Source organism: Phaethon lepturus, unplaced genomic scaffold (genome assembly GCF_000687285.1).
Source record: "Phaethon lepturus isolate BGI_N335 unplaced genomic scaffold, ASM68728v1 scaffold18177, whole genome shotgun sequence".
Classification (NCBI taxonomy): domain Eukaryota; kingdom Metazoa; phylum Chordata; class Aves; order Phaethontiformes; family Phaethontidae; genus Phaethon; species Phaethon lepturus.
Window position 1 is genome coordinate 1 of NW_010549952.1, and position 59,082 is coordinate 59,082.

The 59,082-nt window shown below is 38.6% G+C and overlaps 1 protein-coding gene across 1 annotated transcript; it reads left to right on the forward strand.

Annotated features, from left to right (window-relative positions):
* The first annotated feature begins 17,464 nt into the window (after nt 1-17,464).
* On the forward strand, nt 17,465-50,069 carry EPC2 (enhancer of polycomb homolog 2 (Drosophila)). The gene is made up of 13 exons (XM_010290416.1): nt 17,465-17,618; nt 25,598-25,743; nt 29,582-29,788; nt 30,578-30,726; nt 30,993-31,125; nt 33,842-34,033; nt 34,327-34,416; nt 36,935-37,080; nt 37,176-37,519; nt 43,744-43,880; nt 45,458-45,617; nt 47,321-47,654; nt 49,072-50,069. The coding sequence occupies exons 1-13, from the start codon at nt 17,519-17,521 to the stop codon at nt 49,142-49,144; spliced, it is 2,211 nt and encodes a 736-aa protein (XP_010288718.1). The 5' UTR covers nt 17,465-17,518; the 3' UTR covers nt 49,145-50,069.
* Nucleotides 50,070-59,082: the final 9,013 nt, after the last annotated feature.

The following is a 59,082-nucleotide window of genomic DNA, read 5'->3' on the forward strand; positions in this document are numbered from 1 at the left end:
CCTGCCTCCCACTGTGGCAGAGCGCGCAGCCGAGTGCCCCGCTGCTGCGCGGCCCGTAGTGACAAGCGGCGTTTTGCCGCGTCCGTCCCCGCTGAAGGCGGAGGACCGCTGTGGGCTGCGCTTTGCGCTTACTACACATTGTCCCCACGTGCGCTCACAGGGTAGGGGGCTGGAGGGGGCAGCGAGCAGCTTTGGCCTGTGGAGCTCGTTCCCAGCTGTAGGTGCTGTGGGAGAAATTCTCGGCGGGTGTAATGAGGGCGCGTAAATGAGGACGCGTCCTGCGCGTGCTTTTTCGAAAGAGATGTTTCGTGCTGCATGGTGTACGTCAAATGTCAGATGCATCAGCTGGACGTGTTACATTAAGTATTAGGCTTTTAAGCGTTTAGATGATTTCTAAATAAACCAGCAAGTGTTAAAAAAATAGATACGTGTATGCTTGTTCTTCTTGTAGCGTTATAGAGGGAAAAGGCTTTTGTCTACTTAAGTGAAGATAATTTTCTGGGGTTTTTGACAAGCAGTAGGACAGCATCATACTGAAAATGCTGGCCCACAGTTCTGGTGTCGTTTGAATGCGCTGGCTTGTCTTACCGATTTTTAAACATGACTCTGGTGCTTCTTAGAGCTGTATATGACTTAGGTACACGCTGTCGCCTGATGTATCTGTACTTGTATGTAGAACCGATAGTAAATGCACCCTCAAGAATTTCTTCAATGAATCCGTGTCTCCGCCTCAGCCAAGCCCCTATGCATGTGGATTGGCTTTTCAGAGGTTACAGCTGTCAAAGGAGGCTTCATGCTTTTCTGATTGGTTTTTCTCACTTGACTGTTGACATTAAAAGGAATCCTCTGTGTTACTGTTGTGGGTTTTTATTTTTTGCTATTTCCCCCATTGTTTTACAATGTGTAATATACTGTGATCAGAAATTCCCGAAGAATAAATTTCCACTACAATCTGGGAGCATATTTAAAAGGAACAAGTGTGATACTGATGAAGCGATCCTGGAGAGCAATTTGATTTTTTTCAGTCTTTAAAGTCTGCCTTGCAATGCTGTGTTTGCATTTAATGTTAATAAAATATGGCTTATTTTTCAAAATGATTGTGTTATTTTTATAAATCATGTTTTAGGTAAACTTGTTAATGGAACATTGCTTTAAGAGTTCAAGCCAGCAAGCTGCTTCTGGGCTGCTTAAATGATTGGGAAGAAGATTAGATTTAGACTTCAGTAAAACTGCTTTAGTGTTGTACTAAAAGGTTGCTTTTCTGTAAGAAAAGTGTATTTTCTCTGCACTGACATGTGGCTATATTTGATATATTATGTAATAGTCTCAAAATGAAATGGTCATTGAAGCAATATGTAAGCATAGTGCTAGACACATCATCCAGACAAGACTATAAACTGTGCTATTAATAGATTGTTTAGATTATTGCTGTGTAGTTAGCTGTGCTGATGGTTTCATTCATGGGGTGGCCCTTCTCCCAGTGTTGCACAAATAATTCTTTAACGTAAATTCTTGTGGTAGTGGTATGTAAAGCCCTTCTAGGAAAGGCTGTTGTGGGTGACAGTAGTTAAATATTTGAGAAGTATTTAAACAGCTTTTATTCATAGCAAATACTGCTATGATCGATTTGATGTATCTTGAAAAAGACTTTGGGGGTGGGGAGAGAGATGCACATATTAATTTCTGACATCTCAATTACTTGAGTGTCTCAAGGCCTTTTTCTAGCCCGGACTTTTGCTAGGGGTGCATCCTGTGAAAGGTGTTTGAACCATCAGGGTAGCTGATGATTTACATTTGCTGTGCAAAGACACAAAGCTCATGTTCCTCTCTCCCCAGCATGCTGCTTCCCCTGCTCTGCCACCCTGTGTGAAGCCTTGGTGAAATCAGAAAGCTCTTGTAGTACAGTGTAGCATGGGGTCAAATACCATCTTCCATGCATAACTATATTTACAGCTTTGCAAGATTTAAAATGGTTAAGATTGACGTGTCTCTCTGACCTGTTCATTACGACCTAGTCTTGCTAGTACAGGCATATGACTTGCTTTGTTCATGATTGATGTTTTGTATATATAAAAATGCAGATTTTAGTCCATTTGTTTTTAATGTGTGGTTTTGTTGTAGGTGTGTGTGTTTGTTTTTAAACTAGTACTAGTGCTTGGTTAAGCACCATAGAAAGGTTTAAAGCGTGGGAAGGGGCTTAATGATTATCACTCATTTCTACTGCTATTACTGAAGTTATTTGTACTGTGTATTAAAATGTCATACAGTCACTGTAGTCCCAGACTGGGCAACAATACACACTACGAAATTTGCGCTGCCCAGTTTGTCAGTATGAGCATCTTTATTTCACTTTTCTTTTGATTTATCTTGATGAGTATTCTGGAACTATTTCTATTTAAGTATCTTAGAGATTTATACTTACTTCCAGCATTTTACAAATCAGCAGCTCATTTCTCTCACTTGAAAATTCCAGCTGTGAAAGAATTAGGCTTCTGGTCTGTAGCGTGTTTATGTTAGCAAGTGTTTATATTTTACCCTAAATTAAACCTGAGGAAGACAACTGTCTGGGTTTGTTTTTTGTTTTGTTTTTTAAACTCATGTAAGAGAGAGATTACTATTAAGCAAAAGCAGGAAGATGTCATTTTGTGAGCTTCAGAAATGGAGCAGGAACATTTGGTATTGTTTTTTTCTGATGAGTAAGAGTTGTATTTCATAATGCTAATGAATTGTTTTGGCTAGAAGTGGGAAAAGCTGCAGAATAGATAAGCCCTGGATTTTTTTTCTTCTTGCATAACTGTGTGTTGTTTTTTTATTTGAATACATATTACTGGAGATTGCTGAGTTGCACGTTGTGGTGAGAGAAAATCATGCTTAATAATGAGGCAAATTCAGGCTGAAGGCTTTCAGAAGTAAATTTACTTGAGCTGTTAGGAAGCTAAAAGTGTGGTGGTAATTGATACCTGGATTGCCTGGTTGAAGCTATCTGAATGTTTTTCTCAAAATCTTGTTTGAACATCCATTCATTTACAGCTAAGTCTGACATCACATGGCAAGGCTAAGGTTATAGAGGAAAAAGTACATGAATAGGAAGTTAAAGACATGGTTTAACGTCATTAAAATGCTGACAGAGTGCAAATGAGAAGTGACTTTCATTCTCGGTCGTTGAGTGATCGCCTCAGGATGATCTTTCACTGATCGTTAAGTATAATGCTTAATTTTGAGTATTTTGACAGGCTGGAAGTAGTTAACTTGAACAAATTTTTTCTTGCTTTCTCATCTCTTCATACTCTCTCCATCCCTGAGTTCATTCAGTTTCTGTTGTAACACTGGAATCTTGAAGTGCTCAGCATCTGGTTTTCAAGGTATCCTGGAGCTAGTGATGCTTCTGAAGCAGCATCTTCATTCTCCTTTTAAAGCAGAAAGCATTAACTTTGCAGAAGTCTCCGTTTTTTTTATTTGGATGTTTCTGCTGATAGGGTGTAACATACTGAAATTTTTACCGATACAATGAATTGGAAGAGTTAAATCAGGAAGACTTTGAAATATGAGATGGGATTAATTTTATGGCAATACTGATGTGTTTGTCTTTAAAAAGTTAGTTATGACCCAGTCCTATGTTCACATTTTTGTGCACATATTCTTATGCCTAAACATTTTTTTTTGGTGATTTCTGTTTATAAGTTCAAATAATAGTCACTTCTTAATCTTTTCTTGTAAGGGCTTCATCCTGCATGCATGAGCATAAACATTGGTATTTATTGGGGACTTTCAGGGGTGCTCTGCTTCTGCCCCTTTGGTCTATTGTTGAAATGGTACACATTTTACAGATTATGCTTTTTTTTGTACATTGCAAGAATGGATAGTGTAATTTTTTATAAGGACATTAATGGAGTTGTTCACATATTACTGCTAATTGTAAATATAAAGACAAGTAGTGTTGTTTGATACATATTCTAGATACTGGAATTGTGTTGAGTGCATCCATACTACTGGCTTGCTTTCTGCAGCGAAGTTGGAGTTTGGAGTTCAGTGCTCGGGTGTTCCGCCTTTCACTCCAGACACACTTTCACATCTTTATTGGGAAGCTTAAGTCTTTTAAAGCTGATTTTTGTATGTAGAAATGTTACAGACAGTTGCTTTCATAGCATGAATAGGTTTTTTCTTTTAACCCAAACTTAGCAATAATTATTTATACTAAACTATAGTTGTTAACCAGTAGATGACTTAAAACAATTAGCTTAAATTTTATGAGGGTGGTATTTGCTTTTAGAAGGATGTGTGGTTCTGTTGTTAGTTGTGCTGTCAACATCCATGACTTCTAGGAAGGTGCTTAAATAAATGCAGTCAAGTATTACAGACTCTGACAGGAAGGGTGAGGTTGGAAGGCACCTCTGGAGGTCATTGTGGCCAACCCTGCTTCTCAAGCAGGGCAACTTAGAGCCTGTTGCCCAGGACCATGTCCAGATTGCTTTTGAATACCTCCAAGGTGGCAGGTATCAAACGTGTGAGGACTTATTTAAGCTGTTGATGAGAAGTATCTACCTGGTACTGTCTGATGCACTCAGGTTTAGGTTTAAAAACATAAATGTACATAAATGATTCCTTGTGTGGATAGAACCTATTCTAATTTGAGATTTGTATGTTGGATGTGCATTCATAACCTGTGGTTGAACCCTCAAAGTTGCTTACCAAATGAGGGGCTTTGTAGAACAAAGGAGAAGCCAGGACACCAGTGTGTAAAATAAAAGGTCAACAGAGGATAAGTTTAGTGCAAACCATGCAGATATTCTGTAAAACAAAAATCCCTCCAAAAGACTTTATGAAAGGTTAAGTAAGAAACTCAAAAGATTGTACTTCCATGCAAAAATAAGTGAAATCAAGACAGCAGACTTTCCTTAGGAAGGAAATGTGGTCTGTTTGATTAGAATCAACTGTCTTATGTGTTGAGGAAATGTAATTCCCAGTAGAAGTTTATTTCTCAGTTTGAGTTCAGCACCTTTATTGACTTGTTTTGGGTATGTTTGGAGACTGCTGGGATTACTGAAGTATGTCAGGTAATAGGTAGTGTAACGCTGTGTTGTAATCTTTATTCATGGAATTCTAAACTTCAGTTCTGTTTGTAAGACCTCGTCCCCTGCCTTCAGGTCCTGTATTTTTCTCCCTCCCTTTGAGACTCATTGCATCATGCAGTGATGTTCCTCACAAGCACACATTTCAACTCATTTCCGAGCCATTATTTCAGTTTTCAGCTGCGATCCTCTATCCTTCCTGTGCTTTCACCTGCAAATGTTTTTGTGGCTAACAGAAACTTTCTTTCAGTCCACCACTGGTACTTCTTAACATTCCATTCTGTAATGGTATGTTAGACTTAACACTGAAGTAGGTTGCATTGTGTTAGCTTGACACTGCAGTGTGGATAAAAATATGATGAATTTGGACCCCATCTGAATGTTAGAGTAGCTGAGCATAGTGAACTGTTAAACTGAGTAGCTTTTGTTTTTATTTGTTCTGGGTGTATTTATGTGGCTGAAGTTAAACAATGCAAAGATTTGCTCTTAAGTCTCAAATTCACGGTCAGTTTATTAGGCCTTATCACACTAAGACCTATCAGCTAACCTGTAACAACTGCTTGTGAGTATAGGCTTAGCCTGTGATAAATGCCAAGTAACTTATCTTGGAGTATGCTCTTAAGATATGGCTGAGCCAGGCTAACTGTGGTCTAGAGCTGGTAGGAATGGTCTTTCAGAGTAAAATCTGACTCGATAACGGGAGGTGAAAGCCCACCATGGAGAAGTTGAGCATCCTCTGCTTTTACAAGAAGTGGTAGGAGCATGCACGGATAGATGACTTGGGAATGGGGAAGCATGACAGTACCCTTTTGGTGTCATCCTGAGGCTAGATGGGTTCAGCCATATCTTAAAACCACACACTCTTCATTTAGATAAAGTTGCATTTTTGCTGCAGGCTAGAGTCGTATGCATGGGGTCAGTTAACACAGGTCCGTTAAATCTGTCCTAACTTGTTTGGGTGCTTGAGTCCATAGTAGAGAACAATGGTATCTGCATGGACGTTAATCGAGAGTCACACCTCAATTCATTATGCAGGAACTTTCCCTTATAGGTAGGTCGCCTCAGGATGAGGTGCAATTCCATGATGAAAGCTTAGGAGAACATTTTGAAATCTGCTTCTGTCTGCTCTGTTGCTCAGCTCTGGAACACCTCAAATGTAGGTAGCAATTTTTTCTTTTCCTTCAATTTAAGAAAACCTCAGAAAGAAATACCTTGCGCAGCTTCAGTTGTGCTTTGAATTGCATGGTGCCAGATTTCACATGGCTCCTGCTTGGCAAAACTGAGTCGTAGTCAGCTTTGTACAATTTCTGTGTTGATTGAGATCAGTTGAGATGTCCCGTTTGAATTATTTAGATCAACAAACATTAAATCTGTTTTTATTAATATTGGTTTTAATTATTTTTTGTGAGAAAGATCATTTGGATTGGTGCTAGACATCCAAAAGGTTATTTCTAATTTGTTTTGCCAACAAAGCTAGTAGACTATGCCTTGTTTATACTTATTTGAAGTTATGTCTTAGCATATTTGTTGTTCTAACTGTGCAACTTTTTAAAAGATAAATAACACATCTAATATTTACATAAACAAAATTACAGTTAAACCTTAGATGTCACAAAAGCCATTGGTGGTGAAGATTAATTGCAGAACTGAAATTTCTGTAACAAGTAGAGGAGAACTGAATCAGAACTGAATTGCTGTATATGAAAAGGAGTAAGTAGTATCGCAAATAATATTATGAAACTAAAAGTAGTATCAATATAGACTGTCATAATTTCGCTTTAATGTTGACTAGTTCTGAGTAAAAAAAATGAAGTATTTTGGCATATACTTTTTTAAAGTTTTGGTTTTAACCCATTTTGCAAATTTCTGCTTGTTAACATATAATAATCACCATATAGTGTGAATGAAGGTATTGGGTTAAAATACTGTCCCTGTCCATAACAGGACTGCTTTAAATAGAAAGGAGCAAAAGTTTACAGGAAAAAAAATTAAATCTGAGTTCTTATTTTTCCCAGTTTACTTTGGTGCAACCTAACTGTGATTAATAAATTTACACCAATAAAATGCCTAAGGTAAAAGGCGAGATTACCACACCTGTTTCTCATTTTCTTTTATTAAAACTTTTTAAAATTAAACCTTATTCCTTCAGAAATAAGCCAACCAGGAAATGCCTCGATTTAGAATTTTGGACTCTATTGGATACAAATATGCCTTTGGTCCATGACTATTTTAAATGCACACTTCAGAGTGGAAAGAGTAGATGAGCTGATACCAGAGGTGTATCCTCTCAAATAGGTTACTTGGCAAAGAAAAATGCCATTCCCCACTGGTAAATGTGTGATGACAGAACTGGGTCGCTCTTGTCTAATAGACTTATTTCTCTGGTCTCTGAAGTTCAGTGTGCTCAACACCTCACCAATATGTCTACTTCAGTAGAATTTTTCTCTGTAAGGTATTTTCTCATGTTTATGTCATCTTGAATTGTGAGAAGTTAGGGCTTGCACAACTTGCCTTGTGAGACTGCTCGTTAGGTGTCACTTTTCCATATCAATAAACTACTGTTTTCCCCATTTTATCTCATCATGTCACACAGTGATTCATGTACATATAAATTCTTAGACAGCATATTTGTAAATGTTTCCTGCCCCCTTTTCCCTAGTTGTTTTCTGTTATTTACATTTTAATTTGTAACTTGCTTTTCTGAGTTTCCTGACATTTTTATGTCTGCAACTCATTTTTTATCTGTTTGACTAGTCTGAATTGCATGACAAAAACTATTTCTACTTTGAAGCATCCTAGTAATGTCCGATTCCCCTCTACTAAACTTAGATATAAATACAATACTGGATGTCTTAACAGTGGTACCTAATGACTAGATAAGCAAGATAGAGAGATACCTTTATTACAGAAGGTTTAAAAGTAATAATATATATGTTTCTTGAGTTAAAAATGTTTGAGTTAAAATGGAATTTTGTAGTTAATTTTTAATAATTTTAATTCCTACCAATTACTGTATGTGCAATTGTGTGTTAATTTTTTTTTTAATACTTTTTCTAAGTTGTCCTAACTTTAGAACCAGTCTCTGGTATCTCTCTCTCTTTTTTTTTTTAATTATAATATGATGGATTTTTGTTTTGTTCATCAGGTCTTCAGCACTCCAGGTTTCATCACTTTGGTGAGGATATTTGCTTTAAAAAAAAAATTTGTGAAATACACACACCTATACCAGGGAATTTGTATCTCAGTTAAATAAAAGTCCATGATAAGAACTTTGGATCTTACTCCTGGAAAGAAAACGTTGCACACAAGTCAGAAGGTTAAATGCATAGTGTGGTAAGACAGGGAGAGGTACTCTAAGCAACTTGTTCTTGAATGTACAGGTTATACCTGAAACTTTCCAGGAAATTGTGTTGCTGATGAAGATGAAATTCTTGGGCTCATTTGGTACCAGGGCTCCTGGTAACTTCAATGCTAAGGCAGTGAGTTCTGCTTTCACCACAGGAACGTATTTTTAGTGCACATCTTTCATTTAAGCAGCCATACATGTTCACACCTCTTGATCTTTGACTTGTGTAACCAACCAGCCTTTATGCTTCTGGTAGGCACCAACAACACAGGACCCCACTTAACCTGTGTGGCATGAGTAAGAACTGGTGTTTTGAAAGACTAGATCCTTAATATTAAGGTAACACAGTTTCTTTGCTAATAAATGTCATAGCACAAGTAGCCTCGGACATCTTGGCCACATGAGACTCTTGAGTAGCTTCAAGTGAGATTTCTGTGCCGGGACCAGAAGCAGCGTGTGGTGTTATGAAGTTGTTGGGTAACGCAAATCTCTAATTGGGGGATGAAGTGAGGCAGCAGCCACTGCTGCGCTGCCTTTCCCAGGTCTTTGTGGCTTCTCGGCAGGGAGGCAGGCTCCATGGGGAGCTGTTACCAGCTTCTGTTGGAGGATTTCAGCAGTCTTCCCTCCTGGTGACTCTTCTTCCCCTCTTCTGCAAGGAGCACAGTTTTGTAACTGGTGGTGACATGAAGGTTTTGATGTGTGGAGCCAGCAATTAAACTGAGTTCAGTTTCTATGTATAATATTGTATTTAATAAAGGGGAAAACTAGTTGTTGTGGAATCTCAGCCCTTTAGAATACATTATGAGGTTAATTACTTGAAAAATAAGAGAGAGTATTTATTTATGTAGGTGTATCCATCCCCATTTGATTTAGAGCAATCAAGTTATGCTAATTGAAGCAAACTGTAAAGTAAATAAAAAGGTATTCGTCAGATGCAATTTGTTAACAACCTTTTCTGTGTAAGGTTGGATTTGTTATGTGGCGAATGATACAAACGTATCACAAGGAGCTAGGTGAAGACTAGGTCCTATGTCTTTTGACTGGATGTTACAGTACTTGTAACAATTTTCTCTTAAGGTCATGCAAAGGCATTTTGGCAGTAAACAGGTCCTGCTTTTCAGGAAACACATCTCATGAAGTATCGTATTCAGCCTTTCTTAAAGGAATTTTTAGTAATTCAATTTAATTCATTGTTATAACAATAATTCTATTTTTAATAATTCATTTATATTCAAGTTCTGGCAGACTGGAAACTTGTATAATTAAATGTAGCTTTAAAATATAGTGCTCCAGACTTTTTTTGACATTTCATAAACAGTGACAGTTTTGTGTCAATGGTATGCTCATAAATAGGGAACAATCATTATTTATAGGAATGAGAGATCGCTTTTGTTCTTATACGTTACAACTGTCCCACTCACTAGGGTAATATCTGGGATGTCTCACCGTTGTTTCATGTCCATCATTACATAGGATGATTGAAATTGCATTGCTTGCTTTTTCTGCATTGAAGTTATTTAGAGATTTTTGGGGTTTTTTTGGTGCTGCAAGGTTAGCTAAAGAAACACAAAAATTGTTGTCGTATTCTCTGGTTGTCTTACCCTATACCTCCATCAGTGTCTCATGGGCTAATTTCTACTCTTGTTGCGTAGCTTGCCTTTAGTCACTCTATAGTGCTTAAATTGGCTTTAGTCAGGCTGCCGGAGAGGAAACGAAGGAATTTTTTGGCATTTTTGGGGTCCAAATTGTATTTTCTTCATTTAAATACACAGCTTCTATGTAGACCTATTTATCTAAACACCGAGTCATCTAAGGGCTCAGTTAGGTGGTTTTGGTGGCCTTTCTGTTGTATTGTTTCAGCCTACAGCAGCATTCTTGAGAGAATATTCAGGTGATTTGTCTATAATCAGATAATTTGTATGTAAAGTATTCACAGGAACAGAATGGCTTGCCTTTGGTTGTTAGGTAGCACTAACGTTACTTTGTGAAATTACAGTTGTTTAATAACCAGAAAAGGGAAGAAAGTGACAGAAAAGTTTTGTTTGTTTTTTTTTTTCCTGTTGACATATTAGTTCACTTTCTTCTGAAATAATGGAATGACTTTAGAGTAGCTAACTAATAAAAATCCTACCTATTCCAGGGACTTCAGTGAATTTTTAGGTTGGAGTAGTACAATTTGATTCACTTTGCTGCCACCTCCATTGAGTCGTCTGTAACAGCAGCCTACCATTAGTATGTTTTTTTTTCTGGGCTGTAATCATAATTTGGCACAGTGGAAGGCAAGTGTGTGGGGAGTACTTCTTGTCATTATTTAAAAAAAAAAAAAGTGGGGGTTCTTATATTGGGAAAACAAGATACAGCCAAAAGTGATACTGAGAAGTGGTTCCATTAGCCCTTTCCACTTGTAAGGAGGGCCTTTGAACATACCTTCTCCTGCTGCTTACAGGTTTTCTTGAGTTTCCTTCCACTGAGAGTCAGAAACCCCTTAGGGAAACCTAGAGGAGTTTCAGTCCTACAAAGCAGCTTTGCTTTGGGTGTGTTGGTTTGAACTCAGTATGTGAAGTTTTGTTGTTTGCCCAGCTCTCTGCATTACTTTGTAACTAATGTAACCTTTTAAGGGGACACCGTGTAGCAAGAGCAAACAGATCTGATTACTGAATAGAGTAATTCTCCATTGGATCAGTAGAAGATAATATATGAACAACTTTGCTATTTCACCGAAATGTTTGTTTTTCAAAATTAATTGGAAATGAAGCAATGAGTTTTTCCCAAGATACTCATTGCTGTCTCAAGGGTGAAAATTGCGGTGTGGCACAGGCAGGTTTCCTGCTCTGGATATGACTCTTTGTTTCAGTTACCTGTTCTCGCCATCCCCAGGGCAGAGGGAGGGAAAACAAAGGAAGACAGGTCTGCATGTACCTTCCCTTTTTTTTTTTTTGTTTCTTTTCCTCCCCATCTTAAGCCTTTCAGCTACTTAGATCCACCTTCACTTATTATACCATTAGAGCAAGGAGTCAAACATACTTCAGATAGTTGATCATCCTTTTGTTTATACTGGTTGATATGTGCAGAAAGCGCCTTTTTTTTAAATTAAAAAAAAAAAAAAAGCTTTGCCAGTAAGCTGCTAAGGGCTCAAGAAGAGATTCATCTTGTTGGTGTTGTGGAGACAAACGAATCCTTGATAGAAAATATCAAGCTCTTTCTGCACTGAGGAGGACAAATATTCATTGGCCAGTTTTTTTTCTGGCAGAAAGGGTTAACTATGGAAGAAAACACAAGATTGTGCTTTCATCTTGGCAATCTTTTATAATAAAAAAGGGTGTGTGTGTGCAAAGAGGGAGTAGATAGGGCTGTGGCTTTAGGAGGGGGAGAGGCTTTTGATCAAAGTAGCTTTTGAGCTTCATGACACTTTTCTGTAAGTGTTGTCAACAGTGTTACTAGCTGTGGTTGAGACTTTGCAAGACAAGCCTCCACATTTCATATTAAAATTCTATACTTGTTTCTGATTTCCCTATTAAATAAAAAAAGTCAATTAATTTGTATTTCCTAATTTGAATATAATAAGCAAATAGGATCTCTAGGCTTAGTAAGTTTTCCTTGTTTTCTTTGCTTTAATTCAGTTCGTTATTTCAGGTAGGATGGAAAGCTGACTCTAAGTTGGCCTAGAAATAGCTTATATCGAGTAGGTAAAGCTGTTAATAAATTCACTTTTCTCTTCCATCATACCTAGAGTGGAGTGCTATGGAGTTAAATCCATCTATCCTCTTAAGAAAGTTGATTTTAACACCGAAGCTGTGGTATGTTTTCTCTTGTTTCCCTTAAGTCTGGGCAACACCTGTCAAGATATTTATTTCATTAAAGTCTATAATGTTGCAAATATCTAATGTAAATTGCGTGACCTGAAGCTCTGTTGTGAAAGGACTGGCAAAGAGGAAATTATTTTTTTAAATAGTGTCACGGTAAACTGTATTATGTTTCAATACTTTCTACCTCACAGGGTAAATGTAAATATTAGTAAGCAAATAAAAGTGGTGAAAAAAAAAAAATCTTTTAAAGAGTTGTAGCATTTCTTGTCTGGTATAGTTTTAAGGAATGAAGAAGGGAATGAATATGTTTAGTCCTAAACATTCATCTTCTAGGGTGTCTGTATGCAATACGGAATTGCTCATTGCAGTTTTGTAATTAAGACAGATCAGCTTTTCAGTGTGAAAATGGTATTCAACTATCAGCATCTCCAGCCATGCTCATGCAAAAACTGCTGCATTTATTTAAAGTATGATAAACTTGATTTCGGAGAGAGTACTAGGTGAATGGCAATAGGGAACTTACCCTTTAAGTTAAAAAACAACCTGATCTGTAGGATGCAAGTGCTGTGTTTTGGAGCAGCGGAACAAAAGGGGGTATGTTGGTAAATATAGTTCTAATGGGTAAAAACAATGTTCAGTGTTGATTGCTGTGTCCCTTTAAAGCTTAACAAAAATAATTTTTAGGAGAATACTACTTGTTGATTTATTGCTGTTGTTGAACTTTTTTTCATAGTGAAGAAAATTCCAGATAGAAAGTCTAGAAAGAACATGAAATCTGTGGTATTTCAGGGATGAAAGGACACAGCAGTGAAGGTACCTTGCTCTGATTCAGACTATGCAACCAAAGCTAAGTATTTTTAGGTACCAGTGTTGTAGGATTTTTTTGGTTTTCCCCTCCGAGGTAAAATTAAAGCAAGGGCTGCAGTGTCTCAGTATGGGTTCAGAGGTGTGATTTCAAGTCCCGCTCTGGCCTAACGCTGGTACTTACTCTCCCTGTCAGCCCTGTTGTGAATGTCTGTCAAGTCATTTGGATTGCAGCTTTGGAGGTGGTGGTGTGAGACTGCTAGGTGCAGTGTACTCCTGTGCCACTCGGCACAGGGTGAGCGGATTCATGCTGCCAGGACAGGCTGTCCACACCAAGGAAAACACCCTGGGTTATATAAAGCCAGTGACTTGAGCAATTAGCAATTTGCTGTGAACTGTTGGCAGTATGGTTATCATACAGTGAAGGTGCTTTTGTTTGGCTGAAGTGCATCTAAATAGATGAATCGTTCACTTGGAGAACAATTTTCTTTTAATGTGTAAATACGCTAAAGAAGCAGTAGTATATGTATTAAACATTTAGATCTTTCTAATTCTGTTATGCTGTTGGTTGGAGAAATAGGACTGTCTCAGCTGTATTTGTTTGAAATTTTTTAGGCATACTAGTGAGAAAGATTTGGATGTGCTTTTTAAGGAATTGGTGAATAATAACTCTTTGACAAGTACTCCTTTTTATTCCCATGGTGGCATGTTCTGTTTGCCATCATCACTGTTTCCTCTAATGTTCGGTTATTTTGTATGCGATCTTTTCATCTCCCGTACTTCAGAATGAAGTACACGTCATAATATGGTATATGTCTTTCAGAACTATAAGAAATGGTAAAAAATGGACATAAAAGTTGCATTGGTATAGCAGTTACTAAATCTATCTTTAAAAACACTTTTTCAGGTTTAATAAAGCCCTTTAATGAGACCAGCTTTCGTATAAAAGTCTTTAAAGTTTGTTTAAACAGAACTGTTTCAGGAGTTATAAATTTATATTTTCCTTAACTTCATGTTCAGCAGAAAGATTTTTTTCCTCCTTCCCTCCAATTTTAAAAATTACATAGCTTATCTGTCTCCTTTCAAGCTCTACTGTTTGAGTGACAGTAATACTGTTAAGACTTTTCTGTTTGAAAGCTGTGTTAATGCTTGAAGGCTTTTTATAGTAAAGTGAGTTCTAACACCTATTGTCAGATTTTCCTTGGGAAGTCTTTGTATGCTTACTAGAAGTGTTACAAAAACTGAGAATCTGAATTACTTATCTGTACTGTTTAATGGGCTATGGAGCCAAAAGATGTTTTGAATTTTGGTTGCTGTGTGTCCTTCACTACTACTTCTGAAAGTTAAACCTCATTTACCCATTCATTACTTAGGCCGCTGTGGACTAGTGTGGCTTCTCTAAAAGTTACTTAATCCTGTTTTAGGAGAGTGGGTTTGTTTTGTTTTGGTGTGGGGGAGCTAGAAGTTGGTCAGCTTCGTCTGGTTGGCTGTGTAAGGAATATGTCCTCAGCCAATTTGTCAGTGATCCTACATTTGGAGGAGTGGTTGGCTTCCAGCAATGGAGCATCCATCTTTGCGGATGCTGAGAAACTTGAGGACTGTCCCAGCTGAAACGTGAAGTTGAGTTAGAAGGGCACAACTTCTGTACCTGGGGCAGAATAATAACACTGTGTGTGGAAACAGGCAGGGAACTGCCTGGCTGGTGAGCAGCACTGATGGAAAGAAAGGACAAGGCAATGGACTGGCACGTGCGCACGCTGTGTGACCAAGGCGTGCTGTAGCCTGGGCTCTGTTAAGAGGGGTGTGGCTACCAGATGGGGGAGTTATGATGCTCCTCCACTTGTCAGTCATGAGGCTGCTCTTGGAATGCTCTTTGCTGTTGTTCTGCTTTCCCAGATTTCTGAAAGATGGTGAGAAACTGTCAGAGAAACTGTCAGTGGGCTGCCAGAGTGGCTGAAAGCTTAGACCATAGCTACTCTGAGGAGAGGGTGAGGGAACTGCTCTTGTTATCTCGGGCGAAAGAGGGGTAATACATCACTGAAACAGGTTAGTTAAGCTGTGGAAACTGGGGGTTTTCAGAACTTGAAAAAGTCATGGCTGACCTATCTAGCACTGGAGATAATCGTCTTCAAGTTGGAGTTGGACAGATAACCTCCACAAGTCCTCCCTAACAGCATTTCTGTGGTACTCCTGTGTTGTTAACCATTAGGAGACAACTCTAGGGGCATCAGTTGAAAGCAACACAGTAATGAAACAGATTTTATTTTAGTTGAATTACCTACTCAGCGCTGTGAAGCTCTCCAAGACACATTTTAATGGTGAAGTGACAGATTTACTCAGTATGTAGTAACTCAAGCAGATCACACCAGATATTTGATTGCACGCTTGTCTTAATTCTAATAGTACTCACTTGGGAGCCTGATAGTTTGATTTAATGTTGCTTCATCTGCTACAGGAGATTCCCCAAGCTGCTCTTCCAGTCACTGATTTATTATATTTTAATTTTGCAGAAAATGCATTATTTGCGTTTCTGCAAGATCTTAATATTTAAGAGGGTGTAATTTATTAAATATTATTTACATGTTTTTGAAGATTTGCTTTAATTCACTACCCTTTTTTTAAAATCATGTTCTGTAGAATTAAAGAGAAGAAATCCTGTTCCTGAGAGAATTTACCAAGCATGTAGCACCACCATGTCTGCCAAACCGCATTCTAATTGAGTTATTGAAACGCTGGGTGGTTGTCCTGTTTGTGGTGTTGATGCCTGACCTCTTGTGAGGCCGGATAGTCACTGATGTTAATCGTGGGGAGGGGTACCCCAGAAAACCGAAGGAGGAGACAGAGTAGCAAAGTCTTTTTTTTTTTTTTTTTCTTCCTTCCCTGTTTAGAACAAATACACTTTCCAGCAGTCAGGTGTGTGGGAATGGCTAGAGGATAACCTGAAGCCCATGGAATAGGCAAGGTAAGGTTGCATAGATCTATGACAGAGCTAAGCTTCAATTTCAAGTTGATACTCTGCTGTGTCATCTTCCCTCCCCTCAAATTTTGGAAGCTGGACGTGAGAACTCTGCGGTGCGGGGGAACAGTGAAAGGAGAACAAAACTTTCAGGCTCCTGGCTCTGCTAGAGACTAGTAGTTAATCTGCTAGGATTTGCTTGTTTTATATTAGACTTCCACGGTTGGAGAACTCATGACTTAACTTTCCCTTGTAAATGGCTGTGGTGATATAAGATCTCATCCTGATGAAGACTACCACTCTTCCTCTTTACCGGACACAGAGAAGGCAGCGTGTGCCAGTTTAGCAGTTTGGAATCTTACCATGAAGCTTTTGTAATGGTTAAATGATTTGACTGTACTGGAGAATCTGAAGCATACACATACACTGTACAACTGCCAGCCTCTGGCTCAAGGAGCGAGACAGAGAGAGGGGTAGCATTCAAAATCACCCCATCACCTGACAGTCTGCCAGACAGGCTCCTCTTGCTGGTCAGTGCACGTCAGGTGTTCTGCAGACTGCACTTGGTAGCATGAATTGGAATATTGCATTTGTACTGGTTTTCTTTGCCAAAGTTTAACAGGAGTATTGATGAAAAATCGTAGAGAGAAAAGCCACAGCTTAGTGCTAACTTGCAGCAGTAGCTCAGTTTCACTGAGTTAGCTAATAAAATTATGTGTGGAAAAGTCTTCATAAATTAAAACACGTGTTATGATCTGTGTTTCAGAGATCACAAAACAAAAAATGATGGTTTACTTGAAATGATTCTGTAACAATTGACTCCTGTCCTGTAAGAATAAAATGAAGTGATACCTGTTTAGGGAGTCTGTGCTTTTCAAGTGTTTCTCTGTGAGGACTACTCTTTCTGTTTCTTTAACTAGTTGAACTTCTAAAGAAGGCAAGCCAGTAAGAATTGCTGGGTAGACAGGAATGAGGAAATTAGCTATTCTTTTGATTTGAATCTGTTGCTTATAATGTTTTAAGGACTTAATATTCATCTGTTAACTGATCTTGCGTAAATTTTCTCTATGACAGGTTTTGATGAGTTTGGCTTATACCAACCCTCATTTTCTGCTAAGGTTATTTTGTGTTGTTTCAGTGTTTGACTTTTGCCCAGTCTGGTAGAAGGTGTGTGCTCTTGTCTGAACAAAGGACTCTTTTCATGTGTTTGTAGCCCTGCCTTACATTCACTGGAGCTCTAAGATTCCTATCAGTTAGGAACCCGACGGTATACTAAATGATGGAGAGCACATCTCCTCCTGTCACGAATCTGGAAGGAAGCATCCTGCTGTCCTTTAAAATACAGTAAAGCCTGAACTCTTATCTGGGTCTCCTGTAGAACACCAGGACAACAGTAGGAGAAAAGGATGGCAGTCTTTGTATGCACTTCTATATATTGGTACCGAAATTAATAAACTCTTAAATTTTCCTCCTGCAGGAACATCATTTGCAACGGGCTATCTCAGCACAACAAGTTTTCAGAGAAAAGAAAGAGAGCATGGTTATCCCAGTCCCTGAAGCGGAGAGCAATGTCAACTATTACAATCGTTTGTATAAAGGGGAGTTTAAGCAACCAAAGCAGTTCATTCACATTCAACGTAAGTTAACAAACGTTGGGTTTGTTCCCCCTCTACCCCCCAACCCCTTATTTAAATTGATTAATCTTCAGACAGTCTTGAGGTCGAAGTTGCTACAATATTCAGAAAGTGGGAGGACTCAAAAATCCAAGGGAAAATTATATATGTAAATTCCAGTGTCTCATCTCAAGTTGTGGAATAATTTAAGGTTGAAGGTGAATGTGAGGTTTTTCCTGCTGCATTTGTTTATGGGCTTTGTGCTGATACCTTACGGCCATGTACAGCAGCTGGCAAGCCTTATCCTGTCTGTTGGTCATCCAGTATTGTTGATCAAGCCATTCTTTTTTTTCTTTTTTTTTCTCCCTTCATTCCTAATTCTGAGAAGGAATAACTGAACTAGCCTAGCTGCTTCCTAGTTGCTTATACTAATGCAGTGAGTGGGAGAGGGGTTGACTTGCTCGCTCAATGAGTCTGGAATGCCTGTTAACTCAAAAGTTCTATAAAAATGGAGATCAATAAAATAGAAGAGTTTTTGTAACAAAATGAGCCTTCTTTTTCCTGGTCGTAATAGAGTTCTTGAAGGTTCAGTTTCAGCTGTGCTAACAGTGGAGTTCAAGCTATTCGCTGTAGCATGGCTATGGTAACAGTTATTTTTCTCTGCATTTTGCTAAAACAGTATAGAGTTCTCTTTCTGTAGGGAGCTCAGCTTATTTTGCAGATAAAAGGAAGTATTTTTTTGCATGAGTTTAGCTTCCTGTGTCTTAAAAGATCTAATTAATTAATCTAAATAGGTAGTTAATTATAGTGGTCTCTGGATTAATTTTGGTACTTTTTTGGTTGATGTTGACAAGTGACACACATTTATAGTTCAGTTGCTCCTTGGCACACAAATCATGTTTGTCCTTTGCGGCATGTGGTTCTAGGGGGTTATTTTGTGACTTGAGAATTCTTCCAGGAGTCATCTTCGTAGCAAAACCTTAGATTCAGCCGTCTCAGTGGCTTGTCAGTCCTTATGGTGAAGCACAAATTCAATCCTGGATCTCTGCAGAGAAAGCTCTTCTTGGCACAGGTTCATGGTTTTTGTTGTTAGTTGTATTGGAAAGACTATTGACAGGGCTATGCTAAAGCATCTTGAACAGGAATGTGGTCCTCAGTTGTTACTTTTGGGGTTTGTGCAGACGGTATCGGTTTTATCGAACTTCATCTTGCCAGGCAGAGTGTGTTGATAGTCTGTTCCTCACACTGTTTTTTTCATCTGCCACCTGAACAGCAGCACGAGGCTGTTGATCTGCATGTAGGTTTGAGCAGAGAAAGCTTTTTATGTCTGTCTTCTGTTTATAGACATAACTGAAATTGAAGTCAGGCAAAGATTCTTAAGCCCAAACCCAGCTGTATGTGGAAGATCCTTGCATCATTTCTCACCAACACGATGAAGTCTCCTGTTTTTTCCATGTATTTACAAAATAAGAGATTTTTGGAAATAACATGCTCAAGATCTTCTGTGATACAGTAGAGATTAGTGTGAGAAATGAGCTAAAGGAAATTAATTATTTATCTCCTTAATAGCAAAAATAAACCTCCAAGCAAGGCATGTTGAATTAACTGAAATGAAGCTGCTGAATGAGGAATGTAATTTATTCTTTTCTTTGTTGGACATTGCCAGAAACACTGTAAATATTGTTAATAAACATGTCTAAAAGTGTTAATATATTATGCCAAAATGTTCTTTGTCTAGTTGAAACTCACAGTCTTTCTGGACAGAATTACAGAAGGTATTTGAGCTGAAAATAAACATCAGATACTGCTCCGAGATAATTTTTCCCACATATTCTGGTTGGAGTAGGTGTGATACAAGGCAGCTTTATGCTACATAAACTGTTTAGAAATTCTGTTTTAAGGCTAAAAGCACAAAGAACAACAATACTCACTTTGGCCGGGGAAGTTATGTAAACTGATAGATGCCAAGAGGCCACATACTGTAATCCATACTTACTGGTGGTTATTTCTAGCAAATTATGTTTTGCTGTTCATCTGGTAGCCAAGAATTTTAATATTTTTAAATTTACTGGTATAATTCTTTTATTTAGACCAGTGGTTCCAAGCAGAGGAAAGTTAATTTCTCTGTGAGGCATGGAATTCATGAATAAGCATGGTTCCAGGTATTAGTTGAGCTAGATAGCACCAACTCAGGCAATTTTGAACTGAATATAAAACAAAAACCTTGAACTACCCTAATTATTCCAGTATGCTTAATAATTTTCAAGAATGTTTGTAGTTTTAGTAACATGGAGATGCATTATAAGTTACTAATATGCAGCAAAGAGAATAAGTTAGTACACTGTACCTATGCTAGAATTATAGCTAAGTGGATGTAAGGAAATTAGGGTCCCTAGCAGAAACAATAAGAATTGAGCAAAAAATATATTTTGTGTGTGTATATATACATACACATGTGTATTTTACCTATGTGTAAACAAACTAATGCGTTATCCAAAGTAATGCAGCCAGATTGTTCAAATGTAGGTCAAATAATCTTCATTTAAGTTGTGTGGGATGAGCTCTAGTCACTCTTTTTAAATTAAAAAAAAACCCAAACCCACAAACCAAGTGAAGTGTGCATTTTACATAATTGAGACTTGGCCATTTTTTATGCATTGTGTGTTCTACGTTTTTAGAGGATGCTGTAGCAGGGTCTGTTCAGGCTGTGGGCTTGCAGCCTGGATATGTAAAATGGGTATTTGCATAATAGCTCCTGCCCTGAGGTATTTTGGTGCAGGTGGAGAGTGCTGGAAGCTCCCTTCCAGTCAGGTGCGGCAGACTTGCAGTTGAGGTGGTGTCTTGCTCCTTTGTTACTACTTTTGGATCTAATTACCATGATATGGTTCTTTGTTTGCTCATGGTCAGCACATCCCTATCTGCTGCCATGAGGATCAATCAACACTGCCAACTCCTTTCTTACTGCCAGTGCCTTTCTGGTGGCAGTTGTGTTCATGGGTGAGCTAACTCAGGGAAGTGATCTGGCAGAAAGCTTATCTTTCACTTTCTGGTTAGGTGAACCTTCATATTTATCAGTTTTCTGTCTTGGCTCATTGCCTGGCTGCTGGTGTTGGCATAAGGAAGGTGGTAGGAACATGGCTTGCTGGGGAGGGAAGTTAGTGGAACCTCTTATTTCAGTGGTAACTCATGCCTATGCAAGCTTAAAATGACTGTGGAACCACAACTTTAATTTAGTTAGCTAAATGAAATTAGTTAGTTTAGTTAAGTTAACTCCAGTTTAATGTAACTTAAAAACAAATTGCATTTCTGTAAGTGAGTATAAACTTGGTTCCCAGGGGAGCTCAAGTAAAGAAAAGCAAATACCTCTGAAAGGTACTGCCATCAGGAGTGGTTAAAGTGGTAGAGGATGTAAACTGGGATGTTGGTTTTGCAACAGCAATTAGCAAGCCAACAAGTTCTGAGCATTCATAAGCTTCACTGGTAGGATCACTGCAGCCCTGTCCAGCAGCACACTGGAGAAACATGTGGTATGGAGAAATGCATAAGTTTTGGAGTAGGAAAACTACATTTGTCAGTCAATCACAAGATTCTCCCAGTAATTACCAGCGGGAAGGGATATAGATGATCCATTTTTACCTACATTAACTAGCAGATTGATTGTTCTTAAAACACTAACTAGTAGCAGGTCATCTGAAATACAGTGCTTTCTGTGGCTGAGTCTAGTTCTTCACTAATTCTTGCAGGCGTGAATGAACAGTTCCATCTGTTGCTCTGGCAGGGGCAGAAACAGAGCGTGGTGATGGATGGTTACATCACACAGCACATAAACCACCTGTGAATTCTGATGGCTTTTGAAGCCAGCAAGCTGCCTTACTAGAGGCCAACTCCGGGATGAAAAATGGCTTTTTCTGGAATCAGTACAGTTTACTCGGTGCTTGGGAAAAGAAGAAAACTGGTGATTAAGGATGTCTCTGAAAGTATGTTTCAAAGAGCACTGATAAACAAACTTCAGGGAAGGGGGACACTTCCACGAGTGTCCCAGAGCTGTGGTGAGCCAGCTTGGGGTTGATTTAACTCCTTATGATTGCATGCAGCAGTTCAGGGAGGAGTAATAGCCTTGCATTTCCTGAGACTCGTAGACCCCCACAGGGTGCTGAGACTTTGTGGCCTTCCTGTCTGCACTGAGACGGGAGGTAGAATGCAAGCATTGCTTCCATTGCTTCGGTGTCCTTAACCTGCGGCCTCTGTGTAAACCCTCTTTCTTTGAAAGTGAACTACATCAATAACTACAGGTCATGACAAATGGTATGAGAAGCATTGCTAGCAAAAGAAGAGCATTGCTAGCAGGTATGAAAAGCAGGATATGTGACAAGGACTACTACTGTTCTCACAGTACTGATGTCTTTTTGTGTAGGAAAACGTGACTGGGTTTATTTGCTGTAACTTGTTCCTGGCAAGTACATGTTGGATACCTTTTATCTTACCATTTTGATTATTTGTCAAAATATTTCTGTAGAGCTGAAATTCAGGGTGTAGTTTTGTGTTTTGTTTTTTATGGATTACAGGGGTGTGTTTTCAGCACTTCATTTGTAATTAATGAAGTCTCAAAATGACTGCGAAGAGAGCTGATGCTTTATCAGCAAAAAATTTAGTGCCATGTGTGAAGCTAGGTGGACATGACATGTTACTTAGCCGGTGCTTCACAGGGGCAGATGAACCAATATAACAGCCAGATGGGGAGGTTATGCTGTTCTTCCCTGTCCCACTTCGGGTTGCATACACCCCTGTGTGTCTTGAACTTGGTGCTTAGTGGATCTTACTCCTCTGCAAACTGGTTCACCTTGCTAACAGTGGGCAGTGAGAGGGAGGGACTCTCCTGCTTTCGGCTGAGGTGCACCATAGGATCATTTCAGAAACTGGCAGTGCAGTCATTTGCCTTCTCTATGTGAGATGGAGATCTCACGTGCTTATCACTAATATTCATAATGAGTTCCTGAGGCTGGTTGGTCTTCCAAGTTGCTTGTCGATGGAATGGTTGGGCTTTTTCTTTTCTTCTTGCTGTCTCAGTGTCTCCTGCTAGTTGCATCTCACTTGAGCCTGTCTGACTTTGTTCTGAGAGGTGGTTCAGGAAGGTGCATGGTTCAAGAACATTCAGTGACTCTTCTTTCCTCATTGTGGAAATGAAGGCAAGCCTACTGGCACTGCTTACAATGTACGGGTGAAGAGCGACCTCCTGCTCACTGATATTCTGGTTTAGAAATATTGACTCAAAACATTTTGTTCGCAGGGGATTACTGAATTATCTGTTGACAGGTAATAGGTGACACTGTTTTTTGTGTGTATGTAAGATCAATATCTGTCTGAGGGTAAACAAGCAGCACCTCTTCTGGACTTCAGTGGATTTCTATGCAGTCTCATGTCATTGGTGAGAACATGGTTAAACATTATTTTTTTTTTTTTTTTTTTTGGTAGAGGGACCTGCTTTATTGTTAGGAGACCTCTTCCAAAATGTTGGGAATATCTGGTCTAGAAAACTTTGGCCACCTCCCTTGAGCAGAGTTGTTTGAATGTGGTTTCACAGCGTACTTTAGGACTGTAGTAGTTTTGTAGGCTCTGGGTCTTGGGGCAGGGTAAACTTTTCCAATTTCCTTTCTGTTGAAAGTGGCAGTTTATGCTTAAGAGGTCATTGAATTACAGATTGTAGTGAAGGGAAAGTGCAATGTTGAGCATTATTCCACAGGAGCAGGAGAAGTATGAGCTGCTGAGGTTGGACTTGGCTGAGAGAGTTGTGAAGAGTTTTGAAACTTGGATGAATCATGGGTGGAGTCGGACATACTCGGTCCACATTTGAGCAGTGGTCAGTGCTGTGAGAGAGAAGCTTTTTCCAATGTTGGAAAACATAGTGGAGTTATGGAGCGTGAGGGTTACAGCTCAAGTGGGACAATTCGCCCCGTTCCAGCGTACGGGTGGTGTGATGCGCTGTTGGTACCAACACTGCCAGGCTCCCAGGTGGCTCTGCTGAGACCACACAGGATATGTTGGAGCACAGCTTACAGGAGCCAAAGATGCTGTGTAGCAGTCTGGTTTCCTCGAGTCCAGCACTGATACTTGGCAGTTAGTTCATTGATATTTGTCTAGTTGCTGGCTGTTCAGCTCTTTGAACGGGATCATGTGGCAGTCACCCAGGTACTGTAACAGTCTCTCTTCTCTCAAGTGCATGGTCCTGCCTGGTGATGTTTTTAATGCACATTTACATAACTATGAATTAAAAAAAAAAAATCTTGGTCAGTTTTTATCTCAAAACTTTTGATTCTTACAGGCTGCCACTGGAGAAGCAGGATCCAATGTTGTAAGCTGTAGTTTAGTATGTGGTTGTTAGAGGGAGTGCTGTGGCCACATGCCCAAGGACGGCGTCTTAAGTAAAGTTGCCATGCAATTTGTATTATTGAATTAAAATTAGTAATTCCACTTAATACATAGTTATAGCCCATTATTACTAATTTCTTCCTGAAATAATTTTTTGTAGTATATTTCAGTGTGTGTGTTAGGCCAGAAAAGCAGTCTAAGTGGTGTTGTCAGACTTAGTACAGTCTTGCACTGTCTCTTCTAAGGGGTAGCAGTTTGCAGCTGAAAATGGTAAGGGACCACTTATTATCAATTGTATCTGACTGAGTTTCCATGCATAGCCAAGTAGATTAAATGCTGGTAGTGGTTTAGCTGATTTACTGCATTGGAATACAGAAAGGATGGTCTTGGGCTAGTCTGAGGTACAGAAAGAATGTGCTGCGTACAACCTGTTCGTTGACTGTTCAGACCATGGGAGAGAAAATAGTGTAACTTGCCTTAAAGATTTTTTTTTTAGCATTTTTCTTTTGTTCTTGGTCTTCCAAATTTTTGTTTTAAGGTCCTCTCAAAGCACTCTGGGAAGCTTAGTAGTAGAGGTTTTCTTTAAGTTAGCACTTTAAGATAGAGCCATGAGTTAAGAGCATAAAGATAAGATAGTGCTATTTGTCTAATAAGAATAGAACGTATTTTGACAAGCCTTCACTGCTCTTAATACAGTAACTTGGCAATTGAATTATTTGGAGTGTTGTAGTTAGTGTTTCACCTCTTCAGGGTTTTATTAGGTACAATCAGTGTTCCATATTAAGAATTCTTGCTGTTGTATGCAGTTTGCTCGTTCTTATAAAATTTAGTTTCTGCTATGTTATCTGAATGATAACTTCCTTCTTGCTTTTTGCAGGACCAGAAACTTTGTGTGAGTATGGAAAATGAATAGCACAGTCTGCAATAAAGACATGAGTTTTGCTGTAAAGTCAGGAGCTTAAAATTTGCATAGTATGGAGGAATATTCAGGCTCTAAATCTAGAGTTGAGTTGGTTTTGGAGGAAAAAGTAACAATTCCTACAGGATTGGTGTAGCATTTTTTCATATAACTGTGCAACAAGCTGTAGAAAAAAAAAGGGAAAAAGTTTCGTCTATTAAGTATTTTAAGACCCTAGTTTTGAACTATTTAAAAATGGGCAACTGAAATTATATTGGAACTTTGGTGTAAGTGCTTTTTCTCTAAGTCTGGGGTTTGATTGACAATTATCTTAGTTGTTAAGAATCTTATCGCAATATTCTGGAGGAGCTGTATTATAAAAGCATTAAGAAGCATTTTTGCTTTTGCTTTACAAAAATACATTAAAGTTTCTATGCCTCTATAGTAATTTTTTTAAACTAAAGCTTTTTTCCTTTTTCAAGCCACTTAAAATAAAATGAAACTTCTTTGATTCCCCTCACTGGAAGTCAGAGACAAGCAACTTCTAACTACTGTCTTGCAGCTGTTACATGGGGAAACTTTAGCAGAAAGAAGAAAGTGCTGTGGCAGAGATGTGCTAATCTGAAATTTTACTGATTGTTTTTGACTTCTGATTGTAAGATGCATGCTTCTGTATTTCCATAGTATGTTGTTTACCAAGCATTTCACCGTTTTTTCTGCATGTGTATTTTTGTTTCAGCTTTTAATCTGGACAATGAACAGCCAGATTATGATATGGACTCTGAGGATGAAACCTTACTGAACAGACTAAATCGGAAGATGGAAATCAAGCCGCTGCAGTTTGAAATAATGGTTGACAGACTCGAAAAAGCCAGTTCTAGTCAGGTATTGTACTGTGTTAGGGCATCACTGAGGTTTTTTGACTTCTGAGTTTTCTGGTGGGGTGGTCCTGGGTGGTTTTTTTGTTTGTTTTTTTCAGATATGTTTTTATTTCCTTCTGTTGTGGTTTGATCCCAGCTGGCAACTGAGCCCCATGCAGCTGTTTGCTCACTCCCCCATGGTGGGTTGAGGGAGAGAATTGGAACAGTAGAAGTGAGAAAACTCATGGGTTGAGGTAAAGACAGTTTAATGGGGAAAGCAAAAGCCACGCACGCAAGCAAAGCAGAACAAGGAATTCATTCACCATTTCCCATTGGCAGGCAGGTGTTTGGCCATCTCCAGGAAATCAGGGCTCCATCATGTGTAATGATGACTTGGGAAGACAAACGCCATTGCTCCAAATATGCGCCCGCCCCGCCTTCCTCTTCCCCCAGCTGTCTATGCTGAGCATGACGTTGTATGGTATGGAATGTCCCTTTGGTCAGCTGGGGTCTGCTGTCCTGGCTGTGACCCCTCCCAACTTCTCGCTGGTGGGGTGAGGTGAGAAGCAGGAAAGGCCTTGAGGCTGTCTAAGCATTGGTCAGCAATAACAGAAACATCCCTGTGTTATCAACACTGTTTTCAGCACAAATCCAAAATGTAGTCTCATACCAGCTATTACGAAAAAAATTAACTCTCTCCCAGCCAAAACCAGCTTACTAACAGGATAAGTGTGTTTGTGTGAGTCTGCAGTGATACGGAAATCGCACTGCTGTCTCTTATTGTCAGTATTGGTAACTTAGAAAAAACAGGTGAGGAGGAAGCTTTTGGGGGATGGCTGGGAGGAGTTGTTTTTAAATTTTAATTCCTGACGACAGTGTGATAGAGAGGACAACTTACAATCTCTTGTTTCACCTGTGTTGGTATGGAAGAAGCTTGTCGTGATCGGTCGGTGTACAGATTTGGCTTTATAGCCATATATGAGAACCCAGATTCTTTGTTTCACTTGCTCCTAGTGGACATCGACTTCAGTTGATGTTTGAAGGTTAGAAGCTTAGAGGTATGGACAATGAAGCAAAGCAGTTGTTAAGACTGGGCCCTTGTTGTAGGAACTGCACAGGTGCAAGAAAGTAAGTTATACTCCAGAGTCAGAGGCTGGTTTCCTTGCTGTAGAAGCAAGCATGTGCTGTGTATTGTTTAGTCACTTATTTTATCACAAGGGTACCGGTATCTTAATAGTCAGTTCCTGAGGTATTCAAGGAGGCCAGTGTCTGGAGAAGGGTCTTAAAGCCAAAAACATTACTCAGAAATTACATCTGGAGGATCAGTTTCTGAAAGGCAAGTTTGAAATAGGTGGAGTTATTTCTCAGAGAGATGGGTGTTTCGCAGGAGTGAAAAATCTGTTGCAGGGTTCGTAGTTCTGCCTCAGTTACTTAACGTGTTTTAGTTCAATGCTATATGCTAAGAGGCCAAAATGTTGTATTCTCTACACCTTAGAGCAACTTTAACAAGGATTAACACTACTAAGAAGATAGGATGTGAAGAAAAAAATTGCAGAGTATGTTGGGTGATACTTGTTGAACATCAGCCCAAAACCAACGGATCTCTTAGAGCTTTGGTGTAGATGCTGCTGTTTTGGCTTTCAGTTAAAGCATTATCACTTTTCAAGATTAATTTGCAACCTTCTTATACTGGTTTCATCTTTCATTGTGTGAGTAATGAAGTTAAATTTAAGAACTGAAAGATATTTTCCTAAAATATTACAAGAATATGGATTTTTCTCTGTAGGCGGAGAAAAATTTTCTCTGCCCCTTTCTATTTCCTTTAAATGTAAATAACACTGAAGTGTTAGAGAGGGAAAAAGTATTTTGAACCAGAAAGAATTTTAAGGAAGTCCATGACAGAAAAGATCTTACGTGTACATGAAGCATTGTAATTGGTTCTTATAATATAGGCTCCCCCTTGAAGGTAAGGTGTGTAAGGAGAAATCACTTTGTAGATGAAATTTCTGTGGGACTTCCGGCGTAGTATTTTTTGCCTAACTTCAGGGATTGCGATGTGTGTGTTCAAGCTTCTTGTCCTGCTTTTGGACTGCAGAAGGTTTTCAGCTGGTGTTGAGTAGCTCTGTCCTGAGCTCTGTGTTAGGAATGGCAGGATAAAATCGACTCTTGCAGGTTATTGGAGCCTGGGAAAGAAAGAAGTTTGACTGCCTGGCAGATTCCTTCCTCACGTGGGTTATAATGCTCTTGAATCCCACCCAAGTGAGCTACTACACAATTCACTTACAGTTGACATGACGTACCTCCAATATAAAAGGATGCTGGTGGAAATGCCTTCCTTGCCAAGGAGCAGGTTCCAGACATTCCTCTTGGGCATTTTGATAACCTGATTTAAGCAAGGAATATAGGGACTCTGCACCCATGTTACTGGTGGTACTTGCAAAAACAGGCAAGCAGGGTCAAAATTTAACTTTTCTAACTGTGTATTCAAGGCAGAGTCAATTTTTGCTTTTGTGTGAATGGAAGAAAGGGAGCAAAAGACAAATAAGACTGAAGTTACTTTGAAGTGATAGTCACAGTGATGGGATGATGCTTAAGTTGTATATTAGCTACACACACAATCATATCACCTTTTACGCATAGATGGGGTATGCTGGTGAGTATGTGCATTTGATTAACCAGGCTAATGTCCATTCTAGGTAGAACAGATGCAAAATCATTGTTTTAGTGCTGCATGAGGCCATAAGCACAGAGGGATTAGTGACTTCCTCCTCCTGTTATTTCTTTTTTATTCTTCTTTTAAAAACAGTTAAGTGTTTTTCTAATTCTGTGGTAGATTGCAAGGGTTTTGTTCTCTTCTGACTGGAATTAACACTTAGATAGTAGCAGTGGTTACACTTAGGATATCCTTATTTTTATGAAATGTATTATTTTTTTCTGCTTATCCTAACGCAGGGGCAAAATTTAACAGTTTGACATATTGCAAAACTGCAAAATTAAGTTGTTCAGTTGATTTTCAAATTATGGGGAAGGTGAAGTGCTCTCTGACTTCTGTTTTAAGTAATACTAGAGATACAATTTTCTTTTTATGTAATGAATGCGTTTAAGATGATATGAGCATATTAAACTAATGTACTAGTTAGTCAGTGATGGTTTTTGCATTTATTTAGAGTCTGATTTCCACATAAACAGCTTAATATAAAAAGGGGAAAAAAAGTTACTTAATTACCTGTGTTTAACTGCCTCCTACTGAAATAACTTACCTAAGAAGTGAAGTCTTTGTGTCTCTGGGCTGCAATAAACAGGGACAGTAATTATCCTTTTCTATCACAGAGAAAACATTTTGGGGGGAAGAATTAAGAAACTAATTCAGTTGAGAATATATTCTGTCTACAGTAGGGTATTTTCTAGGGGAACCAAGATTAAACTGCAAACAATCACACGTTATTAATGGCTAACCAATAAGAAACTTCTTTCTTCAGGAGAAAAAAAAAAATTAAAGTGATTCCCAAATCATGATCTGCAGACTGTAGTAAGTTATTTATATCCCGTGCTTATAATTGTTTCAAACAGTGTTTTCAGATTTCATGGCAAATTGATGAAGTTGTAGACTATTGCATGAAAGTTTCTGAGAGATGGTGATGGGTCAGAAAAGCTGGGAACTATGTATTTAACTTCAGGAAGACCAACTGGTGGCTTAAGTACTTCAATTTAGATAATTTTTTTTCCTCCTTTTACTCTCTTGTGCTAGAAAAGAATCAAGTTTATTTAGAAAGTGTACAAGCAATGTGAACATGCAGGGACGTTCTCCCTGCACCGCCACCCCACCCCTGTCTCAGTTTTACCTTTTGAATTTTCTTTTTTAGCTTGTAACACTTCAGGAAGCTAAATTGCTGCTAAATGAGGATGACTACCTTATTAAGGCTGTATATGACTACTGGGTAAGAAAGCGTAAGAATTGCAGAGGGCCATCTCTCATCCCCCAAATCAAACAAGAAAAGAGGGATGGCTCCACCAACAACGACCCATACGTTGCCTTCCGGAGGAGAACTGAGAAGATGCAGACCAGAAAGGTAACTTGTCAAACTTTACTGTTTTAAATCTGTCACTTTAAATCGTGCAGTGATAGAAATCACTTTGATTCCTATGCAGCATCTTAGAGGATCCTGTAGTTACTGATCTGACTGTCTCTATTAATAGTTGCAATATTGGATGAGCCAGCTAAATTCAGACCTGCTGAATGACGTAGCCAGTGTGTAATCCATTAACTCTCTATAGACAATTTACAGTCTGCCCATTTCCTAGAAAGCTGAAACCCAAAGGGCGATTTATAGGTATTGGCACATAAACAAGCAGCTGTGGACTTGCTAGGTTACAAGCCTCCCCTTCTGTGAAAAAGGGGAAAACAGTCTTCCATTTGCCATGGGGTAAATAGCTCGGGTTTTGTCTTTGTAACATTAATTGATTTGAACTAAGAAATCAGTAATTGCTAAGCATTTTACATCAACTTTTGTACACATATGTATGATATGTATGCAACCTTATTGTGTGCAGAATCAAAGTGGAAAAAGTGCTTTAGGAACAAAGTCTTGAATTCCTTGTTCTAACAAACTTCCACTGGGTTGATAACAGAATCTGAGCAGAGAAAGCATGGGGGGAAATGGCTGAGAAGTTCTTTTTCAGCTTAATCTCAAAAGTTGATTTTGTTTGCTTTTTGTGTCTTTGTTTACTAGGTTATGCTTTAGGAAAAGTTTCTTCTGAGTGTACTCCTTCTTGCTTGCAGCAGCATCATGTAACTGTTTTTGCTATTTATGCCTCACGGGTTTTGCTTTTGACTTAAATTTTATTTAATCTTTCAATAGAATCGAAAGAATGATGAAGCATCTTATGAGAAGATGTTGAAATTAAGAAGAGAGTTTAGCAGAGCCATAACAATCTTGGAGATGATTAAGAGAAGAGAGAAAACAAAACGCGAGCTGTTGCATTTAACATTAGAAGTTGTTGAGAAAAGGTAAAATTGCAAATTGTATCTCTTAAGAAGTCATTTATAACACCAAGGTTTTAATTTTCATCAGGTAGGTTTGAAAACAGTTCCTGTAATTTATTTCTGTATGAGTGGTAGTCTCCTGCACACATGCCTGGCTGAAGGCTTATATAGCACCATAAATTTCAGAAGCTGAAACAGAAGGGTTTTATGCAGACTGTCTGCTGGTTTTGTGTCTTTCAAACATTACCCAGTGGAAATGCAGTATTACATTTTTAATTGTGTTTTTTAAGGTACCATTTGGGTGATTATGGAGGTGAAATCCTCAATGAAGTGAAGCTTAATAGATCCGAAAAAGAGATCAGCACAACTCCATCCGCTCTTCATAATGGAAATCACCACAAAGTTCAAGAATGTAAAGTTAAGGTAAGCTTTCTTCTGCTGCGAGTCTCTTGTTACCAGTTTCATCATTTGTTTGGATATACCCTGCAGATGTTTGCATTGGAAAACTGAGTAGGAGGCTGCCATACTTGAAGGTAGGAGACCAGGAGACTGCTATGCTTCCTTCCAATTTAATGTTTGTCTTTCCCACCTAAGTTTTAAAACAATTGGCTGGCATTGCCGTTTCTTTCTTTAAAGAACAGCATTGTAGTAGTCTTCATTTTCCTTCTCAGTTCTGTCTCTTTCCTTGTAAGGTGATGTAAACATGAATGTGTTAAGTGGACATCTGGACCTCTATGAGGTTGCAAAATGTAGTGAATTATTTTTCCTTCCTCCATTCAAAGGGAGACTGGAGCACTGAATTTTTCTGATAGCTGTGTCCATGAGGACCAAGTGGCCTTCGGTGCAAAGACTGTCCTGAAAATACAGGATTTTACAGAATTGCAGCTGGAATGCCAAAGGATTCTAGAAACTATTCTGAACTGTTTAAGTCGGTTACTAGTCTTTGGCTAGTAACATTTCCAGGCACAAGAATGCAGCTGTTGCATCTTGTTGACAGCTGAAAAAAGTTGCAAGCAAGTCATGTTTTAAAAAAAACACTTACTGCAAATTGTAGTAGTTTGTTATTACTGTGGCCTGTATGCTTCTCAGTAGCACTGAGTAGGCATTTTTATATCTGCCACTGCTTGGCCCTTAGTATTAGGTAAGAGGCAAACATAGGAAGGTCGAAGAGTGGCTAAATTTGGGAACCTTTAGTTTCTGCAAAGGGATGGAAGACTGCTCTGGGAGAATGGGTACAGAAAGATGCGAGACTTGAGTTGCTGTGCATCACACGCCAGTTATTTTGTACTAAAACTGGCGAAGTTGTGGAATGCTGTACGTAATGCTACTCTGACGAAGTCTTCCTTTACATTTTTCTTAAATCTGTACAGAAACCAGATGGATCTAGCTTTATTTTTATAATTGAACTTGTTAGTGTCCAGAGAAGTAGTAATATAAGAATCATCTATAGCTACAAATGCTAAACTTTAATGGTTTTCTTTTTTCTTGTCTTGTCAAGAAACATATTCCACTAAAAAAAACCAAAAACAAACAAACAAAAAAAACCACAACACAAAAAACAAAATCAAAGGGAACTCTGTATCTTCTGTCACTGTTCAGATCTGATACAGAATCAGATCATAATGTTGTGTACTCATTACAGTCTTCCTATGAGGACAGTCTTTACAACTGGGCAGAAGAAAATTAAAATAAGAAAAAAAAAATTAAAATTCAGGAGGATCCTAGTTAACCATGACTGTGACTGTATTTGGTTCTGATGACATGTGGTTTCAGTAGAATTACATGAGAGACAGTAGTGTAGTCATAAGCAGTTTACACTACAAGCAGCAGTACTGACAAATGTATCTATCTCGGGTTAATGTTTGTTTTTGTTTTTTTTTTAATGACTGCTTAAGAATAAGATTTGGGTTTGGTTTTTTTTTTTTGCAGTTAATATGGTCATTAATTGCAAAATTCACTGCTTCCAATCATAGCATAATGGTATTATTACAAATAGCTGTTCTGCTTGTCTTGTTTCTATTTCTTCATATCATGTTTCCTTTAAGTGTTACTTAAGCCATAAGTATCTTTTGTCCTTCTTAGGAGCTATCTTTGCTTTAAAACATAAAAACTAGATGGTCATGTTTTCAAAACAAACTAACTCCCCCAAACAAACCAAAACCAAAAAACAAATTTCCACTGCAAGCCATTTTAATGTCATCATTATAGTTAAGCTCACTGAACTCAGTACAGTATAGTAAAAGGGTAAGGCCTGATGTTCCACTCTTAATGTAACAGGAAAAGAAGTGCACCTAACTTTGAATTGTTTTTGAGAAATAACTTGACCTGCTAGTTATTATAATAAGCTTGGATGTGAAGCTGGAGAGTTGAAGACCTTTTGAAATTTGTATTTAGCACCCGTGACACCTAGTGGTCACCGGATTGAGTACAAGGAGTTTTGGTGTGCCTTGTGTTTCTCATCGCTGGTCATGAAGCTGAACTCTGTTCCTGGAGTTAGTTTCAGTCAGACGCTTACTGATACGTGGTAATTTGGGGTAAATTTAAACAGTTTTTTAAAACTGCACTGGCTTTTACTTGTAATTGAGAATTTTGCAAGTAAAGTAATCTTCCTTCTAAGTTAAAAGCTTTGAAGTTTAGTAGCATTTGTGTTCAAGTGAACAGTTTAACATTTATGGAGTTGCTTACTACAGAGAGTTTATGTTAACAAAATCTTAAATAGCAAAACCAAGTAACATTACATCTTTTCAAGAATATAAACTATCTGAGAAACACGAAACAAATTAGATTGTTTCTTTTGACATATCTGAGCAGTTCAGGAAATTGCAAGTGCTTGCCATAGAAAACAGATTTCAGAAAATAATTGGAATAGGATTTCCAATTACACTATACGGAATGTACTGTAAAGCAAGGAACCTCTTTGATAGTCATATGGCTTGAAAGCTTTCTGTTTGTTTACTAGTAAATATCTGTAAAGACAATCAGGAATAAAGTTCTGGGTTTTTTTAATGTTTTGAAGAAATTTTGCATTATGTGTCTGAAATAGTCTGCAGATGCTGCATGTTGAGAGGCTTTGGAAGATAAGGAGTAGAGGAAAGGTTAATTACTTTTTAAAAATTTTTTGTTTGTTTTTCACAAACAGCATCCTCATCATTCATCTCTAAAGGAGGAGGTGTCAGATGTTGTACGTCAAAAGAAGAAGTATCTAAAGAAACCTAAAATAGAGTGTGTAGTAACTCCTCAACAGCCCTCTGCCGAGCCCTTGGCTGTTGTCAACAAGAGTGATATTAAACAGTATGACTTTCACAGTTCAGATGAAGATGAGTTCCCGCAGGTAATACTCTGCTAAAAAATGTCAGCATGCGCACAGTAGAAATTGCAGTTTCCTGTGATTTGGCCAGTATAGCTTGAAATGGAGAATAACTCTGTTGGACAGTGGATATATATAAAAGATACTTGCATAAACTACGAGTTTGTTTTCTTTTTCTAAGCTATGCTTCTGAGAAGCTTGCATTTAATATAGCAATATGTCCGTTCATATTATATAAATATAAACTTATATAATACAATTTTATGCATTTATTAAAGTGTGCCAGTTGGAAGAATTGACTTTGCTTTCTGGTCTAGGTACCCTCACCAGTATCAGAAGCAGAAGAAGAAAATGATCCTGATGGACCTTGTGCTTTTAGGAGAAGAGCAGGATGCCAGTATTATGCTGTAAGACTTCTCTGCTGTTGGATTTAGTGTGGTGGTTTTTGCCTTTTTTTTTTTTTTTTCAATTTGGATTGGTATAGTGCTAATGTAATACTTCTTCTAAAAATGTTCCCATTTTTACCACCAAAGCTTTGATGATTTGGTGAATTCAAAGGAAATAATTTTCAGTTTCCACAAGAATTTTTCTCATTGTAGTATTCCTCTGTAATTACCTGGAGGTAATGTAATATAATATGTGGCCAGCAGACCAATTCAGCTAATTTTAAAAAGAGAGAGGGTTTTTCTCCCCCCTCAGTTTTCTTAGCATTTTGTTTCTTCCCAGCTTGTAGAGCTTGTTAGAGTTAGGTACTAGTTGTCCCAGTTCTCAGACGTGCTGAGGGATCCTACTGGGACATTGAGTCTGCGATTGAAGCAGATGGGTTTAATTTGTTGAAGATTCCAAAACAATTAAGTAAAAGTTTGCTTTTGAAATCAGTGCAAAACTGCAGATATATTGAAAAACATTAGGTTGCAATTGCAAGATCCTGCAGGGGACAGAGATTAATTATATGTCTCCTGACATCATCTCAGAACCACCAACAGTGAAATTTTTTACCAAGCATGTGCGTATAGATGGAGAGCTTTAGACTGCAGAGGACCAAGAAAGGCAACATAACACTATAATGGGTCTGTTTTTTCTTTGCCTGCTTCCGGTGGGGAGAAAGAACTTACACGACAAAATAATTGTGTAACTGTGTTGCCTTTAAAGCCACTTATAGAGAAGTCATTTAGTCACTAGGTAGACTGTTTTAGAAGCCCAAACAACCCCCGAAATACTGAAATTACAGCGTGAGCATCTCCCACAAGTTGTACTGAAAGTTCTTTGCACAGGTCAGATGTGAGCTGGCACCTGCTCCTGTGCTTGCTTTGCAGTGTCCTGCTGTGTTGCAGTTGTTTCCACAATACCACAGACAACTTGATCTTTCCAAGAATATGTCATTATTTTAACTAATCTTATCCTTCTAAAGATTTATTAGTGGGTTATTTAAGATATACTTTTCTCTTTGTTACCCATTTTTTCTGTGATCTCTTAACTTGTTCTTTCAGTTTGGATGAAGTGGTTTTTTTAACCTGTTGATTCCTAATGTAGTCACCTTTTCTGCTTAGCTCCAGAGGATTAGCTGAAGCTTCTTTCTTGCTTAGAATTTATCCTTTTTTTTTTTTGCCTTAGCTTGTGAGTTAACTCCTTTGCCAAAAGACGTTGAGATGACTGAAAACTTATTTTTTTTCCTGTTAATTTTCTATTGCTTTTTAGAAGCAGATTATTTAACAGCCTTAATGTTAGCCTTCTGGGTTTTTTTTTTTAAACTGCGGAAGCCATTTGAGTTTTGGTTAACTCTTAACATAAATTGATTGAATCTACAGCACTACTGTTGCTGTAGGTTTAACCTGATCACAAAAATGGATTACTTTAATGAATAGTTATTAATCTGTCATATAAGACATTTCAGCACACAGAATTTCTGCTTGTAAAGATTATGCTGTTTTGAGTTCATAATTACAGCGAAGATATTAATGGAGTAATAAAAATGCCCTAAGGTAAGCTGATATGGCAAATACACTGCCAAGATGCAGTAATTGAATGCTGTGTATTGGAACAAAGGCCATTCAGATCAGCATCTGGTACCTTTCGCAGTTATGTGTTTCACAGGTAAAACTAAACTCCAAATTTCAGAAAACCTTCTGAAATTACCTACACTCATAGGTTGCAATCTGAGTTGGGAATTGTTGTCACTTTGCTTTGTACAGCTAGTGATTCAGCAAAAAAAACCTTGATAAATGAAAAGGCCTTCATGGTATTTCCTTTGTCACAATAAGTACTAAAAGTATGCTTCTGTAGCATGGTACTTAGCACTGGAGTTGTGCCTATAGCTTTGAGGTATTTCTGTCAATTATTTTTGATTGAACTCATTTTTACAGACAAAAGCTTTTACGCTACTGACCCTTACTAGCAGGATTAGACAAGTTCTTGAGAAGAGTAGGTCCTCAACTGATTACAAAATGTAGTCAAGATGCAGCCATGCTTGCAGGAAGTCCTTCGGCTTCTAAGAGCCTGAAGCTCAGAGGCTGTAACAAAACAAAACAAAAAAATTGCTCCCTGTTTGTTATTATCTTGTCATGAATCACCAAAAGAGCCATTATCAGACAGAAGGTACTGGGCCAGATAGACCTGTGTCTGAGTAGGACAATTTTATGTGCTGCTTGGTAGAATGAATTAATTCTGCCTTGTTCTGTATTTTGGTTGTGGCGTCTAATTTTATGACTAACCAAGGAAAAAGGATTTTCTGCTTCATGAATTCAGGCATTTTTTAACAAAAAAATCTTCCAAGTGAAGATCTGAGCATATTAATGAAGCGATAGTTCTGTGGGCATTTTCAGCATTTTCTATGCTGTAGCCTGTACTTGATAATCACTTCATGGTAACCTAACCAAAGTATGCTCTATAAATGAGTGCAATATCCCTTTTCTTTTTTCTTTACAGCCTCGTTTGGACCAAACTAATTCTTCATACGAAAACTCAGAATTGGCAGAATTGGACAAACTGAGGTTCAGGCATTGCCTTACAACCCTTACAATTCCAAGAAGATGTATAGGATTTGCAAGAAGACGAATTGGCAGGGGTGGAAGGTACAGTTGTGTTAATTTTACTCTTCATTCCCCTTCAAAGGATAAAAGTATTAGAAAGAGATAGTTTAATGTCTTTTTTCATCCCCTTTAATCAGGGTTATAATGGACCGAATATCCACAGAACATGATCCTGTCTTGAGACAGATTGACCCGGAAATGCTGAACAGTTTTTCAAGCTCTTCCCAGACTTTAGACTTTTCTTCTAATTTTTCACGGACCAATGCTTCCAATAAACGTTGTGAAAACAGACTGTCCCTTCCTGAAATACTAAGCAATATCAGATCATGTCGACTGCAGTGTTTTCAGCCAAGGCTACTAAATCTACAGGACAGTGATAGCGAAGAATGTACCTCAAGGAAACCAGGGCAGACTGTGAATAATAAAAGAGTTTCTGCAGCATCTGTAGCTTTATTGAACACCAGCAAGAATGGCATATCAGGTAGGCAAGGATTTGAATTCTTCTGGAACTTAAAATATTGAATTCCAGTGGTTTTACTTGTGACTAGACTGATAACATCTTCAGCAGTGATGTGTACCTAAACCAAAGATGCAAGCTAATTATTTTGTATTTTGCAGAACATACAGAAATTTTCCGCAAACAGTCCTCTTCTTCCTGCTTTTATTTCAGTTTCAGTAGAAACTTGGTGAAGTGCTGGACTTGAACGTGCGTTATCCAAAGGAGGGATTCTGCTCGTATTTAAGAATTGCTTGGGTGTGATTGACTCTTAAAGACGTTAATTGATCTAACCTTGCTTAAGGAGAGAAGAATGCCCTTCATAAATGCAAAAGAAAACCATTTGCTTTCTTGGGGTGGGTGGGAATGTCTCTTCTGTTGTCAGAGTTTTTTTTCTTTTTAAAACTTGCCAAAACATCTCAGAAAACTCTAGTGGTAACCTGGTAAGCATGCTGAGCAAGTATGAAAAAGTCTGAAAAGAGCACTTTCTGTTGATATCTGTCATAGCAAAAATGTTGATGTTGGAAGGCTCTAATGATGCACCTTTCTGATTTTTTCAGAAAATCATCAGCTGTTGATTGATAGGAGATTGCCTTTTCCCTCAAATGTCATCTCTCACTCTCATAGCCAATGTAGCCAGCTCTTACCGTTCAGCTTTATGGCCTGCTAGCTGCAGATGAGCAAGACACATATAAATGGTTTTACAGTTTAAAAACCCCCAGAAGTTTCTTGTAGTATCTTCACAAGAATATAAAATATACACAACACTTCTGATCTTTGTAGACCCTTTGTTAGCAGTTTGGGTATAGAAGCACTAAAGTTGGCATAAAAGCCACCAAAAGAAAAAAATTGCTGTAAGCTTACATTAGCAGACTTTACATCACTTGCTTCATGTGCTAGGAGTTGTAATTGCTTAAGTTTTAACATTGTCACTTTTTTGTAATCGTAAAAGGATGTATGATTCTTTAAAAAGCTGAACAATTGGAGATAAGCCAAAAGACATCTACTACCAGGCATCAACAAGCATCTGAATATTTTCTTACTCCATTGTGTATGTGCAGAATTAGGTATTGTAAAACAGGATAATTAGATAATGTAACAAGCTGATTCTAAATTTCATAATTAACTTCATATGGATGTGGAATGGTCCATCACTTTCAAAATCAGTTGCAGGATTGGGTATTTGATCTTCATCAACATACCTTTAGAATTCATGTGTAGAAATTAAATTTCTTGAAGACAAAAGTGGTTTTCTCTCCATTATGGTTTTAAAAGACTGAGTGTTAGCTTAAGTAACATCAGTGTAGTACTGACATAAGCACAGAATATTTACTCTCATAACTTATTTTCCAGTATAGTCATTGCAACCTTTATATTGTTCTTTCTCTCTCATGAAAAGATTTGCACAAGAATATTTTTCTGCTGTATAAAGAGAACAGACAGAATGTGCGATGGTCATATTTTGTATACATTTTTCTGTAAGAAACTTGAAGGGCTGGAGAGTTGCACCTGTAGCAGGAGGGGGCAGTTTTATGTGATGAAATTATCAATAAGCATCAAGAGACATCATGTAAAAGCAAATGCAGTAAATAGAAAGGAGTAGTTTGTCAGCATTAAAGATACGAAACATGGACCGTAAGCTGTAAGAAGCAGTAAAAAATTTGCTGGTAGCTCTTTATATAACAAGAGCAAGTAATACTGGAAGGTTTTTGTTTGTATGAATAAAGTATGATGATACCAAGATCAAAAAAGCTCCTTAAAAAGATACGGGTTAAGTTGATAATTTTTTTTTCTGTAGAATTTTTCATGATAATGTAATAAATACCAATTGATTCTTTAAGGATTAGCTAGATATAAAACTTTGAGGCTTTGAATTCCGTTCTGCAGACCCTTCCCACCCTTCCCCCAAGGGGGGAATCTGCCTAAAACTAGGAGAATGTTTTGGGGTGGAAGCTCATATGTGTGATTTTTAGTAGCATATGAAGAAATGAGTGAAGGAATAAGGTTGAAGAGATTTGTGAAATCTTCACACCTGGCTTTAGTATAAATGAAGATTGTAGCAGTGGAAGAGAATTCTAGTAGCTAGAGGAAAGATGGCACATAATGTTGTTCTCACTTTTGTTTTCTTATTTAAGTAGTATATTCAGTGAAAGGAGGGGGCCTGTGTTTTGGTAGGGAACTGTGTAGACAGCAGAAAGAAATGTCAGCCCTTCCTGATCCAGGTAGTACCATCAACAAGAATAAAAACCCTAAATTGTTGGTGCCACATGGCAAATCAGTGGCAGACCTATATACCCACGTGGACTAGCACTCCTGTACTTCAGGATTTGCCCTCTTAGGGGAAGGGAACTAAAGGAAAGGATAGAGAAGTATGCTTTTTTAATGATGGGAGAAATAGCTATAAATAAAAAAAAAAGCATAAAACCAAATCTGATGGGTCTAAGCCACTTTGTAGAGGGATAATAATTAACATCTGTTATATAATGTTAGAAATCATATGAAGAATACATTTCGATTAGAAGAGAGATCAATCAGTAGTTGAAGTGCATAATGCAGGGAAGTTTATGGTTGTGGAAGACCTTTTTCTTTCCAGATTTAAATTACAAAACAGATCCTGTAATTCTGGTAAAGGATCAGATGCAATAGACAGCAGAAGTCTTCACCAAATAACTCAGCCAGTGAGAGGCACTGCTGTTAGAATTTTTTTTTTCTTTTTTCTTTTTTTTTTTTTTTCTCTCTTTAGTAGTGCGTAAATTTTGGAAGGGCTGGTCAAAGCCTGGTTGTGCATTAAATCAGCACAGGTACTATCACTGCATTTTATTAAAGTAATTCTGTTTGGGAGATGACTGTTGACATCTGTTGATTTTATAGCACACTTACCTGTAAGCATAAAGCTACCTCTAGAGGAAACAATGACAGTAGTTAAACTGATTGTTTTTGTTTTTTTCTTTTAGTTTAGAGAAGACTTGGAATTGCTTGCTTTGGTTTTCGGTGCACAAGAATATTTTAAAGTTACCTCTGCATTATATTTTTCACTTGTATTAATAAAGTGACTCTTATGCTGGTATTTCCTCAAATGCTAGGCATTGTACAAACAGAAAGAAAGACTTATTTTTAAAATGTCTGACTAGTCTTTTCTTGAAAGTGTCTAATCAGTGTATGAATAAAGAACCACTGTTTCAAGCTAAATTATTCTCTTGCTCATGTTATAACAACTGCAAATGGGAAAACTGAATTTGAGGAACTTCAGGAGACAAGGTCACTGAAACAGTCTGATCCCTTTGGCCAGTTGGGTAAACGTTTTGTAGTCTTACACACTGTACCTGGAACAGTAAGCTGGTCTCTGCCAGAGACACCTTCAGAAAAATTCTCGGTTTAATCTAGAATGAGATCAACTGATGAGCCAGGGATACATCTGATCCTCAGTAGAGATGATGGAGGAAGGAAGTTACCAGGAATTTGTAGATGGTACTACTTAGGAGAGTGAAGTAATATTTAACCTGCTTGCTGAATTCCTAGAGTGCAACTCAGCTGATTTTTGGGACAGAAGAAAGAAGTAGACTTTAGGCAAAATCTTCAGCAATTTGTAGTACAGTCAGTAAGTTGCATTTGGCTTCCAGTCAGCTTCAGCTGCCAGGTATAGTGATCTGCTCAAATAGTTACCTGCTTAGTTACCATGTCCCTAGACACAAAAGACAACTGCAGATGATGGCATTCTCGGTTGAAGAATTTTGCTTATGGAACAAGCTTTTACTTTTTAGAGGTATCTTTTTGCCAAAACTCAATAGCATGTAGAAGTAATTAATGAAATACCACTTCTGGGGCTACATGAAAGATGATCTTTGATTAAAGCCTCAAATCCTGGCTGTGGTAATATAGAAAATCCTGACACTCATCACCGGAAGCTAAAATTCTGGTAAATAGATCCTTTTATAAGAAGTATAGAACACTTGCACTTAACTATAATCTTAAAGGCCATGTTGGGACATGATAGAGGTTTGGTATTTTTTTTATTTAGGACCCCTCAGTGGTTTGATTTGGCAGAAGCAAATGATACTAAATGTGCTAATGAACATCTGCTGTTTTGTAACAAGTCTAACAGCTGAGTTCAGTCTGACCACTGAATAAATATCTGGTGATAGGTGGTGAACCAAGTGCAATTTAAACATGTAAAGGCAGAGTAAGTGATGACGACATTGCTATTGTAATGTTCCCTGCACCTTGTAGTAGAGTGTTTCATGACTTCATGGTCTGTGGCAAACTGAGAGGGAAGGGAGATTGAAAGCATAGGACTGATACATAGACTAAATTAGACAATCCTCTGATGTAGAGACTGCTTTCTATGCTATCTCTTCATAGTGCATAGAAGAATGCAACTTTGAGGTCTGGATAAATACCCCTGTACTGCAGAAAAATAATAGCTAATTACAGCTAAATGCAATTTAGGTATTTCTTTGTAGCGTTTAAGCTTATTCTAAAACACTTTTTTATAAAACAAAAGACATGTTCTGGAATGTTACCTCAGAACTTAAAAATAGAAATACACGTATATATGTAGTGTTCTGTAATGTTGTTCTTGGCTCTGTTGCCTTTAGTAATGCAACACGTTTTGGGAGACAGTTGTGAGGGAACTTAGCCAGTTTAGCTGACTGAACCTTGAGTTAAATGCTTGTAGTAATAGGTAAGAATCCTCATGAGGAACAAAGTACAGCTAAATATGAAATAGTAGCAATATATTGATTGAAAAACTAAAATTGATTTTAGAGTAGGCTGGAAATTATAGTAAAATCTCTAGGATCTAATAGGAGTAACTGCTTAAGTCATTGGATTTTTAAGTTCCCTCCTACCATGGTTGAAGTCTGTTTTACTAATGTAGCAGTAGAGAAGACATTTCAGTACTAACTTCTACACAGCCACAGTCTTAATTTTGGTTTTTATTCAGAATGGAATTTCAGGACAACCGCGAGTATTACACCTAGCAAATGAAAGAGCCAGACCCCAAAAGATAGATCACTTAAGATATTAATGTTAGGTCAGAGTCTCTTTGATAAGATGATATTCCTGCAGAATCCAGGTGTTTGAGATGAATGACAGCTTCAATCTTGGAAAAATATAGTTCAGAATAAACTGCTGAAATGTAGTTAATGGGAATCTTTGAAAAATGGATTCTCTCTTTACTTCCTCCTAGGAGAACTTAGTTCTCAGGTTAGCCTCAGCTGCACAAACTCAGGTTTTAACATGAAATGCTGGACAGTATTTTCAATTATCAAGTGTGCAGTTCTTCAGGGGGAGAATATTGAGAACAGCTTTTCTGACTTCACCATTCCCTTCACTTGTTGAGTGTGATACTACTGGGGTTGCATTAACCTGGTTCTCATAAATAAGCAAAAGTATTATGTCACTCTTAAACTCTTACTCCATTAAAAAAAAAAAAAGAGGAAAAACCTGTTCAGGTGAAACTTAAGCATTTTCTTCAGGAAGGAAAAAGTGTGAAATAGGAGCTTCAAACTGGATTTGCTAAATAAACAGAGCTTTGTGATCTTTGCAAACATTTACTGAGTTTTAGACCTGGAGCTTAGCTTTGTCCCTGTCTCCCTATATTAGCTTATAGCCCTTTCAAGTGAGGGTTGGTATGGAACTGTATACAAACTATTTAAATATATAAATTCTGGTTGTGCTGTTGAAGTAGGTGTCTCAAAAGCCAGGTGTATGCTTCCTTTAGAGTCCATTCTGGAGTCAGAGAAAAGGACAATTATGAGGAACTGTAGGAAGGAAAGTTGTACAGCAATAAACAGAGAACATTTACTGGGGGAGAAGACATGCAGCTCAGCCCAGTGTACTTCTTCCTCAGCTATGATTTTTAGGACATGCTTCCCCCCCCCCAAAAGCCAGGAAAGTAATTTCTTTAAGCTTTTGCTTAAAGCTACTGGAGAGAAACCTACCAAAGATAGAAACTACTTAAAAGTAATGAAAGTTATGAATCCTTTTGTTACAAATTGATTCAGTGCTAAAAAGAACACAACAAACAAATCTAGCTTGACCTTCCCTTTACATAAGAATATATGAAGAACTTTGCAAGCATCTAACACAACATAATGTTGCCTTCAAGCATTTGTTATCCAACACAGATGCACTCTTGCATTTTAGATGTATTTTTGTTTTGTTTTGTGCAGGCCTATTTAACGCTAGCTTCACTTTCTTTTCTGTAGTAACAGGGGGTATCACAGAGGAACAATTTCAGACACATCAACAGCAGTTAGTTCAAATGCAGAGGCAACAACTTGCTCAGCTTCAGCAGAAACAGCAATCTCAGCATTCCTCGCAACAGACACATCCGAAAGCACAGGTAATGCACCTTAAATGTTGCCATATGCTGACATCTTCCTTTTTGCTTACTGTGTTTTTTCGCCTCTATTACAAGCTAAATATAACACTTGAGTAAATATGTTAAAATTTAGAGTGGATGTAGAATGGGTTTTAGTCAAGATGCTTTTCCAGTTTGCTGGGTAGTGCTCAGAAGGCAGCTTGTGCTGTAGCTAGTACAAATACCTTGCTTTCATTTTTGTGTTTCGAATGAGATAATATTTTAAGTTTCAACATCAAAACCTGTTGGTTTTTTTGTAAAGTTAAGTATCATGGCTACATTTTAAAAGTTGAGTAAGAGACTTCATATTTTAATGCTAGTTGTGTCCACAGAGTCAGTCAGTGTAGAAACGCCCAGTGTTCTGTCAAGTCACACTGTTTCTTCCTCCTTTGTATAAGTGCTCTGAATATACTTCTTTATTAAAACTACTTTATGAGGTAATATATTCTGTTATGGACAGATATTCAGTGAGTACTAAAAATTGGTAGCTTCTGAGAGGAAAAAGGTAGTTTTGCATATTTAATTTGATTCCTTCCCCCTTTCTGTCCCCAATGTTCCTACTTCTTTCTTCTAAAAGAATCACATTTTTCCTCCTAACGCCTTGCAAGGGAAGAATACATCGTTTTCTGTTGAGCTTAGTTTTCTCTAAGTTTCTTAACAAGAAAATATAAAAGCTGTTGCTATTGTCTGTTACCAGGAAAACTTACTTTACTTTTGAGCTTATTATATCTAATTGCCAGTGCTGTTTGTCACTTGCCCTCACTGTTTTCTACTTTGATTATTCAGGGATTCTGTATTGACAGTTACCGATTATTTTTTTTTTTTTTGGTAAGGATAAAGACATGATACCAGGACATTTTAAATAACAGGAATGAATTTTGGATTTTTAAGACACTATGGATGTCTATGGAAAGTAATTTTCTTAGTTAATATAAATTGAAATTGCAGAATGATACATTCAGCCATTTCAGGGTGTCTTTCCAGTACTTACCGCTCTTTCAGAGAAACTGGACTAATAGAGGATGTATACTTCCAGCGTGCGGTGGACAGTTATGTGGTGGTACAAATTACTCTGAGAATGAATGTACCATAAATACTGAAAATTCTTTAGACTTGCAGTTGTGGTATATTTGCTGCCTGGAGACAGAAGAGAGAAGGAAACTTAAGGCATAGTTTTTTTTCTTAGAGGAAACTTCTCAAACACACAGAATCATAAAATGGTTTGGGTTGGAATGGACCTTGAAAGATCCTCTAGTTCCAACCCCCCTTGCCATGGGCTAAACAGCACCTTGTGAAAGTGATCTGTTGTGCTAAGAACTGCATTTGCCACTGATGGCTGAATTAGGCAGGACTTGCTCAACACTCATTTGGACACTAACTTTCAACTTTTCATCAGACTTGTGATACAGAAATATTTAATGTTACAGTGCATTAGAACATGTTTAGAAAGTGTGTTTGTTTATTTGCTGGTAATTGTGTATTACAGCAATCCTAATGTGGTATTTCATTTTGTACTTAGGTGATTATAAAGAAAAAATACGGGTTTTTTATTCCCACAGGGCTCCAGCACCTCCGACTGTATGTCGAAAACACTTGATTCAGCCAGTGCCCACTTTGCTGCATCTGCAGTGGTTAGTGCACCTGCTCCTAGTCGCAGTGAGGTAACGAAGGAACAAAACACCAGCCACAACAATATTAATGGTGTTGTCCAGCCTTCAGGTGATGATTTCTTAAAACTCATGGTCTAGTGTGAGCTGAGAATATGTCAACTGATCTTATTTCTGATTTCTAAAATACTATTTAATAAACCAAACAAAAACCTCAAATATATTAGTTGCGATAGACTAAATATTGTTCTTTAAAATACTTTTGTGCAATGGAATATGGGTTTCTATGGTAATACAACTACCACATGTTCTTTTACATTGGAAGAGCATTGTTTCTATTTTCTTTTGTAGGCTTTTATCCTTTACTAATCTGTTATGATCAGAAGCGTGACAGCATTTTAAAAATTGTCTGAATGTGCAATTAAAAAAAAAATCAATTGCTTAAAACATTAAGTACTTTGAGGAGGAAATAGAAAAGTTTTGCTACATTATTTGGTCATTATCTCACTTGTGTATTCAGACAAAAACACACTAATCAACTACCTCTAGCAGTTCTTTTGACATTGCTGTAAGTTTCAGATTTCATTGCATTTAGGATTCCTCCCAACTTTGGGCAATAGTTGAGACATGGGCATCCACTACCTTCCCCCCTGCCTCTGAACCTTCATTGCCAGAAGGCAGTAATGCCAGTCATGCTGGTGCAGTAGCCATGTTGCTGAGAGACAAATGTTGTTTGGAATTTGACAGCTATAACAAATAAAAGGCTTTCAGAGTAATTTGTTGTTTTAACAGCTTATGATGTGATTAGTTTTATAGACCTTCTGCCAGGCTGGGTTAATAATAATATGAAATGAACAGAAGGGGAAAAAAACACAACTGAATAAAATCAATATAGTGGAACAGTTCCAGGAAGGCAAAATATATCTATGTATAATTCTCTAAGATCACATCTGAGAGGGTTATGTTTTGAGGGGTATAAGATCAGGCACATGGTAGAGTACCATGCCGGTACATGGTACACAGCTTTACGGTTGATGAAAACCACTGCAACTATTGTGCATATAAAATTAGACTTCTGTTACTGTTCCAGAGCTGTAAGTGGCAACGATGTAAAATAGCTATTGCTATTTAGGATAGGAAGATTTGTAAATTAATTGAAAGCAGATTGTTTTTTCAGGAATAAGAATCTAGGGGAAAATGTATCTAGCTCCTTTATGATCAAAATCAGACCAGTGAATAGCTAGGATACCAAGATGAAACTTGATGACCTCTTGTTTGAATACACACTGTGAAACCTGAAGTTTCTCCCAGCTCAGAAGTGCAAACGGAGCACTGCAGCATAATCTGAAAGGAGTCTTCTACTTTGCCTAGTCTTAGACCCCTAGTTTTGCAGCCTTGAGCGACACTGGTCCCCAGAACCTCTTTGTGTTGCCAGCAGAACAAGGTAAGAGTAAGGAGGTGATTCAGTGCATCAGAATTTGGTTTCACAGTTGGTCTTTGAGGTTGCCTAGCTAAGGTGTTCCCCATTCAATTTACTTTTATGGGGAATGTTGCCACTTTAATGCAAAGTGGTGTACAAATCTGGGCAATATGAAAGTTCTTTGTTACACGGTAACTTTGGTGTTCTTGTGAATGAAAAAACCCATGAAATATTTCTAATGTTAGCTAGAAATAGTTCTAAAATTTTACATTTTGTGAATCTTTAAAAAACAGATTCTTGCACAATTCCAGCACCATACATACTTTGGGGTTAATCTTTGGCTTTGAATCTAAGGGATGGCATATTTTTAATTAACACCATTTGTTTTGTAACAGGAACCTCTAGAACTTTGTACTCCACCAACATGGCTTTATCATCCAGCCCAGGGATTTCAACTGTACAGCTTGTAAGGACAGTTGGCCACACCACCACAAACCACTTAATTCCAGCGTTGTGCACAAGCAGCCCTCAAACGCTTCCCATGAACAATTCTTGCCTGACGAATGCAGTGCACCTCAACAACGTCAGTGTTGTTTCTCCGGTCAATGTGCATATCAACACACGGACTTCAGCACCGTCGCCAACAGCCTTAAAACTTGCCACAGTTGCTGCCAGTATGGACAGAGTGCCAAAGGTAACTCCCAGCAGTGCCATCAGCAGTATAGCACGGTAAGTGTGTAGCAAGCTGGAGCAGTTTTAAATTACGTTTGTGCTACATAAATATCTCCATACGTGTGCCCAACTCTGCGCTAGAGCACTGAATAGAATTGTTTCCACCTCTAAGAGACTTCTCAGTGTCGGTAGCTTCAACTTCACGAAAATGTCCAGCTGTTGGCATCTTCAGTGTGACCGTGACAAACCACAAGAGCTGATGCAAGACCATCTTTTTGCAGATTAACCCCCAAATAATTTGCACTGATTTTAGGCACCAGTAGTTTTGGTAAACTTACATTGTGTTTAAAATGGCTTCATTTTAACCATTTTCGTTTTTTCCTTCTCATGCAGCACTTGCAAGTAGGTTCTGTCAAACTGGCCACATGTTCTCTCCACGACATTTTGTACCCATGTTGTAAGATGCAGGCTGGCACATACCTATTTTATATATACATATGGATACTTGCGTTACATATTCATGTAAACTATAAACCAGAGATGTGCCAGCCTGCATGTTACGTATATAGATGGGTATTTATTCTCATTGGACAGCAGCACTATTATTTCCGGATACTTAGAAGATGTTTCACAGGAGTGGCAGGAGCTTGCAGTTGGCTACGTTTTCTGAAAATTATGATATCTGGGCTTTGTTTTAAGTCTCCGCTGGCTTGTATGATGTTTTTTAAAAAAAAAAGTCACATTATGAATTAGAAAAGTAAAAAATGGGTATTAGCAAATATGGCTTACTGATTATCTTATAATGCTTCTGAAGAAGTTGCAAAGAGCTTTTTGAGATGGAAAATTGCATGTCTAATTTGGTCACTGCATAGATTGAGAAAAAGGTATTTTAAAATTGGCAACTGTGCCTTAAAGCATACTTCTATATCATTAATGCATTTAGTTCTTACTTCCCTCAAGTCAGAGGGGTATTTCAAGTCATGTCAGGAAATGCCTGAAAAGTACCACCATAGCTGAATAGGTCTTAGGCTTCTCTACAGAGAGTGATAATAAAGTAGAAAAATATTTCAGATTTCTTGCACTAGTGCTAAAGCGGAATTGGGGTGTGTGGGGGGGAAATACATTAAAACAGTGCTTTGCTCACTCATGGAATAACTGATCCCAAGTCATGACGGCGTAGCTTGACTTTGTTCCTTCAGGAGGCTTTTCAGTACTCTTATGCATAATTTAGGCTGGTCATTTACAGTTAAATGCAATAATCTTGTAGAAGGGACTGCACTGTTAGTGGAGTAAAAGCAGTTCTTAAATGCCAATATTTAGTTTTAAATAATCTGTTTCTCGTGTGTGTTAAGGTTTCTCCCTGATCCAGGCAACAGCTGTGTAAAAACACATAGCGCACGTAAGAAGTTATTAAAACTACATAAGGAAATACTGATGTTCTAGCTGTACGTACTGAATATTTCTTCTATTGCAGAGAGAACCATGAACCAGAACGACTGGGTTTAAATGGCATAGCAGAGACAACAGTAGCCATGGAAGTGACATAACCTCAACCCAGTGTCTCAACCTGTACTAATGGTGTAGTCATTTATATTCCAACTGAATGCAAAATACAGCACTCTGTGGATCACAGAGAACTGAAATGGACCTAAATGGACTATCATTATATCGTGTATTAAGTCGATATATAATGTAAATTTTGTAAAATTGGGAAAATCACTACCTTGTAAAATAGTTTATTTGTATCATCAATATTATTTCTGTTACTTGAATAGTAGATATTCATCATCATGCTTTTGCACTTGAATTTGCAACTGAATGGATTAAAAAATAATTCTTTAATGGGATCATGAGCATGAAATGGGATCCTGCATCACTTGTTTTAACTATTTATTTTGCCATGTTTACATTTTGTATCTTGTACAAATAAATCCAACTTTGTGTCTAAAAAAAAGTTAAAGATTCATAGCTAGGAAACAAAATTCTTGTAATTTTTTTCTAAAGGAAATGTAAAGTTTTCACTTGGTTCATTTTGTTTCACAATTTGACTAGATGGACTTTTTGGTAAATACTTTAGTGGCATTTCACTGTCAAATATGAAGTTCAAGGCAAAATAGTATTTTCTATTACTGTGCAGGGGAAAGGGATGGATCGATACATGCAAATTTAATGTAGTAACTCACTTTTCCATATATTTTGAATGTATATTTCTATTTATAATACCAGTTTATAAAAAATAATTACACAGGAAAAAAACCTGACTAGGGAGATTATGCATCTAGCGCACATGAACTTGTGCAGATATGAGAAAATTTTCGACTGATTACATTTTATCTGAAGACTGCATATTTTAACCGGCTTTAAAACTGTAACACACCACATAAAGGATATTTTACCAGGTATGTATTGCATTATATATCATTGCAATAATTAATTATTGGATGTCTAGATATCGAGCCATCCCAGGTGGTGGGGGGGAGGGAGGGTTGTGGCAAGATTGTCTTTTCAACTTTGGAGAGTTTTCCTGTGGCTACAAGGCAAGTAACGGGTTGGAAAAAGTCTGACTGTAAGCGTTGGACACCTTCGTAGTGTAGTGTTTTAGTGACTTTTTTTATACGGTTCTTGTAAATTAGATACGTGTAGTGGTGTTTCAGAATGTTTGTTTATGCACTAGTTCAGACAACTTTCCCTGTTACTTGTTCTTGATAAGTGAAAACTGCAGGGAAATAAAAATACATATCAAAACATGGACACGTTGCATATGTGTTTATTTCACAACGTGCAAGCAGTATCACTGTAAATTTTGGAGGATATTAGTGGTGGTTTGATGATTTTGACCACAGCATATGCACTATTTTCCAAAAGGTTTCAGCTTCTGTGATTATTTCCTGTGCTTACAGTGTACAGAAGGGGAGGGATGGTCTGGGAGTTGTGACCTGAGGCCTGGGAATAATCAGGACGAGACAGTTGTTCTGCCAGAGAAACTTCGGCTGTAACTTTGGGCGAACAGTCTGAATTTTCTGCTGTTTGGTTCTCCTGTAATTTGGATAATGTTTCTGTATTTCTTATAAATAGTAGAGTCATTGAGGTTGGAAGGAACCTCAGGACACTGCCTAGTCCAGCACCCTGCAAAGGGAGGTCAAGCTGTGATTTTGCCTATATATGATGCAGTCAGTGTATTTTTCCTCTTAGCTTTTTATATAAAGAGCTATTTTTAATCCAAGTTGTGTTTAAACATGTTTTGTCTTATGTTCTGTAAGTTAAAAGTTCTGACAGTTAAAAACACTTGCAGAGCTTTAAATACTGGGAGCTTGTCAAAAAACTTGGGTGTCTAAAATGAACTATTTTTTGCTTAACTGATGCTTGATTTTCTATTCAGTATGAAGTCCACAAGGAGAGATGATAATAGATCATATCTGTGGAGAATAGCCAGAGGAACCCACGACGCTTCAGTGTCGCTGCCTCGGTCAGGCAAGGCGTGATGGCAGGGTTGGGGGTATGCCAGCGCACACTTCATAGAATCGTAGGAAGGGACCTTGAAGATCATCTAGCTGCTTCATCGCTCTTTCTGCACCATGCGTTCATTGGAACTGCTGCTCCCTGACAAATTGTTCTTTACATGTACATGATGTACCTGTGTCTGAGGCTTTCTGTAGAACTAGGTTCATTTCTGGGAATGACTATGACCTATGTACTCTGAAGTATGAATGAATTTTTTTTGAAAGCAGAATTGTTGCAAAACTGAGTCTGAAAAAGCAAAAACAAGTTACTCTCCTTGATATATCAAAATAACCTTGCTTCTTTAACATATCCCCTAAGTCCTTTTGAGGTTTAATGAAAATGTGAAGTCATTTCTTCTGCGGATTGGAAGTTGTACGCTTGGCAAATGACAGCTACCGAGCTCTGTGGTATAGACTCTTCTCACTACAAACGTTGATCACTTTCATGGTAAATTGGACTGAAAATGTCTCCAAGATTGCTGTATGTCTATGACTTGGTATAGTCAAATCCTCATCTAATTACTTAAAAGCTCCAGCTCAAGGGTTTTTTAACTTTTAATAGGTTCTGGAAAAATGCAAGGTGGAGAAAAGGATTTCATAAACTCCAAAGGCTATACGTTAAGTGTGCCATATGCTGAATGAGTTTCACTTAAAGGATTAGTATTGATGTAGCTTTACTGTAAAGTAGAGCTATAATAGTCATCTTTAAGAATTTCTAGCCATTAATTGTGTGCTTCAAGTGCAGGAAAAGGGAGTGTGATGAATAATACTGTAGTCCATCGAAATCTTCATTTAAAAAAAGAAGAGGGAGTGGTGTTATAAAGTCTACTTTCTCCTGATACTGGTACGCAGCAGCAGAATACCAGTGACTGAGTTACTTGTGTGTGCTGTTTTGGAAGTGTGTGTTAAGGATGTGATATTATTCTTTTTTAATTCCCTTATTTGAATGTCGTGCATATCTGCAATATGACATGAATAGTGATTTCTGCTTTACTATGTATTAGGGAGTGTTGTTCAGGTAGGATATTTGAATGTAGTTTATCTACAGCAATTTAGATTTGACTTCAAGTGTAATGTGCAGAGTTTTCCCTTGGATGCCAGATACTAGAAAATTACGATTCTTTTTTCTAATAAGGCTTATCTAATTTATTTAATCTATAGATTGACTGGAGTTTTGGTATGTGTTTAATTGTAGGCATCTTGTTTCTAGTTCTGCTTTAGGGCTTTTCCTTCATTTTCCAAACAACAGCTGACCAATATCCTGTTCTGTTTGCAGAGCTGTCCCTTTTTTTTAATCCTTTACAATTGACTGTATGTGTGGGTTTCTCCCCGCTTGCTCCAAACAAGATGACAGTTGCTGCAGCCCTCTGCGGTTTTCCTAAGGCGCTGACTTGGAGACTCCCTTTCCTTCCCTGACAGTCCATTTTCCTCCACTACTTCCAACTCCTTTGTAGAGAATAACAGAAATGTTTCCTATTTCCTAATTACGGTCGTTGTGATTTTTGAGGCAGAATCCTCAGAGAGTGCAGCCTTCCAGGAGGCGACCGACTTATCCTGAGGTGGACTGGGCATCATGTGTGCAGCTGGTCAGCCTTCCTCTCGGTTGCCAGTACTGTGCAGGAAGAACCGCTCACACCCTCAGAATAGAGCATCCTGGTAGAAATTCACATCTTCAAACAGGAAAGCTCTGCAGGCTCCAGCAAACTAAACACTCTTTATATAGGCTTGTCATCTCAACACACTGCCTGGACTTGGCTTCAGAGAAACCGTTTCCAATCCTGCTTCCCTATTTCTTCTACTTCCAGGTTTTGCACTATTCAGACTTATTCTTAGAAGGATGGAGAGTAACTTTCATAAATTAAAACATGTTTTCACAGTAAACTGCTACTTGGGAAAGAAGAAAAAAGGAAAGACATCTCTGTAACAGGGAGAGGAAATGTTTCCTGTGTAGCAGCAGAGCCAGGCAATAGAGGTTGGGTTAGCTGTGAAGATCCAAGTGTTTACATTTGAACAAAGGCAGATGGAAGATAACTGGTTTTCTTGTGATCTAAGCAGCTAATTATGTGGAAAACATTAGATACGGGGAATTGCTGTCTGAGCCAAAGCAACCCAGGGTCTGTTAATCTCCCAGGAAAGCCATCCACATGGAGATAGTGGTACACTGGCGTGTGGAGCCCTGCTGTGGAACCACTTGTACCCTGGAAGTGCCCTAGAGCAGGCAGCTGCTTGGAAGGAGATTTCTTGGGAAAAGAACAGGCAGTTTTAGGGTAACGCAGTGTTGCTTGAAGCCAGGGCACACAGTCGGGCGTAGGGACTGGGGGCAAGGGGGGAACGACGGGAGCAGATTCGGGATGAGGGCTGCTGTGCTTCCCACCACATCCGACCATAACTGCATCAGCTGGAACTTCTCATTCTGGGGAGCCTGTTGCTTGTCTTTAATGGAGGTCACGTTCTAGCTACCCTGATACATTGCTGTCGCCTACATGGAAAGCAAGCAGCCTTCGGGCTCTTTGCAGAGTGCCTGAATGCACTTAATGGCCGCATTTCTCGTGCAGGCCAGCAATAGTGTGTGAGAATAGCTTATGTGTGAAATGAGAACATATATGTGTAATTTTCTTCACAAAGCTTTACTTAAGTGGCCAGGAGGAGAATGTGAAGATGCACTGGTGAGAGAATGCAATACTGATTTCACTTCTGTTTGGTAAGAAAGTCCACTGACTAAGAATATGAGTTTGAAGCAGGCTGCAATTCTTACTCCTATGTTACTCTGTCCTTATAAGCACCCAGCTCGCCAAGTACTTAACCTGTGTGCCTTGTCCTCCTGCTGGGGAATACAGAGCCTTCTTAAAGGAGTCACTGCAGAACACTGTCAGACAACTTCTGTTAACTGACTGAAGGTAGTTGCATCTTCACTGACTGTGTAAGGGAAAAGCTGGGAATGCCAGCATCCTACTTGCAGGAGCCCAGCAGCAATGTCTGAAGCCAGCTGCTGTGAAGTTCTCCCTTGTCCCTAAATTGGTGTGGTTGTGTGCTGTCCTGCTGCAGCGACGGTCAGTACCCAAAATGACATTGCCGAATGTGAGAATGTTTGTTCCTGAAGTGGAGGAACAGGGAGTTTCAAGTTAAGTTCCCTGCTTTGTCAGTGACTTGCTTGTTTCCAGGTCACCTAAGTCTATCTCGAAATGCCATCTGTGTGCGCTTTGGTTTTTTTTTTTTAATGGTGTAATCTCAAAAAATTAATGAAGAGCACCCATGCAAGTTACGTTTTGCTATTATTTTAACCCCATTTAATCACAGTCTGTATTGTCACCCAGTAACTACAGTTTAAGGGGAAAAAAAAATAATGTAGTTGGAATAGAGCTAAAATATGAAAATTAAAAGGGAATAGCAGTGAAGCAGCAGAACTGCTTCCTGAACATGGGCTATGTCCAGTCCTCGGTGGCTTTGTCTACTCTTTTCTCTGAATATTGGCATCATCTTCCCGTTCTTGCTCCATACATAGTAGTGTTAGTAGTAAGTAGTAAGTGGTGCTCCCTGTACCAACTGTGAAAACTATGTAGTGCAGCGTCCCTCCCCAGTCTCAGGGCGAGTGGATAGGCAGGTATGAAGAGACGTGATGGCCCCAAATCCCCTGTGCAGAAATGTGGGAGATGCCTTGAGCCCTATTGCTGTGCCAAGATAGCCTCTCCCCTGCTACCCAGTTACCTGCTCTTTTTTTTCCCTAAAGTTGCGATTGTTTCTGCTACTAAGAATGGGAAAATCTGTTTAGTCCAATCTGGCTTCAATCCATTACACACTGATTTAACTCTAATACAAATGTAATTACACAGGGAGGATAATGTAGGAAGATCAATTAGAGAGCAAAGGGCAAATGAAGGAGGGAGGCAATTAATTAAGGCTATACTATAGCAGATAATGATAAGAGAAAACGTGTACCGGAACAGATAGATCAGCCCGAATCTTTTTGTCCGACAGGAGTACTCAACCACCTCCTTAGAGTTCCGACAGGTAAAATGAAATGCTCTGACCACAGCACAATACCTATCGTATCGTATTCAGGCAAGATCTTATCTATTCAGGAATGTCTGTAAAAATAAACTAGTACTGTGCCTGTCAGCCGTTGGACTCTCCTAAGGACCGCAGAAAGAAGTTAACGGGGCAGAAGATGATCAGCTGACCAAGGCTAGGCACAACTAGTAGTTACACTTTCAAAACCTCAGTAGCAGTTCAGACTGATTTTTGACGGAGACGCAAGGCCCTGCTTCAGCAAGCCGCAATCCAGCCCCATATACCCTGACTTCACCCCCGGGGAGGGGCTGGTGGCAGCCTGGTGCACGCTTTCCCACCATCGCTGTCAATGCTTCGCTGACTCTTCCTGAATTAATGTTATTTTGTTGAACCCTGCCCTGGGGACAAAGTGATGCTTAAAATAGCATCCTCTCCCTTCTTCCTGACGATGAGCTGACTAGACTAGTCATCCTGGTTTTAAATCAACAGCTGTGTAAGTGACACCAGAAGATGGCATCATCTGCCTGAAATGCTGTTTAACTCTTTCCGGATCTTCATGCGTAAAGTTGGGGGCATTGACAATGGACATGTTCTCCCTCAATGCAAGTCCGTGTGTTTCAGGGTTGTGGATTTTTTAGTGGGTTTGAGGTTCGTTGGTTGGTTGGTTGGGGTTTTTATGATTGCTTTATAGCTTCCTATAGTTAAGGAAGACAAACGTTTCCCCCCGCCCCCCAAGTTACAATCTTTTTATTTGGGTTATTTATTAAGTAGTGCAAATGAAAGAATTGCAACTTGGAAAAATGTTTTGAGTATTGAATAATCAACTAAAACATTTTGCTGTTCTATACAAAGTAGTAAAAAATGCGTTTGCTAAAAATAAATAAATCTATTTTTAATAGGTGGGTTAACACCATATATATATGACTATGCATAATGTGAATAACTTAGATGAAGATTGAGATTTATGTGTGTACTTAACATACACTTAAGCATATCTTGAAGTGTTTTGCAAATCAGAAACAATGGCTGCTCTTAAACTCCCTGCTAGCATAGTCCAAACATCTCCTGATGTCTGGGTATCTTTGGACTGGCAGTGCTCTTACTTCCAAGTCAGACCTTTCTGCGGAAGTGTGAGAAGGGAACCCCTGCGGCCCCTGATCACCAAAGAAATCATTACCTGTCTGATCAAAGGAAATATTGCTTCTGGGATAACCACCTTGGGCGACCAAGAGTGTTGGGTACGCAGATCCTATATGTTTTGCTATTAAATCTTTCCTTTGCCTGGACAAATGGTCCTGTAGCCCAGTCTCTCCTTGCCTTGGGTGATGCATGGGGATGCAGATTAGATTGTTTCTGTATCTCATCTCCTAGCTGCCCTCTCAGCACTTTTTTAGCTCATTTTGTTGCTTATTCTTCTGTCTTTGGCTTCCTTTACTTATTTATGTATTTTTATTTATTTATTTTTATTCCTGTTAAACTCTCTATGTTCTGGCTTTGTAAATGTTTTCCCTGATGCACTCCTAACAGTGTCTTCAGGCATCTGTGGGACACTAACTAGCTTTGACATTTAAAATTGCTTTTTGTCATGGAGATCCCAGCCCTTTTGTTACCTCTTGGAAGAAATCCTCTACCACCCCTTTACCCGTAGACATATCTCAGCACTGATGACACAAGCATATCATCAAATTTCATCTCGATGGCTGTTGACGAGACACCAGGATCAATGGAATCTACATTAAAGCCGCTCTCCCTGCTGACAAGTTATGCTCCTGGCCAGTACTGGTGTCTGTTCATTGCACCGAATTGTTAAAGACAGCAGAAATTCAACCTTCTTGTTCCTTTTCTCCTGAAGCTCCTTCCCAACTACAAAGTTCATTCCTGGAGCCCAGAAGCCATCAAAAGAAGCTGTTCTTTTGGCTCTGTGGTTAGGAAATCGTTTTTTCCCTTCTGAAATGCCCAGGCATTCAATCCCTTACTTCCATGGGAGTGCCTCTATCGGAATCCATGTTCTGCTGCTGTTCAGAACCTCTGCCACATGCCTCCTTCTTGGTTTTCCTGCAGCATGAGCAGCCTGGCTATGTTGGCGGCTCATCTACGGAGAATTGAAACCTCATTGTTCTCTTGTGGCCATCTCCCTTCACCCCAGTCTTCGAGGAGGGGATTTGTTATTCCTTTTGGAGACACTGAGCATTTCTTCAGGAAAAATCAGAACTTGCTGTCAAACCACATCTAGTCTGACAGGGTGATCTAAACCATGGGCTTAGTATGCAGCTGGAGCAATTGCTGGGAAAGTAGGAAAAAGAGATGACATCAAGGTTTGCTTTCCTTTAATTTTGTGTTACTGGTAGCAAGAAAATTCTCTTGCGTTCTGGTGTACTGTAGCTCAATAAACCCCAGTGAACAGTAGCTCGGTGTTTCTTCCAAGTACACAATCTGAAAAAAAAAGCGTGGTTTCAGAAATGAAAGCAATTAATAAATCTTAAGATTACAGCAGCAGAGTATGACTGCTTTTCTGTGTCTTGATAGTTCCTGTTTTATGTGAAGCAGTTTCCCAATAAACTGTAAATCATAGCTTTGGAAGAAGCTCACAAGCTCAAGGAGGTTCTGATAACTCCTGAATCTGGCTGAAAAACTAATGTTCCTACTAGGCTGCTTAACCCAGTAATCGGGTAATAAGGAGTGAAAATCACAGCTTTGTGACAATACAGTATTGTATACCATACAGACAATGTAATATTGTTTGTGACAGAATTGCTAAGAAACGATGGCTCTTCAGTGCATTCTTACTGATTGCAGATTATACCTACTCTAATAGGAAAATAGAGGTTTTGCCTATCTTGCTCCAAAATGAGCTCTTGATAATGGAGAAAAATAAGGATTAATTCATTGAAACGGTTGTCTTTTATGACTAAGCCCCTACTTGTCATGACTAACGAATTTAGCTATTCAGGGCAAAAGCTTGAAACCATAAGAGAACTTAAAGGGCTAGATAATTGGTAATCCACGGGAATGAATTGCATCATATAATAATGTCTTATCACATGCTGCACATTGCTAACTCTCCCTGATGTAATTGCTTTTAAGAAGGGCATGAGAGCCCTTGTAACTAGCCTGCTCTTCTCCCATCTGCATCAGGTAATGAGGACAACCACTGCAGCGAGAAGAAAGGGAAATCTCTGTGGAAACGCTGAAGAACTGACTACTGTCATCTTAATTGTATGACTGAGGCTGATTTAATGAAACTGGTACTCTGTTCTTTGGAGGAAACCCATTTCAGAAATTGCTTGGAGTCACTGAAGTCTAGGGAATGTCTGCAACCCTCCAGAAGACATCCACAGTGGCTGCATTCTTCTTTAAGCGGTCTAGCTTCTTGCAGGGAGAAAAAGATGGAGGAGGACATGACATGGTACATTAGACTATTTCAAGTAACTTTAATCTGGTGACGTGAACTAGCCTTGCCGCAGGGTTGAGGGCAGGAGGGCATGTTACAGGTATTTTTAGCAGGTAAGGAAGAAACATTGCTGGAAGGGGAAGGTGAAGGAGGAGGACAGCACCTCTGAAGCGCAGGAACGGGCTCCAGACACTGTTTTTCCCAGATGCTGATTCACTGACTGCATTGTGACAAACTTCTTGTAAATTTAACAAGGTCAAAGCATCACCCGGAGATGCCATTGCTTCTGCTTTTTCTCACAGAAAATAAGATAATGTAATGAAGGGAAGTGCTGGCATGACATCCCAGGAATAAATAGCCTTCAACGTGGGTGCAGCTCTGGCTTAAGATCCGGTCCTTTCCCTTGGAGAGCAGCAGCAGCTGGAGGCCTAATCTCTTAAAGCCAGGTGGAAATGAAACTCCGGCTCCCTCTTGGGCGGTTTTGTTCGATACCCCGCCGCCGCCGGGGTAACTCCCGGTAACTGCTGTAAATTACCAAGGCTGAAGAGCTAACCTAGCTGCGGCGGGGAGAGCCGGCGGCGGGGGC

Excerpts from the sequence above, each read along its gene's own strand:
- EPC2 (XM_010290416.1), top strand. The coding sequence starts at position 17,519 with ATGGTTATCCCAGTCCCTGAAGCGGAGAGCAATGTCAACTATTACAAT. Across the intron at positions 29,789-30,577 it reads AGAAGATGCAGACCAGAAAG|AATCGAAAGAATGATGAAGC; the intron begins GTAACTTGTCAA and ends ATCTTTCAATAG. Across the intron at positions 34,034-34,326 it reads ATGAAGATGAGTTCCCGCAG|GTACCCTCACCAGTATCAGA; the intron begins GTAATACTCTGC and ends TTTCTGGTCTAG.